Raw genomic sequence first — 61294 nt, forward strand, 5'->3', positions numbered from 1 at the left:
GGTTTTTCCTGAAGTAACTTCCTGGAGACATTTGGTGGAGTCCTTGAAGAGGAGGTTCTTTCCATTGGCGGACTGGAACATTCTGAACGTAGAATCACTGCCACCGGTTCCAAACTTGGTCTGTAAAGACAATGCAAAATTAGGTTTTCATAATTGCTGTGTTTTACTGTACTGTTTCATTACGGTTGCGTTGCTACTGACTTTGAGAGCTGTAACGTAAGTTTTCTGATCTATGCTCTGCTTTAAACAAAGTCAAACAGCGTTCCACTGCATAGAAAAGACTCTACTTCAAAAGTAATATATTGTGAGATATAAACACATCCAAACATCATGTTAAACGTGAAGGAAAATTAGTTAACATATGGCTATACATGACCTCATAGTAATGTTTAATTTTTTGAAAACTGATTGAAAATTTGCAGGAAAATATTTTAAAACCAAATAAAATTTTCATTCTGCTTTGCATTAATTAATTAGTATGGTTCCTGCGCAAGCAAAATGCAGAATGCATTTTATTGTAAAAAAAAAAAAAAAAGAACAAAAGCTACGACAAAAAGTAAATGTTATTTTCATTCTTTTGAAACAAAGTGTAAACTATTATGTGAATATTCAACTCTCTTTTGCTTATTATGTAGGGGGAAAAAATTCAGCCTTATACATTTGAAACCTACAATTGCCTTTAATGTTCGTCACTGACCTGTTGGTCTTGCAGGATGCGGACCACTTTGTCACGAACATCAGGCCGAGTTACCACAGCATGTGCCGGGACAACAGCCAAGTGACAAGAAACAAAGTCCTCGACTGGCACTGGATCCTTTCCAGGGCAGATCAGCTGGTAGTCGGCAGAATTCACACCACGAGCCCACTCAGGACCATTACCTTTGATGAGAAAAAAACAATGAAACATAGAGGGATACAGAGGGATGCTGAAATTTTCCAGCTAGCAATTCAGCAAAGAGGCAGAGCATAATCAGGTCAGTTCATGTCTCTTACCATCACTGTTTTCTGAAACGATTGAGTGTTTAATGAAGGCAACGTCACCAGCACCCTCTACCAGACATCTGCAACAATAAGCCATACATGATTTTATTCTAAATGAATCGTTCCTGAAATAGATCTCAAAACGTTAGCATGATCAAAAAAAAATAATTTAAAAATCCCAAAGGCATTCAAAGCTTTACAGGATCACTGCTAAGTCTTTGGTACCTGAAAGCTCCAGCATAGCCGTAGTACTGCTCTTCAGCACTGGCTTTGCACTTGGCTTCATCTCCCACGGCTTTGCCGCTGCCTTTACACTCACGGCAGAATGGAGAGTTGGCTTCGGCTCCGGGGGCACAACCGCTGGAGAAGAAAGTATCTGCGGAGAATCAGAGGATCATCCATCAGTTGGGCTGAGAACTTCCTTTTCAACGAGGATTCTTATTAAGTCCACAAAGAATCCTTCCACTGAGTTTTCTTGTTATTAGAACAAATTGTGTACCTTGTATTTAAATGTTATATAATCACTTTGTATTGTACTTTTTCCCAGTTGACTGTTTCACTTACCAAACTGACAGTTTTTAGTCTGGGCATAGATGTGACCCATCGGGATGTTCCAGCCAGCTGTCCTGCCAACGCCTGTGTGGCAGGATTTCTTTCCCTGCAGATTTGCCCAGGTCACCCCTGAAGACTTCTTTACCACAGCAACAGCATAATAAGAGGAGGCTGTGTCTGTGAAATCAAAAAATACAAAGGAGATTGGTTCTAGCAACAACAAAAAAAGTCTTAAAATATTGCTTCAAAAGAGAACATAGTGACTTAATTTGTGAGAGACCAGTGTGAGTAGAGGATTTAGATAAGTTTAGTGACCTCCTGAAATAAAATCTGCCAGTAAAGAAACTTTTAATGCTCACGGTTTTTCTGGTCTTACACAAGTTTTTACACGTTTAACATTTGCTAAGTAGCAAAAAAAAAAAAAAAGAATTTTGATTGGACATTATGTGATAAATCAGTACAAATTTGAATGGTAAGAAAATAGAAGAAAGTTATTATTTAGATTTTTTTTTCTTTTTACAAATGAAAATGTACAAACTGTGTTAACCAAATTCAACCCACTTCACATTAATAGCCCTGAGTAATTTTTTATTTTTTATTTTTACAACGGATTGCTTCCTTCTAATTAGTAGCTATAGTCCATGGTTGCATATTTGAATCTCAATATAAATACGTCTAAACACAAATTATTGAAGAAAGACTGTTAAAGGCAAAAAACAGGTCAACCTATCGGGGGGCGGGGGGGTTTCCTACATCAGGACAATTTGAAAGATTTAACAGCTGTGAAAAGTGATTCTACAAAATTCAGACTCCAAGGTTCTGAATACATACTGTATGAATGNGTAACGCGTCAGAGAGTAACGCTCGGGGTTTTAGAGGTTTTACTTTTGTGATCTTGCTAAGGCGGGTGATGTCGATGGGTCGATTCTTGGTGGAGATGGGCACCATGTTCCAGCCCTCGTCTTGGGGCTGGGCCGCCCGGCCCCTCGCTGGCGTGTGCGGACCCCGGTTGTCCTTCTTTGACTGCAGCTGCTGCTGGACTTTGATCTGTTCCCGGTGCTCCTCCATCTCTGCGTCTTTATGAATTTGGTCAATTGTTTTGGGACCCTGTTCTCCCCTACGAGGAACCCAATTATTCTAGGAATCGCAAAAGGAAAAGAAATGAATAAATAATCAGCACCACCACTTATTTTTGAGCCGCTTTACTGCAACTTCGGTTATCATTTACCCTTCTTAGGTCCAAAACATCTTGCAGCATGAAGCGGATTCTGGACGAGGTTTTCCTCTCTTTGATGATCTTGTCCATCTGGTTGAAATACTGATCCATACGAGGCTGAGAAAGACACAACATTTATGGCTTTTATATGCCTTTGTTATGATACAGGAAGTAAAATAGTATGTTCATGTGCAGTGCCTAAGATACTTTTGAAAGTCTTCTCAGTTCCTCAAGCCATCATAAATAATCAGTGGCCCAGACACGTGGCACAAAGAAACAGTCATCACAGAAGACTATTTGACGTCACCCACTTCCTTCTGTACATGTTGAGAACCAACTAACCTTGGCCTTCTCGAAGTCCAGGTCTTTGCCAATGGTGGACAGCAGTCTGCAGAGACACTCCAGAGATTCTTCGTCATGGTTCTTCAGTAGTTTGACCACACAGTCGTGCATGATGGCCTCCGTCAGCATTTTCAGCTTGAAGAGTTCGCCGATGAATTTTATGTTGCCCAGCGAGCGCCTTCGAGCTTTGTCTCGGGCCTCTTCCAGTTCCACCCTTAAACGCTCACGCTCCTCGTCCTGCAGAGAAATAAGCAGAAGGTTTGTTTGTGCTTTCGTGGCCACAAGATTGATTTTGTGCAAACAAATTAAGGAGAAAAATAAAAAGAACATACATTCTTGGAAGCTTCCATCTCTTTCTGCTTTTTCTCAAAAAACTCATCATCGTCCTGGTCCTTTTCAAACTCCTTCTGGCAGCGGTTGAGGAGAAGTTTGCGGAAGTTCACAAAGTTTCCAGGTTTATCCGGGGCGGGCACTTTCAGCTGGAGAGGGGCAACAACCAACCAGAGGTTGACTCAATTTAAAATCAGCAGCAATTTGGGGGATAAGCACAGACCGAAAATAGATCATTTCTGCTCTTTCAGTTCCTCAACACCATCATGAGCAATTCAGTGGCCCAGACACGTGGCACAAAAAGTGAGTCATCATTAGAGCAGTGACGGCGTGCACAGCACAAAACTCACCCCTATAAGGCAGCGGCACATGTTGGCGTAGGCTACGGAGAAGTTGGGCTCCGAGATGGCCTTCTCGAAGATGAGGTCGATGGTTCCCTTCAGCCTTTCTTCTGTGTCTATTTTCAGCTCCATCACCTGCTTCATCAGCTCCTGGAACTTCTGCGGGGTGAGCTTGTTCAGGATGCTGCGCAAACGCTTGAACAGCTCCTGAGTCTTCGCCTGCTCAGCGTCGGCCTCTTCGGAGTTGCCGTCTTCGGGCTTTATGGTCGAGGGCTTCCAGGCGTTCGCAGCTTTGTTGAGCTGCACGCTGTCCGTGAGGGACCTGCTGTTGATGATGATGATCTTCTTGGGCTCTTTTCGCAAGCTCTGCTGGGAGCGATGTGACCCAGAGGGCTGAAAGCACAAAACAGAAAAGTACGTTTGTTTTTTTTTTTTAAATGCAACGTGAAGTTGTAATAATTCTGAACGGAGGAAGCTGTGATTTTAAATAACCTGAGGTCGTCCTGCAGATTTGCCTCCGAGACCCCCCAAATATGTAGGAGTGAAATCCGAACCCACGTTCATCATTCGACTGGGATCAACAGGTCGCAGCGGAGTCTTGTTTACCTGGCAAAGTGAAGTAGGCTGTAAAATACTGGTCATAAACCTGCAAAGATGAGTCACCTCTGACTATTCTGAAATCAAAAGAAGAGACGATAAAGTCCCGAAGCAGAGGGATCAACACATTCCATGCACTGTGGTTCCATGCTCACAGGATGGAACTACAGGATGTAGCATAGCTGCTTCAAAATAAAATTACACTTGTTAAAATTTCTTCTGACTTTATTGTCTGCCGATTGCAGTTGAAATAAATAACCAAATTAATTGTGATTGTTTAACTAATTGTCAATTGTCAACTGGTGTACACAGACTCAAAAAAAAGAAAGAACATATTCAGAGCAGCAATAAAGCCAAAACCTTCACAATAAAAGCCTTTTCCTAGTATAAAGCCACGACATGACTCCAGACAAGCAGCAACATACCTCGTCTAGGACAACGTCACTGATGACAGGCAGACCCTCTGGTTTGTGCATACTGGCGCTGCTAAACTGGAAGCCCAGAAGAAACTCTCTGTCATACCGCTTCTTTGCTTCTGGGTTTATTGGCTCCCCCAGGTCTGAGTAGCACACATTTGGGACGCGTCAGTAAACTTGATTCAAGTGAACGCTTAAAAGGTTTAAACTGGATAACAAGGGTAAGTAATGCGAGTAGGAAAAGTGCTGCTTGGAAGGAAGGGAAAGAAAATCACTACAAGATCTCATCAAAATTTCATAGATCTTTTAACTATTTCTTTTTATAAAACGGTTTGAATCTTTTCGGAAACATGATCCAAGTCTCCATGATCATTTTAACATTATATGAATTAGTGAACCAAATAACTTTGACAAAACGCTTCCTTTAGTGCTCTTAACTAACCTTCTTTGTACTGGTATTTCTGCTCAGTTGGCTCGAGCGTGGATTTGAGCTTGTCCGGTTCAGCACTCTGCTTGTCCTCTTTTTCCTCCCAGGTCTCATCTACCGCTTCAGCGGGAGGCTCGGCTGTCGCTGGAGGGCTGACCTGGACTACTGAGGGTTCAGGAACAGGCTTGGCATCCGGCTCCTGCTAAAACATAATGATGTTTAAGTTAGCAGCTTGCAATAGTGATAAAGAGCCATAAAGACTGACCTGTTCTCAAAGTTGTGTTACCGTCAGTAACACAGCAGCTGAAGGGAGTCTCACCTCTTTGAAGGCATCCAGAAGGCCCCCAATGGCTTTTTTGTTGAGCTCTTTCATGCTCTTCTTCTTCTTTGGCACAGACGTAGCAGCTACAGACAGAGAACAAGATATTGAACAAAACAGAAGAAATAAAAAAAATAATAACCTGTTTGGTTTATTCTGTATGCAATAACCTTTTTCCTCTCAATTTCCTCCACATTTATTGGACGTCAGCATGATCTGTTCTGATGTATAATTAAAACAAAAATTTGTATTTTATTATAATTCATGTCTTCACTGCCAAAAGCTTCCCCTTATAACAAACCAACTTCAGCCGCCTGAGCAGATGCCACACTCTTATCTTTGGTTTGTGTTTAAATCTGTATTTAACGGTAATAAAAACACATAGAGGCAGTAAAGGAAGACAATCATGGCAATTTAAAAATCGATAGATTTCACACCCAAGGAAATACATATCCTTGCTGGCGCCAGTAAAACGATCCCATCATCTGCCTGGAAGATGGCCAAACAATCACACCGCCATTTATTCAATCAATCCTAGTAGTGGTTTGATGTACATGACAGTGGATCCATTTGACTGCTTTTGTTGTTGCGTTCTAGATATGATTTTATTTTTAAGACACATTGCTCAGCTCTAGGGCATCTCATAATTATCATAATTAAGGTGAAAACAACAGTGTGGTGTCAGTGTCTTTTCTTTTACTACCAACAATAAGATGAAACAAGTGAGAATCACATCAATCTCACCTTGCATAGTAGTTTCCTCTGGGCAGCTGGCAGAGGCAAGAGGAGCATCTTCAGTTTTCTTCTGCAGCCGCTCTTCCTCCCTTGTCTCCTCCTCCTCTTCTTCTTCTTCTTTCTGTGCTGGTGTCACTGATTCCTGAGATTGAGAAGGGTCGGGTTTGTCCTGGGGCGTAGCGTCAGACACCGGGACATCTTCAGAGAGTTCTTCAGTCTCCTGAGGAAGGCCGTTGGGAAGAAGAGACTCTGCTGGCCGAACCGCAACCAGTTCTGGTTCTGAGCTCTGGTCCGCATCCTCGGCCTGTGAAGCAGCAGGTTCTGGTACAGCGAGGGGCCGAGAGACGTCGCTTGACGGTTTTGCAGCAGCGTCCTCTTTCACAGTCTCCACAGGGGTGACTGCAACTTCAACAGGGGGTTCTGACTTGGCGCTAGCTGTCGGTTCCTCTTTTTCCAGTTGAGCTCCTTCTGGCTTCACCTCTTTCTCTGCAGACGGAGCAGCCTGCGGCTCCTCTGTTTTCACGGGCGTCTCTTGTGCTACCGGTGATGCAGAAGGTCTGACCGGAGCATCCACTGTGTCGGCGGCTTTCGAGCTGACCGTCGTTTCTGCTTCAGCAACACTGCTGATACCTGCTGCTGCTGATGGGAGGGAAGGCGGAGACTGCCGCTCCTTTAGCGACGGGGAAAGTCTGTCTGCTGTGGCCGCAGCGGCCACAGATTGAGTTGCTAATTCAACAGGCGGCGTAAGTTGTCTGTTTACTTCCTGTTTGGCCTCCACCACAGGATCCGTGTTTGCCGGAGCAGCAGGTGGAGGACTTTCAGGGGAGGGAGAAGACTCCGCCGGCTCATCTGTCGAGTGTGAAAATTAGAAAATTTAAAAAAATAAAGCGTGTCGACAGGCTGACAGATTAGCATTTGTTTGCTAATCAAACTCGAATGTTTCCTCACCTCTTCTTGTCACTACAGTAACAGTCTGTCCGACTTCACCATTGGTCTGGGCAATACTTACTTCTGCTACAGATGCCTACGATCAGAGACAAACAGGTTTTTAAAGCAATGCGTAAGATAATCCAGTTAATTTACAGTGACAATTTTTATTGTTTTTTTTAATCTATGAAATAAAAAAAAATCTTTCAACTTGTGTGAATGCGAACTCTTCAGATCTGCTAATGTAGATTAAATCACTTTCTATTGCACACTTTCAGTATCATAACGCTCAAGAGCTAAATCAAAAAATAATCCCAAAACTCATTATCTGATCGAAAGGAGCATCGTCAAGAGACACTCTATAAACTAAGCAACATAGTTTCTCAATATGTCACAATGCAGAGTGGAGATAAACTAATTAATGTTGAGAATTGACACGATGCCGGCTCCGTCCCCTTGCGGAAATGGAGCTGTCCTCCGTCAAGCCAACTGTTTTTATGGCAGACGTAACGGACCTCAATGTGTTACCCAAGACATTTTTTTTGAGTCATTTTGGCCTTATAAACCAACACTGAGGCAAAGACGGCCAGCAAGAAAATTCTCCAACTAGTCCTACGTCAGCTCTATAAGGTTATTAGCGGGAAATAAAGGAGAAATCAACGATGAAGCCCAAGAGAAAAAATGAGGGACACAAAGTCTGGTTGGACGCGAGTGTGAACGCTGAGGGACACAAGCTGCACGTAGAAAATGGGTGAGTAATGACTTAAATAATACCGGCTCGTGAAAATCTGCCTTCAGGAAAATGCTTAGAAATAAACAGCAGCATGAAATGGTGTTTAAATGCTGATATAGCTACCTTAACTACTTACTACTTAACTACTTAACTACTTAACTTAACTACCTTCACTTACTGATCTGGAAATGATTAGATGTTTAGCATTGTTGTTTTAATTTAACTGAGTTGTGTTTATTTGACGCTTAGCTGTCAGCCGTCGTTAGCTGAGTCGTTAGCACAGAGCCCGAGTCGTTAGCACGGAGCCCGAGTCGTTAGCACGGAGCCCGAGTCGTTAGCACAGAACCCGAGTCGTTAGCACAGAACCCGAGTCGTTAGCACAGAACCCGAGTCGTTTGTAAGGAGTCGTGAGTCGTTAGCACGGAGCTATCAGTAAGTGTCGTTATGACAAAAGCTGGGATGTTTACTACAAGTTATCTTTGTGGCGCTGTCTAACGTAGTAGTTTCCATCCATCAGTTTCATTCAACTGTACTTGGAACGCTGATTGGTCAGTTCCTGACAAGTGCCCTGAAATGATTGGGGGAGGATTGCTCTACGTCAGCAAACCTCCCCCATTGGGGGGGAGGGGTCGGCGTCATGTCAATTGACCACTTACACATTTAACAGGGTCTGATTGGTTCTTTAGCAACTGCCATGATCCACTTATCTTTAACCCTGTAAACCAGTTATAGCCACTGCAAATGAGACTCATGACTGCTGTGCTGGAAACTGGAAAAATTTGAAAACGTGACAATTTTAAAGATGAGCTAAGCTCATATTTTATGTATTTTACCAACAACTTTCATTCTTCTAATTAGGGTGTGGGTCCCAGATAAACGCTAATGGATGTTAAACATGGTGCACCAAAATAAAACTGGAAATTATGAAAGTGAATATGAAATGTAAAAATAACTAAAGAAAATATGTCTGTGATAAAAGACAGACAGCACATGTGACCAAGATCTGCTGGTCTCTTATGAAGGAGACATGCTATAACTGATTTAGGTGAGTGTTATTAGTGATGTCATCACTGCCTAATAACTAAATTCTCTGTGGGGTGTCAAGAGCTTTATAATGCTCCTATAACACAGAGTTGACTTTCTAAATGGATGACTGACCTGTGGGGGGGTTGCTGCTGTGGTAGATCTTCCACCCGACATGATCTCCTTTGTAATGTCACGCCCACCTTGGTTGGGGTCTCGTATTGTTATCTGGCAGGAAGAAAATCGGTAATGTTACTTCCTAACATATGCTGGCAGTGGGTAATGATCCAGTCTCTTTTGCGCAATTGTTGCCACACAACACAACACCACCGTCATTTTCAGGTAAAGAGAGAAAGTTCCACGTAGACGGAACAATACATTTTCTCTCCATTCACTTTGTTATCCTCAGAATTTGTGCTGGCCTTTTGTTGGGAGACGCTACCTGCTTGCGTTCCCTCTTTGGCGGGGCTTGCGGCTGTGTGGGTGCTTGTTGGGGAGGCGGAGCTTGTTGTTGTGGGTTGATCATCACCGGCGCTGGCTGGACTGACGCAGAGTACTGCGGCTGAGCAGGATAGTACGCTCCCGCTGCTCGGAGAAACAGATGCACAGTTTGGTTGGCAAGGAGATTTCAAAGTGGAGCTTCTCTCTAGTTTTACGCTCAACTCTTTTAATACATTTTCTACTACTACTAACAAATAATACACATGCATTACACCTCAATGGCCCTTTTTTTTTAGGACCTGGCATTTGTTTTGAAACAGTAGCGACTCTAAAAAGAAAACATGTAGGAACGTAATTAGAGACAGGAAGTGCCACAGATTACTGCCACTGAAGCTCGCTGACCACAAGCGCGCGCACACTACTCACCGGGGTAACGCTGGGAGGTGAGAGGAGCACCGTGGAGAGAGAGACGGCCGTTCTCTCGCCCGCCCCCTCTCCCCCCACCACCCCGCCTCTCCCTCGCAGCAAGAGAGGGCTCTGAACCAACGCAGCAAGGAAAAGGGAAAGGGGAGTGAGGGGCCAGGAGGAGGAGGAGGAGAGGAGAGGAGGAGAGAGGGCAGGAAGAGACAGATGCAGTATGAGTTAATGAGAGGATCCAGAGGAAGCAGGGTGTTAAGAAGGTCCCAGGAAATGACCAACAGTTTGATCCTTCCCGCTCATAGGAAACTTCCAATTTACTTTTGGAAATGATTGACAACGTGGCTGGAGAATTTTGACACAATGGGAAATAAAAGCTATTTGTTGAATAAGTATAAAGAATACTTTAAGAACAGTTTTAATGTTTTACTGTAGCCTGTCCAGACCACCCAGTTGTCTTCTTTTCTGCTTGCATTCCCTTCATGTATAATGACGAGGCAGAAACAGACAAACAAAAAGATATTATTGACTGATCTGCAACATATTAGTTTGAGTGAATCTAGTCAAAGTGATGGCAGATTTATTTCTTATTTTGGGTGATCATTTTTTATTTTTCAGGCTGACCTTTACTGAACGGTGAATAGCCAGGAAAGAGGGAGGGAGGGGAGAGAACGCACGTCTCAAACGTCCCGAGACCGGGCCGTTTGAATGTTAAACATTTTAGTTTCAAACCTTTGTGTTAAAACCATAATGCAGTTAAAGTACAATCCAAATCTCACACTATCCCAAGCATATTTATGCCATTATGTATCATGTAAAATATTTACATAAAATATTTTTGAAAATGCATGCTGCAATACACAATTACTTAAAGGTCTGCTATATTTAGATGATGGTTTGAAAATTTAGCACCTAAGAAAAGTTGAGTTAATCGTCCAACCAAATTTGAGTATTATTCAGATTTGGTCCCTTGCAGCATTAGATGCCAATTAACCATCTGAGGGTATGCAGACTCATCTGAAACATGAGCTTTAAAGTCATTTCATGGGACCTACAAGGAAGTGTCAGGTGACTGCAGATAGAGAAAACGGACCAAAGCAGAATCAAGCTAGACCACGTGCAACTGGCACTATGACACTTACAGCAGTATTGTAACACAGAGAAGCACCAGAAATAAAAAAAAAAACAACAAAAAACAAACAAACAAAAAACAACCAAGCAAAACCATAACAAAAGCAGTGACAATTTCCAGACAAAGGGTAGAAATTATAATCTATATATTGAGGATAATTTGGGGGGGATTTAGTAACAGTCATCTTCTTCAATGGTAAAACTGAAGGCTGTGCTTGGTTGTTATTGTTGGTGTCAGGGTAAAAATCCATACCGTAAGCAGAGTATTCTGCAGGACTAGTCCCAGGATAGAAACCTGTGCCGCTGGTCACAGGATACTGTTGTGTAGGAGGCATGTATGGAGTACGGTACTGCAGAAACAACATTGAGAACCGGTAAAAAGCCGCATCCTCAGAAACAAACTGTATAACAACAACAGATGAAATGTTATAAATCTTTTTCAGACACTCAAAGACACTTTGTGTGTTAGTAAATGGCAGTGTTGGAACTGTTTCGGAACATTACAACGGGTAGCAGCTGAACCAAAGAGAACCCACCAGAAGGTCCTGTGGTGGAAACTGCATGCAAATACGATTCTCACAGCATAAAGATTTAACAATTCAAAACCACGTCTGCAAAACTTTAATTCAACAAAATCGTGTTCAAAATTGAGATGCCCCATTCAAATTTGAACTCTTATGATATTGTCACATATTGATTTGCTATTCGAATCTATATTAGTAGTTTATTTTACAGCATGTTTAATTGTTTCCTTTAGTTTTAGATGCTAGATTATAAATATCTTACATTTTTAGCACAGTTAAAATTAGTTTTAATATTAACTTTTTTTTTTTTTTTTAAATCTGTAGATAGAATATCTAATTTTCATACAGCAGAGTGGGCGTACGCGATTAAAGATGACTTTAAAAAGACAGTCAAAGCCGGTCCCAAACCAAAACCCAGCTGATAATTAACTCGATTTAACCAACCTGTCCAGATGGGATAAAATAGCCCTGAGGAGAGCCACCGAAAGGAATCTGCTGCTGGGGGATCATCATCATCTGGGAGCTGGTAGGGTACACATGCGCAGGTGCAACAGGTCGAGGGCCGCTGCTTGTCTGCACCCTAGGAGCGCTGGCGGCCATAGTGGGTCGACTCTGATAGTAAGCCTGGAGTAAAGACGGAAATTAGAAAACGTTAGAAATAAAGCAAGAGAATTGAGAAAAATGTCAAAAATCTCCCCAATTATGCTATGGCTATAGCCCATTTATTCACATATGGTGAGAACGTTTTGGTTGGTGCATTGGTCCTATTGCATATATAGGGGAAGCAACGCACTCACAGCACCTGCTAATTTCTGCATCAAGCCGAGAGCTTCAATATGGAATCTACACTGCTTATTCAGTCTTGTTTCCCTGTCGGGTTATCGAAGTTAGGAGAGGAGGGGGGAAGAGAAAAGCGGTTACCTGCAATGCTCTGTATCCACCCTTCAGCCGCACAACACGTGAGCAGAGAGCAAGAGAGGGAGTGAGATTAAGGAGAAAATGAAGACTAGAGACAATGAGGAAGGTTGATACTGCAAAAACATTTAAAAAAAAAAGAAAAGCGAAGGCTGTGACAGGAAGCAGTGTGTCCCAAGACCATGGTGACAGATGAACATACAACTCTGTGAAAAGGTCCAATATCAAGGTGCATAAATAATTTTTAAGGTGTTTGCAGAAACTGGTGTGAAATTACAGCAAGTAATTAATGTTTCAAAATGTGTTTTTTTGTTTTTTTACCAGCCTTTTTATCTTTGTGGTTTCATTTGCAACAGTGTTCTCAATGTCGATTCCAAACTTATCTTTTTGTTAAATATTTCCTTGACAGCAAAACAGCAACACTTGAGCTCCTACTAGTAGGTATTTCTGAAATTTCTTTTAAGACTATCTCAGCCTCATTACAGTGCAACATATTTACCTCTCTAAGGTTGTTGAAAATCTTTGCAGATGCTCAGAGCCAGGTTAATCCAACTGTGGAGCGCATTGTTACAGCTCATTACATCTGGCCTCCTGTTTGTCTATCACTGTGTGTGATCTATCTGCCTGCGACTTCAGATTATGCGTGCGAGGCAAGCCGTTTAGGGGCTTCTACGCCGACTGAGTCACCAGCTCTGTTGCACCCTAAAACCCATTTGTTTGTTCTGCATTTCTCACGCAGAGCAAACCACAGGCAGCGCGCAGCTCCACAATTTACCTCTGAATCATGGAGACTCGTTATTTTCTTTAAATGTTTCCTCCACCCCCTGCAATCTGTCTGCACCCACGACATACTCCCTTTAGGACGATAAAGTTGATCTTATCCTTATGCGAAGTTGCAGGTCGACATTGCGCAGTTACGCCAAGTTAACTTTTAAAATGGACAATAGTTCCTAACGGTCTGGGGTCTTTTTTTCCTGGTTTTTTCTGCTCATCATCTCCCGACTTTCTCGATCACCACTTAACCTAAACAGACGGGCGATGTGCAAAAACAAAAACCCATCACAGACTGTGTGCGGAGAAATATGTGGTTGAACAATGTGAAGCTGTGTGAAATAAACGAAGAATCGAGGTCTAGGATTTTTCCTCAGGCATTTTTTGCCCCTCACCCCCCATTCTAATCATTCCAGGTATATTTGCAGCTCTAATTCTAACGAATGATCCAACAAGTATTAAACTTGGCTACCAGAGCAGCTTTAATATGTTGGAAAGACAAGCACAGAGGAGTCATGACAGAGACAGCATGAACTGGGATAGCAAAGCAGTAACTTTACTTAATAAAAGACGAATGTTTGACATTACCAGACAGTCAGCCAGAAACTTCCTGGATCAAAAGCTTCTGTCGCAGTAGAATGAATAACCAAAAACCTGACACTGTTTAATTGCATGCACTAAAAGTAGGTTATTATATAAATATCAAAAGGTTGACTCCCAGGTTGGTTTGATTTTAAGTGATTTGTACACATTTATCTGTAAAAATGAACAGAAAATTAATAAAATCCTCCTGCAGAGCTAATTCTTCTATTATGAAAGGATGATAAATATTTCCAAAAAAATAAAAAGTCTAAAACAAATCCACTCAGATTGTACATAAGCAGAAATACAGAAATGCCAGCAGTCGCTTTGAGTGATGATCTATGCGCCATGAGCCGTGAATTTAGCTTATTTTATTGGTCCTGGCAGTTACTTGAAATATTAAACGCTCACAGTGAGATGAAATTATGACTAATCATCCAGGCAAAGATGCACTGATCTTGTGGTTTGCTTGCAGTGTTTTAAAGAAAGATATACTAACTAACTCCCCTTGAGAAGACACCAGGATGACAAGTCAATAAATGAAACTGGAAGGTAAAGAAGGAAATCACAATTACCGAGATCAGGTGAACCCGATTTGAGATAATGGAAAAAAATATAAGCCATTATACCGTAAGAGATATTTTTCCCCTCAATCTACAAGCAGTTAAAGTGGAATCCAATAATATTTTTATCCTGCATATTTCGGAAATGTAACAAAAACTCATGTCGATATCAAACTGATGAAGACAATACAAAATCCGTGGATTACAATTTTTTTATTTTATTCTTTGCTAATTCTAGCAAAGACATCGTCATAAAAACTGCCTTAAAAAAAAGATGCTCATTCTGCCATCTAGCAAATTGAAATTTTTTTTTGGTAAATCTAATTGACCTAAAGTTTAGCTAGTTTTAGGAGAATTTAATGGACAGAGGAAGTTGACAAAAAAAAAAGTTTTATGGATACTGAATAAAATAATTAATGGGTCTACTTTTTAAACACTGTGTTACCCTACTGGAAAAAAATATCAACTGTGGTGTGAAGAAATGCATCTCAAGTATGAAGCGTCAGCCTAAGAAAAAAAAGAAAGAAACTAAAGACGATTTTTGGGTGTAATTTCTAAAAATGTGGTCGTGAGAACATGCATTACACTAAAGGCCAAGAAAGGATATATATGGACAAAGTGAGGAGAGTTAGTACCTGTTGGTGTAAAGTACGAGGCCCTGTAGCAAACTGGGAGGACAGCAGAAAAGAGTAAAGAGGTCACAACAGACATTGAAGGCAGACAAACACTAAGCCAAAGCAATGCAGCAAAAGAAGCCATGTCAGAAGTCCAGGTGAAAGAGCGGGAAAGACTTCCGGCGCAGCACATCAAATCCCAAAACCCAACCAACATGAAGAAATACCTGTCTCGGCTGCTGTGCGGAGTTCATTTGTGGAGGTGGAGGGGTGGCAAAAACAAGAGAAGGTGGTTGTCCGGGGCCGTATGCAGCCTGGAGGAAAAACAAACAAACAAAACAAAAACAAAAAACAGAATAACTTTATTACAGAACTCCAATTTACTCAATCAATACATTCCACCCAGAAGGTAGGCCTCACCTGGGTTAATCCAGGAGACGGGGAGGGATTTGGGACAGAGGTGGGTCCCGTTATAGGTTGTGGTGGTTTGTTCATTTCACGTTCTTTTATTCGTCTGCATTAGGGTGGCTGTGTGTTGCCAGCCTTTGAGAGAGAAAAAAAAGATAAAAAAAAGGACAAGTATTTCAACATCTAAATAATGTGTTTAAAAATGTTTCCAATTAAATCACAGTTATTACAAAAATAAACTGCCTATAACTGAATAATTCAAGGCATGGGTGCAACATGTTGCCCAATTATATTTGCAGCAATGATGGGTAAGAACACCACTGTATGGACACATCTCTAGTGTGGCACCACCACTAAGCAAAGAGGGTGTGGTCTGTGGGTTTTGCCCAAGATAAAACCACCACCACCACCTCCCACGCGTGCATATTGTGTATCCAAAGCATTAAGCATAAACACCAGTTAAAGTCAAAGAAACATTAATATAAGGACAATTTAGGTTTTGTGCATCCAAATCTTTACAAAAGACAAGGGGCATACAATGGCAAACGGGGGAAGCTACTAATTGCTGGTTCTACTGGTTTAAAGACATATTTGGCTGACAGAGTAGCTGTCAGGCAAATTTGTCTTTAGCTAGCAGCTAAAGACAAATTCCAGTATGTTTAAGAAAATGGATACCTCAGGTCAAAGGGCATTTGCTGTGTTAACAGTGTTGTGCTAGGTCCATGTGGGCAAATAAGCTGTACAAGTACCGTGAGTTTATGTTAAGGTCGATGAATTTTCAATTAAACACAAAAGAAAAGCTTATTAACATTTTAAAGATCGTACATAACAACAACATGAAGGAACTGCAGTGGAAAAACTGATGTTTCGAACAGGCATGACATTCTGACACAGGAACCGTCGTTAGCTGCTAGCTAGTGCCATGCTTTAGGGGTTTAAGCCACAACTCTACCATATGGTTGTGAAGCGTGCAGTGACGGATAGCCGGCGTGCGAACCCTCATTAAAGATGACGGGTGTTCAACGAAAAGATTATTATGTCTTAGCAAAAATGTGGGTTAACATGAATTTTACCGACCCGCTAGCGTGGCAGGCGCTCGTAAATCGTAGCTACCAGCCTGCGTGCTAACGTTACGTGTCCCGCTACCACAGACATTTTCTGTAGTTACGCTACGTGGCTCAGTCCGCATTTAACCCCGGAGTACATGGTGTTCAATTTGGTACGTACTAATAATGGGCGACACGTTTTGTCGGAAAACGCGAGAACGAGGAAACAAAGTGTTCCCGAGTAAAGTGGCTGACACGTTCTGGTTACTGTGGAGCTATTGTTGGTGAACGTCAGCTAGCCGTTTAGCGCTGAGAGTGAGATGAGCAAATTAAACAGGCCCAAAAAGCCACACGATCAAATGAACCCATCCAATCTATCATTCAACCATGTCCTTAGCAGATAATAATTTCACTGGTAACTTCGTATAAAACAAAGCTTTGCAACAAAGGCGCTGTCTGCACACATGATATAACAGGGTTAACACCAAAACGAGGTAAGAAGTAACTGATGAAAATAACCGGTGAAGATTAGCCACCAACTGTCATTTCAGCGAACCTCAAGATAACTTTAGTCAAACACCGCGAACAGCAACTCAAAGTATAAGCACTCAATTAATAAATGTTAAACTGAACTGACTGCAAAAGTTTTTCTCTGAAATAAAGCAGCATTCATCTGCTTGCTACCCAAGCAAATGTGCTGACAGCCGGCCGGGCCTGCTCAACCTGCATGCCTTTGACAAAACTAATACCTAGCTAGAGTGAACGTAAAGCTAGCATCAACAAGGCTAACCGGCCTAATTCTTACCAGGTACCAACAGTGTCAGGGTTGTAAATTGGGAACTTGGGGTATCAGCCTCTGGTCAGTCTTCTGTTGGTGAAAGTTTGTTTGCTTGTCCTTCCTGCAACAGACGAGTGAAGCCCTTCTTGGCTATTGACTTTAGCGAACTAGTTGGCTAACCGGCAGATGGGGTGAGTGCTACTGATGTCACTTCGGTTTAAATCCCAGGATGTTCAAAAGTGACAGTGGTTTAAAAAATATATAATAATATCGCTCTTCGGGAGTGCTATTGATAATTGCGATAACTCCCAAATAAGCCTCTGGACTGGAGGTCCATGATCAAGGCGTCGATGGTGACGGATTGCCGGTTAGATTTGTACTCTCTCGTACGCAAGGCTTAGAGAGAGGCCATAGTGCGATGTTTCTGCTGCTCGGAGCCGGTGCGCCTCCAAGTCGCATGGGTAAGTTCCGGGGAAATTACAATTTGATGCCGGTTCCTTGGTCATGTGACACTGGAGAGTAAATCATTTGAGGAAGCGTACAAGAAATATTTTTATTGTATAAAATGAAATAAAAAAAAAAAGATAATAGATGTCTGAAAAATAAATAAATAATAGCATACAGTAAAAATGTTTTAGTCTCAGTAATGGAGGGTTCAAAGAATATCGAGTTTGATTCGCTTTTCTGCTATTATTTCTTTTTTTTTTCCCTCTTCTTTTTGTGAACCTAATTTGTTTTCAAGCAGCAAATAACCACTGGAATATACAAAATGCTGCACCATTATAGAAGCAAATTTATATTTAAAAACAGAATCAAAACAAAATTTACATGAGACAAAAAAAAATCCACAAAATATTACAAATATATAATAATAATAATAATAAATGTTCTGAATAATCACCATTAAAATATGTTGATAGTGCATGTTGAAATTATGCTTAAAAAGTAATCAAAGCAAAATTTATTCAATTATCCTAAAAGTTAGATTAAGAATAATCATTTTTATTACATGACATACATAGAGAAACTCAAAAACATCCCACAAAGAGTTATTAAATTACTTGTTTCACTTGTCCAACCAATTAACTGAACTGCAGAGAACTGTAACTCCAAAAGTAAGTGAAAACATAAATAATAAAAAGCCCAATATGCTTCAGAATTGAACTAAACAATTTGTTTTACCTCTAATATTGTTCCTATTTCTGGATTCATCTATTTGCATTTTCCCTCTGTAAATTATCCAATTACTGATTTGTTTCTCAAATTATTCTAAAAAATTTAGTTTTGTATTTCACAATAATTTGCAGTGGAATAAAGCAATAATAGTAATCAAATATTTTTAAAAATATATTTGTTTATGTGTCTTATTTCAGTGTGCATCACTATTTTATTATACATATATAAGGAGGAGAGTCTTTCAGAGCATGCCAGGAGAGGAGTGCACAGACTGGACCAGCATGATTTTCAGAGATAAAAAGCGACCTAAGCATATCAGTGATACAGAAGTCCTCTGCCTGCTGCACATTGCCAATTTACATGTGTTACATTAGGTTCAACATTGTGGTTTCAATCTGATGAATTTTAATAAATATTCTTGAGTCCTCATGTCCGATTTGGTCTTTGGAAAAAGGTTGATCTGTTGGCTTTGTGCAGTGGTGTCCAATCATTTTGGAACAGGAAGGGGTATTTTCCTTAACTGAGTCCAACTGAAAGACAATCTCTCATTATAATCCACTGATGTAATTCTGTAATTTTACAAAACCTTCCACTTTGCTGCGCACAATTATGTTGATGCTGATACACTAATTGTTGACTGCTTATTATTCGGTAGTGAGTAAATTGAATCCCAGAATTTAATTCACATGTTTCATCCTATGAAGGCACCATGTTTAGTGACCCATTCCTTTACAGAAGTTTGTAGAAATATACATCCCTGCCTCCTGGATTTTATAAACCTGAGGACATGGAAGTGATTGGAACAACTGAATTCAATTACTTTGAGAGTGACCCGGGATGTTTGTCAATAAAGTGTGCATGCATTCACCTAAATCTTTTAAGAGGTGGAGCAAAGTTTCTAGAATGATTTTAATTTGTCAAATCCAAAGCCTAATGAGTGTTCAGCAGACAGTTTCTCTTTGCCAGAATTAATTTGACGGCACTCATTGAATATTCAGGAACAAAGCACAAACAAGATTTAAGATAATACAGTGAAGGATATTTTTCCTTGGTCAAAGACTGAAAGTATGGACCTCAAAAACGTAGTTCTTTCGAAATCAGTACCTTCAAACACAATTCAAATTTTCATCTCTTTAGACTCACAATTCAAATTCCTTCAGGATAAAAGCTTTATGATCTGCAATACCAAAATGTTCAAATTTCAAGGAGTTTAAGGGAAGACTTTCAAAAGTAGGAACTCAATGCTAATTGTAAAGCATGTTGGCGGCAGCATCCTGCTGTTTTGCTAACAGTGGCACTGATGCAATGCCACAAATGGGTGGAATGATGAAGTTGGAGGACTGCCTTGTTTTCTTCAACTTCACACAAACTCAACAGCGAGACGGTTGAAACTTGAACAAAATGCCTGTGATCAAAGTGAAACTTGCTATAGAAAATGTAGCCAAATATTAAAAATATAGGCTCATCTGAGTGAATAAGGACATATAACTTAGAAGTGTTAAACAGAAACCACACTATCCACAAAGAAAAGGTTTGACAAGTTTTATTTGGGAAAAGTCAGACACTGAACAAAGCAAAGTTGGTCAGTTAAAGTTGGAAGTTACAACAGCTACAACGACTTGGTCACATGGAAACTGATTTGAAGTTTGTAATATTTCTGTGCTGATTGTGCATTAAAAAAAAACAGGCAGCAAGATCAGTTTGAACAAGGTGATGTGATTTGGGAGGTTGAGTGTAGGAAGTGTAGTTGAATCACTGATGTCCAACTTGGGTGGAAAACTGTCAGTGACACTTTTAAGGCTGCTGACAGGCATGGAAAGTGCAAGATTTCTCCAGATCTGTTGAGAGGAAAGAAATCAGTATATATTCAGATGCTGAACAGAAATGCATTCCACAAGCAATACATTTAAAAAAAAAAAAAATTGTAGTCCACTTAGTGCAACTGAGATTAGCACGAACCTGAAGCAGTGTCAGCGCATTGTCTGAGTGAGGACATGGCGTTCATGTACTCTTGTCCCAAAAACTGGTCATAGGTTTTTCCTGAAGTAACTTCCTGGAGACATTTGGTGGAGTCCTTGAAGAGGAGGTTCTTTCCATTGGTGGACTGGAACATTCTGAACGTAGAATCACTGCCATCGGTTCCAAACTTGGTCTGTAAAGACAATGCAAAATTAGGTTTTCATAATTGCTGTGTTTTACTGTACTGTTTCATTATGGTTGCGTTGCTACTGACTTTGAGAGCTGTAACGTAAGTTTTCTAATCTATGCTCTGCTTTACACAAAGTCAAACAGCGTTCCACTGCATAGAAAAGACTCTACTTCAAAAGTAATATATTGTGAGATATAAACACATCCAAACATCATGTTAAACGTGAAGGAAAATTGGTTAACATATGGCTCTACATGACCTCATAGTAATGTTTAATTTTTTGAAAACTGATTGAAAATTTGCAGGAAAATATTTTAAAACCAAATAAAATTTTCATTCTGCTTTGCATTAATTAATTAGTATGGTTCCTGCGCAAGCAAAATGCAGAATGCATTTTATTGTAAAAAAAAAAAAAAAGAACAAAAGCTACGACAAAAGGTAAATGTTATTTTCATTCTTTTGAAACAAAGTGTAAACTATTATGTGAATATTCAACTCTCTTTTGCTTATTATGTAGGGGGAAAAAATTCAGCCTTATACATTTGAAACCTACAATTGCCTTTAATGTTCGTCACTGACCTGTTGGTCTTGCAGGATGCGGACCACTTTGTCACGAACATCAGGCCGAGTTACCACAGCGTGTGCCGGGACAGCAGCCAAGTGACAAGAAACAAAGTCCTCGACTGGCACTGGATCCTTTCCAGGGCAGATCAGCTGGTAGTCGGCAGAATTCACACCACGAGCCCAGTCAGGACCATTACCTTTGATGAGAAAAAAACAATGAAACATAGAGGGATACAGAGGGATGCTGAAATTTTCCAGCTAGCAATTCAGCAAAGAGGCAGAGCATAATCAGGTCAGTTCATGTCTCTTACCATCACTGTTTTCTGAAACGATTGAGTGTTTAATGAAGGCAACGTCACCAGCACCCTCTACCAGACATCTGCAACAATAAGCCATACATGATTTTATTCTAAATGAATCGTTCCTGAAATAGATCTCAAAACGTTAGCATGATCAAAAAAAAATAATTTAAAAATCCCAAAGGCATTCAAAGCTTTACAGGATCACTGCTGAGTCTTTGGTACCTGAAAGCTCCAGCATAGCCGTAGTACTGCTCTTCAGCACTGGCTTTGCACTTGGCTTCATCTCCCACGGCTTTGCCGCTGCCTTTACACTCACGGCAGAATGGAGAGTTGGCTTCGGCTCCGGGGGCACAACCGCTGGAGAAGAAAGTATCTGCGGAGAATCAGAGGATCATCCATCAGTTGGGCTGAGAACTTCCTTTTCAACGAGGATTCTTATTAAGTCCACAAAGAATCCTTCCACTGAGTTTTCTTGTTATTAGAACAAATTGTGTACCTTGTATTTAAATGTTATATAATCACTTTGTACTGTACTTTTTCCCAGTTGACTGTTTCACTTACCAAACTGACAGTTTTTAGTCTGGGCATAGATGTGACCCATCGGGATGTTCCAGCCAGCTGTCCTGCCAATGCCTGTGTGGCAGGATTTCTTTCCCTGCAGATTTGCCCAGGTCACCCCTGAAGACTTCTTTACCACAGCAACAGCATAATAAGAGGAGGCTGTGTCTGTGAAATCAAAAAATACAAAGGAGATTGGTTCTAGCAACAACAAAAAAAGTCTTAAAATATTGCTTCAAAAGAGAACATAGTGACTTAATTTGTGAGAGACCAGTGTGAGTAGAGGATTTAGATAAGTTTAGTGACCTCCTGAAATAAAATCTGCCAGTAAAGAAACTTTTAATGCTCACGGTTTTTCTGGTCTTACACAAGTTTTTACACGTTTAACATTTGCTAAGTAGCAAAAAAAAAAAAAAAGAATTTTGATTGGACATTATGTGATAAATCAGTACAAATTTGAATGGTAAGAAAATAGAAGAAAGTTATTATTTAGATTTTTTTTTCTTTTTACAAATGAAAATGTACAAACTGTGTTAACCAAATTCAACCCACTTCACATTAATAGCCCTGAGTAATTTTTTATTTTTTATTTTTACAACGGATTGCTTCCTTCTAATTAGTAGCTATAGTCCATGGTTGCATATTTGAATCTCAATATAAATACGTCTAAACACAAATTATTGAAGAAAGACTGTTAAAGGCAAAAAACAGGTCAACCTATCGGGGGGCGGGGGGGTTTCCTACATCAGGACAATTTGAAAGATTTAACAGCTGTGAAAAGTGATTCTACAAAATTCAGACTCCAAGGTTCTGAATACATACTGTATGAATGTGGTGCTTTTCAGATTTTCAAGTAGGAAATACATTAGAATAAACATGAATCCTTTTTGTTCTACTTCGCAATTGTGTTGGCTTAACACATAAAATTAAATTGAAGACATTGAAATTTATGATTATATCTTGACAAAGTACAAAAAAACGTTCATCATTCTTTTAAAACACACTAAACTACTAAAACCAAAGTTTTCTCCAACAAAATTGTTCTTAGTTCGTTGACACCAGCCAGGCTTAACTACATACTGAAACAGCTGTAAAAGTAGACAAACCAAGATAGTTTTAGTACCTGGAGAAGAGCCACACAGTTCTGTGGAGAGACAGAGAAAGGTGAAAACATTACCGTTTTACCGTACACCACACAAAAGTTCTCACGATCCGTCAGTCTTCGTGTGTATCCGTAGGCATCATACCTTGCTGGTACTGCTCCACCATGGCAGGAACCAGACCACACTTTCCAGCGGTGTACACCTGTCCACCGTCCACTGCCATTGCGTCTGCCTCTTTGCGCTGCGGGACGTTTCAAACAAAGCGCACTTAGAAACAAAACAAAAACGTTCTCCTTTAAAGTAGCGTGGAACATGTTTCTTCCTGGTCGTACCATAATCTTCTTGAAGCAGTCCTCAACGGTCGGGGCGTTCTGACACTCAACAGAGGCGGTGTCTTCAGTCACGCTGTTGATGCTCCACATGTCGCACTTTGCAGTCTCAGCATGGCCCACAGCGCACCATCTGATGCTAGTGGATTCAGGTCCTGTGCTCTGCTCTGGAGACGGAAGTTAAGCAAAGACTGTGTGTCAGACATGGCTGACAGAGCTGGGTACAAGTGTGGATCTTATTATTTCTACCACTATGCTTTTTTTCCCCCCTTTTACCTTTCCTGAGGGAGTGGATGATGCTCACGTAGTCAGCACCCAGATACAGGAAGGAGTCTGTGTTTGGAGGAACAGGCACCAATTTCTGTGTTGAATCCTTGAACATCAGATCCTTGGCAGGGCCGTATGCTTCAGAGGAGAAGAGGTTGAAGTTCTGAAAAGCAAGAGAGTCGAATCACAATGAAAATATAGTTTGAGTCAGCTGATTCACATGCAGTAATTCCTTTGTTCCTTCCTCCTATAGGAGGGATTCTCTACTCTTTCCTCAAGCTGGGTTAACTTTACCTGTACTCCACTGAGGCTCTCCCAGATTAATTTCGCCAGCTCTGGGTCCTTGCGAGTGATGACGGCGTGAGCAGGCACTCTGGCCAGGTGGCAGGTTTTATAGCTATCAATGGTGGCTCTTGTGTTATCCAGACAAAGCAGCTCATAATTGGACTTCTCAGAATCTAAACAAGGGAAAAAAAAAAAAAAAGAAAAAAAAAAAATCTTACTTCTGTTTATCTAAATACATTTTGGATTACAATTTGAGGTAACACTTTATTTGAAGGGGTGTGCATAAGACTGGCATGACACTGTCATAAACATGACATAACACCTGTCATGAACATAAAGGAGTCTTTATGAATGTTTATGACAGTTATCATGAAGTGTCATTCGGTAAATAATGACACTTTTAATGCAAAGTTGCTCTAAAAGTTGCATTAAAAGTCCATTAAAAGTGCCAACTTTGCATGATTTTGTAAATAATGACAATTTGTTCATTCATAAGGACTTCTTTATGTTTATGACAGATGTTATGTCATGTTTATGACAGTTTCATGTCAGTCTTATGCACACCCCTTCAAATAAAGTGTTACCCAATTTTCTTTTAAAAATGTCTTTTAGTGATAAAAAGTATACCCATTGGAAGCTTTTTATTATATTATCTTCAAATGTTAACACATTTGTAAGGAAACTTAATTTGCGCGTTGTGTAGAAGAGTTAAGTTTGTATCCATGACAAGCTTGCTAAATCCACTCTGCCAAAGGCAAAATGTTTGTTTTGCTATTGGCTTTTGTTTTCTGCCTTTAATCAGATTGGATGTTTGAACTTTGAATCAACAAGATACGTTAGCAATTTAACAATTTGTTCTTTTAAATAAAACAGGGGCCTCCCAAGCACGTAGGAGAACCTACAGAATAGCCAGGCACCTCCTCATGTTCGGTCACCAGCGTGGTCACACACTGCTGTGGGATGAAATACCAGAACAGCATGACCCAACTAGTGTTCAGTGGGGTCGAGTTATGGACTCCAGGCATTTTTGTGCAAAGCATATTATGCATGTGTTGCAGATGTGCTTGAAAATTTCTGTTTTGTCTTTGATTTTAAAGGGAAAATGTAAAAAACAATATATAAAACTCAAACAAAACAGAATCGTCAGTTAAAACTGAATTCATTAGAGCTGAGCAACATATTAAAATATATGACACTGACCAGGTACAGTGAGGTGCTTCACGAAAGCTACTTCGCCTGCATCTTCAACCAGACACCTAAAACGATAAACAAGTGAAAAACAGAAAAGCAAACAGGAACGACAATGTAACCACCTGATGTGAGACGAGAATTCACAGTGCATGTCAGTGATTGATAAAGGGCCGTTGGGAATGTGTGAAGATACTATCAAATACTAACTGGAAGGCTCCGGAATAATCGTAGTAAGGCTCCCTTTGGGACCTGGAGCAGTCTCCCTTGCACAGTTCGCACAGCTTGGAGCCTCTTGTGGCCCCTGGGGCACAGCTTGCTTGGAAGAAGGTGCTCACCGCTGAAGAAAAAAACAATATAAAACAAAACATAAATTAGTTAACTAACACAAACAAAAACATCACCTTTTCAATTCTTTCTAAACATTTTTGAAAACTGAAAAGTCACATGTAAAGCCGTTACAAGGTCCAACTTTTTCAGTGACCCTCATCCTTACATAACTGTTCATACTTTAAAGTCCAAAGAAACTAAACTTTACATAAATGTAACTTTTCATTACATTTTCACACATTAACTTTCACTTACTCATGCCCTCTCAGACTTATAAGTCAGTGTGTCTGTATCAACTGTCTTGGAGCTGTATTAATTCAGACTAGTTGGTCCCTTTTCAGCTATTCTCATATAACTCTTTTTTTTTCTACTCAGCACCTAAATCTTCTCAAAAATTGGTTTCAAAGTTTGTTGCATTTCCCCAAATTGTAACCTAAAGCACACAAACACACTCGGAAGGTGTTTGCTAACTTTTACTTCAGGGCTAAATTTACAGGGGGAAAAAAAAAAAATAAATAAAAATGAAGCCCTCACCCTCCTCAATGGGTTTGTCCTCAATGCCAGCCCACTGAAGGATATTCTGTGAAATCAGAGTTCCAATGGGAATGTTCCAGCCGGCAGATTTCCCCAAACCGGTGTGGCAGGATTTCTTCCCGCCAAGGTCCCTGATGCCAAAGCCGGTTCCCTTCTTCACCACAGCCACAGCGTAGTAGCAGGTGTCGGAAGCTGAATGTGTTAAAACAAAGTGTGATTAGAGTGGTCACTCATTAAAACTGCCCAATTATGGCCGGCAAAAACAGCCGGTAAATGTACGTACTCTCGCCGTAGTCTTCGGCAATGATAGGGTGGAGATCATAGTTGTTCAGTCCTGCTGTGTAAACATCTCCTCCATCCACTGTGATTGCATCTGCTTCACTTGCCTGTCAGAAAGGAGCAATTCAGAATTAACGTGTCTAATTTCTCTAACTGGATATGCGTGTTTGTGTACTTTATCCGAGTAGCAATGAAATTCTGAATTTGACCACAAAATGGATAAGTGTTATTATTTCAACAGTAAAACGAATGTATTTGCAACAGTTTTGCCCTCGAAAGTCAGTGTTTGCCCACAGTGAAACGTTTTTAGGAAAACAATTTCCCGTCTGTTTCGTGGCCGTCATTAACTTTCTTTTGCTAAACTCGGATTGTATAGGTTGGAGATACCTTCCTTGTAATAAGCTTTGCTTTTAACATGGTGCCACAATAGTTAGTCAGTGTTGGTGTTTCTTTCTTTTGTTTTTGTTTTTTTGTCTTTAAATAATAGAACTTGTTGAAATTGAGAAAATGGGAGAAGGTGATGTGTTATTTAATTATAAAATGAATCTAAATCTGTTTCAGTATTTTTTTTTAACCCTGTCATTAGTCTTTGCAGGTCTCTTCATGAAAGAAATGTACACAGCCTTCTGTTTAATGTCATTCCTGTCATTCATTTCATTCAGCAATAACAGTGTACTGTTCTTATGTCAGCACTCCTTAGGAGCCTGTGGATGACGCACAGCTATCGCCATTTTAATAAGCATTTATTAGTATCAAAGCCACAGCAATAACTGTTCAACAAGTGGCAGATTCTTATCTAGAAGCAAGTGAAAACAATCATGCATTCATGCACGCGGGAGCACAGAAGTGATGTTTGGGTTCTAACGAGAGCATTTCTCACTTTAATGAGCAGTCTGGGTCATTTTGAACTGCTGATGGTATTTATGAGTTAACGTGACATAAAATGAGTGTTATATCCTCACCTTGATTGCTATAATGCACTCAAGGGTGTTTTCCTTTCTCACGCAGGAGAAGGCTTCAGATGCAGCTGCAAGATCCGTGCACTTCCTTAATTCTTGGTCCGACTTTACGCACCATCGCACCTTCGCAGCCGGGGCCGCGAGCACGGCAGCTGTAAATAAAGAAATATTTCTGTAAGGATTAGTCAACCTCAAATTAAAACATTTTTTTTTTTAATTGTAAAGGTCTTTTACCAAGGCATCCAAGCAGCACCACAAGGAGGAGAGGCTTCATGCTGGTGGACTGTGGGGTCTCCTGACCTGTCGGACAGAGCACACTTTCTGTAACGGGGCCGTGGCTTTTATAGCAGAGCCGACCGGAGCTGGCCAAGAGATAAAATACCACAGTTTGCTCAGGTTTCCTAATGTGAAGGCGCCTGTGTACTTTGGTGTGCTGATACACGGGGAAAACAGAGGCCTGACCTAAGTTTCCACATAATGGAATTTCACATCGCTACAAATCAGTTCAGATAACAAAAGTAGCCATGTTTTCCACACATCTGGAGAAGTGGTTGTCTTTTTTTTTTCTTTTTTTTCCCAAGTTCAGTTCACAGGATTTAGATTTTTTTATGTTATGTTGATGCTTTAATTCTAATCCACCCTTCAGATGGCCTTTGTGGTCAAAACAGTGAATAAGCTGACTTGGTCATCACCTTTTCAAATCGGGCAAAATGTATTTGTTAGAGACAAAACAAGCAGCAAATTGTCATTAGGCAAAAATAAATAAATAAATAAATAAATAAATAAATAAATAAATAAATAAATAAATAAATAAATAAATAAAAATCTGGACTCTTTCATCACAGATTTAATATATGTGCATGTGTTTTTTTCTGTTTTGTTATTTTGCTATCTATTGCGATAAGTTCCAGGTTCATTTAGTCACTTTTACATTTTCCTGAAACAGTTTTACAAATACGTCAAGAAAAGCTTTAGAGCACTGTTTATTTATTGCAAAAAACAATGTTTGCATATGCTTTACTTCCCTTTGAACACATTTTATGTTGAAAACTAGTTTCTTTGGTCGAATCAAGAAAGACTTCACAAAGAAAAGCAAAACAAGCAAAAAAAAAAATAATTATATTTTAAAACACTTTACATGTTTATTTAAAGTTGTGATTTGTACCAGCTAGTGTCATGTTTATAAAGTCAATATTACCTAATGTGCCAGATAAAATATTGCAAAATCTCTTTTGTAACGTCTTTGGAAAATCAAGGATCTCATGCTGCACATGTGGATTGATCATTTTCACCATTATTTCAACGACTTCACATGAGATAAGAAGGATCTGTGGTATGAGACAATAATCCAATTTATCTTAATGACCAATATAGCTAGTTGCTTTAGTGCTTTTAGTGTTTGTTACTTTGTGCATCTTATACATGTTTTCATACCATACTTGAGGTTTTTATGCTAATGGGACAATAAGTGTTATTTATGTCTATTTGTCAGCTATAGATTTTGCAAAATTCTATCACAAAATGAATGCAGAAAAAGAAAGATGACCAAATAATAATTTTGCCTTTACTTATTTTAACACTTTCATTGAAGTTACAAAGTCTGGTTGTGATGCGATGCTTCCACAAACAAAATTCTCATTATTACTTGTGATAAAGTCCAGACACAAATAATGCTGGATCAGTAAAACATTTCTAACAGGAACTACAAAGAAACTGGCAAAAGGAAATATAGTTATCTGCAAACACAAACAAGTTTTGCATGTTTTTAGCAACTTGTAGGGAGCGTGAAGGACTAATAAGTACCACAAATGGGGGAGAAACTACAGAACAAAAACATAACAAATTCTTTTCATTATACACTAACAAGATATGTGAAAACAGACATCCGAACATTATGTAACACTTTATTTGGATAGCTTTGTGAAGATAAGTAGTTCTTTTATTTTGCTGTCTAAGCAAAGCCTAATTTTACCCTGAACTTCATCCTGTCATGACTGCATCCTCAAAAGGGACAGCATTTCATTTGCCTTTAGTGGCACAAAGTGCAGCAATTATTTTAGAGTTTCAGAAATTAAGATTTTTCCTCCACTTTGAATTTCCTTGTTGCTGAAAATGTGCTATATAAATAAAATTACCTTACCTTACCTTTCCTCCAAAATTAAATGATCAGTTGATTGTAGCTGCAAATCTCACTAAAAGTCACAATTAGGCTATTGGAAACTAAACAGCTTTCAGCAAAAGAAGAAAAAAAAAAGAGTGCCATAAAAACATATATATGCCCATATATGCTTATATATTTAATTTCAAAGATTAAATTGTTAAAGTAGCTTATCGGTATAAAGTTTTGTTTATTTTTAAAATTATTTGACATTTTTTATGCAGTCTGCCACTTTTCAATTTTAAAAAGAAAACAAACCCCAGAAAACGTTATTTGTGTATTTGTGAAGGGCAAAGTGGAATGTGTGGTGGAAAATTAAAATATATCCAAAAACTTGTGCTTGAATGGCCATCAAATGGGACCTATGTGTTCAGTGAACTTGTAATGTTTAAGTGATGGCTTGATGAGAAGGGAGATGACTGAATTTCAAATCTTTAGCCTTTGGAAAATCTCCTGCTATTTGCATGATCACAAGCAAAACGTTGGAATTTAAAAAGTGGCCAAAAGAACCCAAACGAGCTCCGGGATGGTTTAATTACAAAGAGAAAATGAAACTAGAAAATTTTGTATCACTTTGCTAAAACATGTAATATGGGGTAAGTAAATGTGTCATAGCGTCTTGCAGTTTTTCTGCAAGACGCTAACAAAAAAACCCACTTGTAACTTGTGAAAACAATTATATTTTTGAGCTGATTATATTCCGTCCTTTCTGTCGTAGTGGCACAAACTACGACAAACTACCTCATGTCTCAATATGCAATAGCATGCTGTGTATGTATGACATGGGTTTGAGAGTCATGTCATATCTAAAATTAAGGCACTGAAAGCCTTAATTTTAGCTATAACAAAGGTAGTCTGAGTTTTTTTTTTTTTTTACTTTACAAAACTGGCTGAAGACTAAAGTCGTATTAGGATGTCAAAATTTTGTTTTGATTTCCATCTGAAATTTTGTATGTTATAGGGTTAAAACACAAGCAGAATTTGGACTTTTGAATAATTGACAAGTTTTCTGAAGCTCTTTACCCAGTGAGCAAACTTTTATCTGCAGAAGGTCAGACTTGTTTGGCCAGATACAGTCTAAAGTGCAGCAGCCAATCACTGCCAAGTGACTTTCAACTGATCCAATCTGAAGCCACCAACCAATCAGAGAGGACCGTGATGTTAACCTTTGATACTGACAAACCGGGGGGTGTCCTCAATGCTTTGTCTGGGATACTTTGTATCACCAGTCTTCTCTTTTGTTGTGTCATGGCTGTGTGTCATTAAGCAAAAATGTAGCAAAAGTGAGTCTTTTTTTTTTTTATCTGTGTTGAAAGTCACATATTAAATTGTTGTGTCATTTATTCTTGTGTGGTTGCTTTGGCCCTTTCTAATCATATTTTCTCGTTGTTCCAACATTTAGTCTTCCGTTTAGTCCTTAAAACTGCAAAAGTATGAAAAGATAGTTCCGAAGGAAAATCATAAAATAATCATTTATGACTCACAAATTTCATGTAAAACAATGGCTCACACCTCTTGATAGATTTTCATGCAACTCATGTTGCGGGAAAAAAAAAAAGAAAACATATACATAGTAAGTGAAATTTAAATCCAGTCTTGAGAAAACCACACCGCTACCAGATGATTGACTGTGATAGTCATGGGATAATGGTTGAGTTTTGGTCTAAATCTATGTTTCTCCTACAGAAAACAAACCAGCGTAGTTTTCTGCTTTAGTTTTTGTCCCCACTACACTTTCACTGCAGGTCTCTGGTGGAGAGGAAGGACATTTTTTGACGGGCCTTGAACAAAAGCTGGAGCTTTGTAACGGGATGATGCTAAGCATTTCTTACCAACACTCCCAGCATCCAGTTTCTGTCACGTCCAAGTCGGTTGTGTTTTTTTTTTTTTTCTTCTTTTTAGACACAACCGGAGTTCTGCACCAGTAAATTCTGTGGTAATTTGCTCTTATGTCACAGATCGTTGTCCCATCTAAAAAGGACCCAGCGCCTTTGAAAATGAAACAGGTCCGCGATGTCACAGATCCCCCACCGTATGTAATAGTGGGCCTGGTGTGCTTTACAACGTGCAAATAGGTCGATTTCAGCATCATCTGACCAAAATTTAAAGTTCCTCTATAGGTTTCAGAATATTCATGGTGGGGTAAAACAAAATAAGGCTTTCTCATGTCCTGCCTCCAGTTGGAGTGTAAATGACTTTACGATCAAATATTATGGGCTAGTTTAGATCATGTTTGTATGGCAGATTCCTGTTATTTTTATGTTTCTTTGCCCGTACGAGAACACATCCCTCAGTCGTGATCTGACTTTTGCAGATGATTTTTATTGAGACCTCACAGATGGCTCTTACTTGGTCAGTCTGTGCTGACACTTCACTCAGCAGTGTAATGATGGCTCATGATAACACGGTAACATCAATGTGTTGTGAGAAGTGAGAGATTGACATTTACCACAAATTGCTTAATAACCTCCATCACAACCTACATACCTTCTATTTTAGCTACACTAATGCTCAACAGTGATTTTCTCATGAACTCATGACCACAGGCTGTCACAACACTTTATTTTATTACTTATAAATAATCATGTATTTTTCTTTTTTAGTCTCATCCACAGCAGCCAACAGAACAGAAGCTGGTTTTCTAAATTTGGGGGTGTTCAGTATATTCTTATTTTTGCATTCATGCTTTTGCTTTTTAAAGTACTTTATTAAAAGTTTTGAAATCAAATGTGTAATTTTTTTTTTTTAACGATAAAAATTCCTGACTAAATACTAGATATTCTCTTCTGTTCTCAATGTACCAAATGTGAGTAGATATGATTATAAGTCTGTCCATCTGGATTTTCATCTGGACTTTGACTAGGACATTGCAACACGTGATTGAATCTAAACCATTCCTTTGTTGCTTTGGGTGCATGTAAGGCAAACCTCCACGCTGGATTCAAGTGTTTTATAGCCTCTAACAGGTTTTCTTCATAAATATTCCCCCTTCAACAAGGATGAACTTCTCACTGCTTCTCATTAGAAAACAAAAATATTGCACATTGAAGAGGTAAAAAATGTGTTTTCAGTCCGTTGAGCCAGGTATTTGTTTAAAGTGTCAGATGTTTTGTTGCTGTTTAATGAGTCAGATCGAACCGTCAGAGACTGATCATCCTAAGGTCCACCCATGATAACGGCTCAGGAAAACACTCCCGTCTTTTCGCTCAGAAATCACAGATCGAAGCTGCACATAAAGTTGAGAACAAGCACATACTCTCTCTCGCCTCTTATTGAAAGAGCTGAAGCTGAGTGTAAATCTGTGGATTAACATTTTTTACAACCATTAAGATAATTTTATTGAAATACCATCCCCCCCCACCCCCCTTTGAGGACCGTTATGTTTATCTAATTCTCTCCAGAAAGAGTTTTTGTCATGATCGATGTTATCTCATGATCCCTGAACTGATTTTCAGGTATAAAATGAGTAACAGATTACGCTGAACTCAGATCCGAGATCACCTGCTGATTGGACATTAACTTCTATTGATTCCTTCTCAGAACCAGCTGAAAGACTGAAATATGACCAAGGGCAATGGCTTGTTACACAACCAGACAACCCCCGTCACACACAAAGGCTCTAATTGCTGCTGTCTCAGTTACCTCATAAAACTTCAACCTGTCAAAAGGTATCTTTGCTGTAATGCTATAGCACTAATTAAGGCCTCCGAATCATTTGTATTTCAAATATAAAGAATGCATACCATACATACAGTGTTAGTAAAGCACCACAGTTTAAAAAAAAATCTTCATGGAATTAAAAAGTGTAATAATTTTCAATTATCTAAATTATTCCTTTTGAAGGTGCCATTTTCTCCTCCCCCCCTACTTTCCACAAAGAGCAGGAGGGGAAGAAAGGCACATCTCAAACTGTAAGATCCACACAGAGAGGGCAGTGAAACAGAGTCAATGCACTCATCTGTTTGTGCAGCTGAAGGACTTTCCTGTTAGCTCTGACCTTTGCCCCAATCTGACTGATAGTTGATAATATAGGCTCTGGCTTTTATTAAATGGGCAAGTGTTAACAAAACAAGTGAATAATGATGACTGAGGATGACCTGACCAACGACAAAGACAGGCTATAAACAAACCTGAGCTTGTTATTAAGCTATTACTCGTGTTCTGCAGACTCCAGACTTAAAACGAGCAGCTAAAGAAAGAAGATGGATTAATTAGACACCTAAAGGAATAGTTTCTACCAGTGGCTCGTGTAAGCAATCACCTTTATCATCGCCTTAGGATAGTTTCTTTTTATCCTTTTTCTGCAGAGGGACGTCTGGGACTCTTTTTTTTGTCAAGCTACGACCTTTGACTTTAATGTGAAATAAAAAAAAAAGAGTGAAACATGCTTAATTTAAATAAACATTCTCCACAAATAAAAATATCAAAAGCGTGGCTACCAGCCGACAGCAGCTTCCACTTAAATTACAGGTCCAAGTCTTCTGGGGTACGTACAGTATTTAGCAGCTTTGGCCACTCAAATAGTTCAGTCTCATTAATACCGGATGTAGCGTCTCTGTGAGCATTAGTTTAAAAAGTCTTGCTACCGATTCCCAATCAAACGCAGATCTGGGCCAGTTTAACACGTGACTACCCTTTGATTGAACCCACTCCACTGCGTGAAGGTGAACAAGCCTCTCCCAATTTTGTCCACGCATAAAATCCAAATGAAATAAAGTTTGAGGTGGTAGTGTGGCAAAATGTGAAAAGGTTCAACGGATGTGGATACTACGAAACATCCAAAGAGTACAGAAAAACAGAAGGATACAATTTAAGGGATACACATCAACACCTTAGATGATTAGGTATGCAATTTTAGGAGGATCAGTCCGAGAGATGAAGGGGAACATTTCTTTACAGAAATCTCAGGCATGCAGAGCAATTAAGAAGAGCGTGCTTTACTTAGATAATGCCACAAAAGAGGCGAGCTTAAGATGAATGATATTATGTATGTAGTTAAAATTTTGGAAAGCGCAAGCTGAAAAACAGCTGGTATTCGTTTGACTAACCACCCTCCTCTTCCACTCACCCTTATCTGTCTTTGTGGAGAGAAGGGAGGGTTTAAGTGAGAGTTTCTGTATTGCAAGCTCAAAGGACGCATACCGAAATGACTCACGTTGAATCGGACTGCTTCTCTCATCATTCATAAAGACTCATAAGAAAAGTCACAACAGAGAGTCAATGTTTCCCATTAAGCCAGCCTTGCATAACACAGTAATGACGGTTTATTCATACTCCAAAACGGAGCAATTTGTTTTCTCCAAGGGCAGCAAGAATAAAAGAGATCGTTCTGTTCTTGCTGCTTGTTCCGAGCACATTACCTGGGCAGAACCTCCGTATCTGATGTCTGAGACCTAACCCGTGCAACTTCTGCAGTAGGAAGAACCAGTGAGGACCTCCCAGGAGTTCTTCTGTGTCCTGACCTGCATGACATGTCCTGACTTGTTTTTGACACTGAAAAATGACATTTTCACTTATTGTAGAGTATGTATTCAGCTTTAATCATATAGCCTTATGTCTCTGGAAGCCCCAAGCAGATTGGCATTAATAGTTTCCACGGATTTAGCTCCCTCCCATCAATCGCTTCTTTAATTTGGAATTTCCCAGTTCCTGCAAATAGAAAAGAAGGAAAGAAAGCAAAGATTTATTCAGGACAATGTGTTCATCACAACGGTTTGGTGGAAATGAAAGTGTTTTGGTTTACACCATGGTCAAACAAATCATTTGATTTACTCTACTGCTCTAAGAAACACGTTACTTTTAACTATCGTGTTTAAGTTCTTCAAGTGTTTTATGAAGAGACTTTATTTTTTCTTTGAAAGCACATCTCCATTTTTATCTCTGGTGAGACCAGCTTTGTAATGCAGCTCACGCATTATATCAACAGTCCAGATTTCAACTTGCAAATTTCTACATAAATTTGCAAGTTGGAACAATTATTCCTATGTCTTAAACTTACCTCCTTACATCAGAGCAGGCACAACCCTGTATGGGGCTCCTAAGAAAATAAGATTTGAGGGGGTCAGTTCTTCCTATTATTTCCCACTACGACGCTAATGTCTTATTTATATAACCCATACTTCAATATTTGTGCCACATATATTCACTTTTACAAAACTTTTCAGATTCCAAGCTTCTATGAATTCAGCTTGAAACAGACTTTACAAGCAAGAACGTCCTCAAACATCTCACAGCTGCAAGTGGGGAGCGGGGAAAAACTTCCTTTAGGCTAATGTCAAGAGACCTGCTTCACTGCAACACTAGCTACTAGAGTAAAGCGTAGGATGTCCTGACTTTTTCCTCAGCTACACATCACATTTTTGGTTTAATAGTAAACTAAGGTTTATCTATTTTTGTTGAAATCCAGTCAATTTCCTTTCTTGAGATACATAAGAAATACAATTAGACATCAATTCATGATTAATCCTTAATATAGATCTGAATACATAACGGAGAGCTCCCTCTTCATCATGTGAAATATATGTATAAATAAAAGTACACAGTGGTGGGGTGAATATTTTTTCAAGAAAGGTCCTGCAATGAAACGTTTATGCTTGAGAGCTGAGCTTAAGCAATCTTCACTGTGAAATAACTGATTGTTATTGGAAACTGTGGGTCACACCAAGCAGTACCAGTTGGAAGCAGTCGGTCAGAAACTAAGGGAAAGTTTTTTTCTTAACGTAGGCTGATCTGAAACTAAGTGTGTGTGTGTGTGTGTGTGTGAGAGAGAGCTTATTTAATACAAAAAAACTGTCTGATGAAACGTTTCTGGCATATTTCCAAACAGATACTAAAAGTATTGGTGAACACTTGTGACGGATAAACGTTCAAGATTGAACCCGCTACCTGCAGTGTTGCTTCAGATATTCCTGCAGCAATGTGGACTATCAGCCACATTCCAGCCTTCGGTGATCGCCAAGGAGGAAAGCTTTTGGTCAGAAAAAATAAAAAATAAAAAAACTGCTACAGTTTTGAACTTAAATGTGAAGGTTGTCGGTAAATCCACTCCTACCTCTGTTCCTGGATTAAATTATGCCGATCTTCAGACTACAGACTCCCTGCACTCTCCACAAGAAAAAAAAAAAACATAACAGGATATTTACGTACAGATTTTAAAACCTGAAGTTTTATCCTAATTAGCGGTTTTCCACATTTGTTGTTTGTATTTAAATTTACACATTTTTCATAGCAAATCTTAAAAATTGAATTGTTTTGTTTAAAGTGCCCAAAATATTTGATTCCTTATACAACCACCTTGACATTGGTAAAATGATCAATACTTAAAATCGAGCAGTCCAAATGAAGAATAGAGTTTTGTTAGCTGGATATTGAGTCTCCCTAAAACTTTTCTTGAAACATTAGGCATCTCTTTGGAGTTGAATTTCAACCTTTTGTTTAAAATATTTAAGAATAGATCAAGCAGGATGTCTTGGATTTTGGTGGTTATATTTTCAATATGAGCATGTTTTGTTGGCAGCATATAAAAAGGAAACATTGACTACGGCTAAATGTCAAATCTCACTAAAGCTGTCTCTGCTCGTCGTAGGTCCGACCACCATTTTTTATTCCCTTCTGCGATAAAAAAAAAGGAGACATCTTTATTTTACTTGCAACTTTTGGATCTATTCTTCAAACACTTCTGCTTTCCAAAGTTCCAAAATTCGAAACAATGATGGAGAAAAAAAGAAGAATGAACCTCCCTTTACTCGTCCATGTAGAGAAAAAAAAGAAAACAAGGAAGAGCTAGAAAATAAACTCTGACATTTAATCTACATTTTGGGAAGTAAAAGTATTTTTGTACAAGTCTCTGGTGGCCCACAGTCAATTAGTGATCTGTTATCCGAGGTTTTATGAACAGGTGAAAACAATGTGTATTCTGCTCTAATGTGCTGCATTAGTCCAGAATAGACATTGTCTAGAAAAGAAACCGAAGTGCTGATATCTGAAGCACCTTACTGGCCAAATTGTTGAGCATTACAAAGGCATTAGACTGTCAGCGGAGATGAACAGTATTTAGACAGTCAAGGCGGTCCATCCTTAAACATTAGCCCTGTCAAAACAAGCAGAGTCTCCTTCAGAACTGAAGGTTGGCCCACGTTGTTGATGTGTGAATCGGTCAAGTCTGTTAGAGATACAGAAGCAGAAAAGTGGATGTTTCTGGGATGGTTAGTTCCTCTCCTGAACAAAAACAGTCTCCTGTGGACAAAGCCCCGCCTCCTGTAACGTGATGTCATAGTCCAAGTGGGCGAGCTTTCTCCTGGGGAAGTTGGTGACGAGCTCAAAGCGTTCGTTAGGGTAGCCCTTGGACTGGACGTGTCTTACCAGGGCCTTGAAAGAAAGAGAGGAACAATGTTAGCTAGTTACAAATGAGAGTTTCGTCTTTATTAAAATTTCTTGAATTTTCTTCAACAACCACAGACGTTAATGTCAGTCTGAAAGATGAGAATCTTAGAACATTCAATTTTTAAGACAGAATCTCAACTGAACTCAGGTCTGGATATCTAAACCTATGAATGAGCTTTTATCCAAGCCAAGAAAGTGCTGTGCTGCTGGAATGTTGTCTCAAGTCTTTGCAGCCTCTGACAAGTTTTCTTTTCAAAAGGATGTGCACCATTAGGTTTCCACCACACAAGGTGTTCTTCATCATGACCAAAAAGTACATCTTTACTAGCGACATGTTTAATGTGTCCCCTACATTTCAAACATCATTACACCAAAATGCTAAATACATTGAAATCCGTGGCTGTAATATGACCAAACACTGAATAATCTTTGGGACATAATTTTATACGGCATTAATAAAATTTATTGTGAACTGAACTCACCAAAAGTTTAGCTTTTGAAGACAAGGAGATCTGCTCTCTCTGTCCGTCTGGGTAGCGAAGCATCAGCCTGGCTTTGGGGCCTTTGCAAAAACAGAAATAAAAAATAAAATATTACATTGCAGCTGCAAGTATAAACAACGGTTTAATCCAGGGTTAAACTAATATAATGTAAAGCTTAATTACAATATTATTAACTTGGGGGAGAGATAAACAAGTAAATAAAAGCAGGACAGAAGGGGGGGGAAGACAAAAAAACAAAAAACAAAAAACAAGGACTGGACAGAGAGAATGAAAAAGAAACAAAGGTGATAAGCGGGTATACAAAAGTTATAAGAAAAAGACATAAAAAAGGAAATAAGAAGTGACAAAATTTAAAAGATTGCATAGATAATAAAGTCTGGACGTACCATTTTCTACATGCTGTACACTTTACTTTTTAAATAATCTTCCACACCAGAAAAATGTTTAAATTAATCCTGCTCGTTTGGTCTTGGAAGTCAAAATTGGATCTGACAAGTCAGAATGGGTACAGGATCTTGATACAAACCAGAAAACCAGTGTGGCTTCCTAAGTGTGGGGCTATGTAGCCAAACTACTTAGTAATTCAAGTTGATAAGGACATAAAGAATCTCTTATTATGTTTGCTGCTAAGTAGGTACAAACTACCAGAACTACAAATAAGTTGGATTCCTCCTCCACACAAATTTCAGTATGTTTTATATGACCAGCATCCATGCTGAATCTGACCCCAATGTTGGAAGCAGACCCCCAACTTTTCAAAACAAGATTCTGACTTAATGCATTCTATTCATTTTCAATTTTTTTTTACTTGGAGCTAAATTCAGACTTCTGACGGCGATATCGTACACAATCATTCTGGAACGAGCCTTAAAGTTAGTGTTTCTTCGTACCATTGTCATCAGGACAGTCCACGTCACAAGTTGTGGTGCTGATGCTGGAGGTTGTAGCAGCTTTGGCTTGAGAGGCGCAGTGATTCCCTCCGGAGTCTGCTTCCGGCGGAGAATGAAGCGGACTTGGAGCAGAGGGCTCCAGGTGGTTCTTTTTGCTCTCCTCTTTTTTGTGGCTGTGATTGTTCTCTTTGTACGGAGATTTTCTGTGCGAGGAAGTGGAACTATCGGGCTGCAGACGCTGCTGGGCGGTGGCGACCGTAGCGCTTGGTGTGTATTTGCTTGTCGAACTTTTCTCTTCGTGCGGCGCTGGCGTTTCACTGTCTGAGCCGTCAACGGAAATGGGTCCCTCGCTGTCCGAGAAAGGCTCTGCGTCGGATTCGTCCTCTGATCGGGGGGAGTCGGGCGCTTCGGGGACGTTTGACGAGTCGTAGTGGGTCTCCTGTAGCGACGCTCGGATCGCCGCCTCCAGCTGGCTGTCTTCGCTGGCATCAATCAGACTCTCCTGGGGGAGAAAACGCAGTGAGCAGCTGGAGAAGACGGATCAAAAGGCAGCAGAAATGGTTTTTGTTGCGGTTTTTCAATTTTTTTTAATTGTTTTTATTTTGAGAAATGACTGACATTAGATCAAGTTAATTCTGTTCAAAGCAACGAGGAAGCTCCCAAAACGGTTGCAAGCCCAAAAATACGAAATATACAGAAAAGAGAAAACGATTGAGCTGGATGGGTAGCATGGCGCTGATGGGTGAGATCGCACACTCACTGAGCGCGCCCGTTTGGCAGGAGGGGCGTTGCAGGTGGGCCCGTCGAGCTGCCCGTGCTCTGCCAGGAAGCCGGTTGCCTGCTCCATGAACGACGCCACATCCAGCTGGTTCCACTCCACCATTTTTTGCCCTGAATTCGAGGAGGTTGAAATTGCACCTCAATAAAAATATTTTACATTTGAAATAAAGAGAGTCCTAATTACATAAGTTACGCCTTCTAAGCGACTGGATATCAGGCTATGTTAAAACTGTACGTACTGATGGCCAATTAAGACGTTTTGCTATTCAGTATATATATATTTTTTTATGTGGGGGTTCACAGGATGTCCGACTTCCGTGAGAACACTTTACAGCCCTGAAGAAGATGTGGCCTTATTTACTCCTGTATTTACAAATGGAAGTAAATCTGGATGCTGCACATGTCGCCATCAACTCTGAAGCTGTTTTGCATTCAGAGTGAACAAACTTATAGCTGGCTTCATTTTTGCAGTAATCTTCATAAACACTGTTGTGTTCCTTTAGAAGGATCCGAACTCTGGCCAAAGCTGCTAGCAAGTTAATGTGAAAAGCTTTAAAAGTGGGAATAAAGACAAAGAGCTGAAACCTGCAACTCGGAACAACGGTAAAAACGTACAGGTGTTCAATACAGCAGCGGTCACAACATCTGCCACGCTTGTTTTGTTCAATGTTACAATTAAGGAAAATCAGAGTATTAAATAATTTAAACGTGCAAAAAATATTCATCAAAGCTTCTCACCTGTGCGTGGATCAAGAATTGAAATGTAGGGAAACTTGTTGAGCTTATAGAACTGGATGTACCGTTGTCCCTCTTCACTGTCGTGATAAACCTGCCAACATAAAAACTGTACTGTAAATGTGCAAACACACGAAAGAAAAAAAAAAAAGCAAATGAACTCTGTGAGATGTGCATGAAAACCAAGAACAAGATTTCTTCTCCTGCTGCTGACAAGTTACAAAAAACATGTTTATATCTTTTATAACAAGAATATAGGCATGTTTGGCTTTCTCACAATTTCTGTTCAAACATGTAAATCATCCACTAATGATAAATGCAATGAAACTGACCCTTCGATGTTGAAACTGTATCAAGCTCTTACTGCGCACTGGCCAGTAATGAAGTTCCCATAACCTGCGTACCTGCCAAAATATGAAGTGTTCTCGGATAATGTTCTTCACGGCGTCGTTGCTCCACACATCTCTGTTGAGGCACTGGCAAGCAAAGTCCTGAACATTTTGTATGTTGATCATTAGCCACTTATTTTCAAGCTGTCCACAGTCTTTAGCCTAAGAGACACAGAAAACAGTCAAATGCCATCAAATATGTTTCAACGATTTATCAAATCAATTTTTAAATATGAATTTGGGGAAAAAAAAAAAAAAAAAGATGCACTTGAAAACTACTTGAGCCCCCATACTAACTGACCCACAAAACAACTGTTGCAGAGTAAAACCACTGGATGTTTTTTACATAAACATATCTTTTCTACGCCACATCTCTTCAGACCGCCGGAGGGATCATATATAACATAAATGTCCAGTTTCCACTTCACTCCTAATCTTATGAATAAGCAACGACAGAATGAAATGACAGTCTGCCGGGTTTCACTTGGCTTCCCACCTGTGATCTAAACAGCCATTGTTAGAAATTACACAAAAAGTCCAGTTAAACTGAAGAAAGGTGAGGTGTAGAGTGACTCCTCACCGTCTCAAAGCTGCCTTTGTGCATGAGCTCAATGGGGGGACGGAAAAGGTCTGCCAGAGTGCTCAGTTTCTTGTCCACGGTTCCACCGTTGCGCAGCTCCTGTTCCTGACGAACTTTTAGAGAAAAACATTCCAAATCCTTATAGCAAGTTAACGCAATGCAATTGAAAAATTAAGAAACTTTATAGTCAATTCCTGCCAAGAAAAATTAAACTGTGAAAATGTTTCAAATATCAAATATTTTAGGATGTAAAGTACACACTCGTTTCTGTTTGAAAGTCTCGGAAACCGTCAAATATAGACCGAGCTGGCCGTCTTCGCTTTGGTACTGAAAACATGAAAAAAAAAAGAAAAAAAAAAAAGAAAAAGATATCAATAGTTGTAAGGGACAACATTCTGGTCATTTGGTGGAAAAAATAAGAACTTCTCCAGTACCTCCAAACAGAGGTTCGGGCTCCACTAAAATGTCCTGCTTCTGAGGAATGGGCGCTCGTACTTCACTGAAATATTAAATAACATATAGACAAAAGCAAAACGTTATTGTTAATCGACACATTTTCATTCAGAGCTTTGTTATACCAGCTCAATGCAATAAAAACCAGGTCCATTCTGACGCTAAAGATGACACAATCAGTTTAGCTCACTCTGTAGGGGGCGCTCTGCTGCTCGATGCCGCTGAACTGGAGCTGGTGCTGGGCTCCTCTGCCATCCCACCTCCATCCAGGAACATGGTCACGGCCATCTCCAGGTTATTGTTGCATGCTTCCAGCATGTGTTTTCCAACGCTCTCTGTGGCCCCTGACACAACGACAACAGCCGATCAAATTTAACGCCGTCATAATGCTGCAGAGAGCATGAAACATTTCACTGTTCAGAAAATCTATTGAGAATTAATCAACGGCTAATTTAACCCTCTTACATCATTTTAATACATTTCCAGAAGGGCAAACGTTCATTTTAAAAATATTGATAAAAGCAAGCAAGCGAAAAGAAAATGTATGATAGAAAAGCCACTAAAATTGTAAACGTTTACAATTTTAGGGAAACAATTTTAATGAAACACTTTGCAACTGCCCAAGTAATTAATTTGATAATGGATGTTATGGCACTCTGAGATTTATTACAATAGAATGACACTCCAATTACACATGCTTTTTTTTTTTTTTTATTTAAATATTGTACATATTTAGTCCAAGGATCTGCTATTATTACCTGTAGAATAAACTATTGGACTTTCTTTCCCCCTAATTATGTAAATACTAAAAACAAACAAACAAAGACAAAGAATTAGAATATAAAAGCAGCAATACTTAAGCAAGATATTTATTTTATTCTGATCAATTTTGTTGAAAACACTTATTAAGTATGGGCTTTGTCTATTCTTAATCTGTACTGCTGTCAGTCTTTACCAAAACACTCTTGGAAATATAAACAACTTTTTGTTGTGACATATTTTTTTTACATATGGAAACATTGTTGGTATGTGGAGGATTAACTGGAGAAATATCATGTACATATTGCCATGTCTCTAACGTACACCTTACGAGTTGTCTTAGGCAAGTGGTTCTGTGACAATGGAAGGGTGCCAAAGTCGTAGTTGGGGTTATTTGTTTCGGGAAGGGCAGGAGGAGCAACAACGATTTTTTTTTTTTAAGTCTGACGTTCAGATTTTATTACGAACTTATAAGCCAGCTACTGCCTTAAAGTTCATGTAAAAATATGCACCCGGTTTCAAAAAAATCTGAAGGAAATCATAAACACGAAAAACTCTGGCTATTTCAAGTTTTGCAAGTTTTTGCAAGTCACTCGTAAAAACCTGGAATGGATTTAAATCATCCATGCCGAAAAATAAATGTAAGTGGACATATACAACATATGGACTGTTTCAATACTTATTAAACTAAAGCGTCAAAAACCCAACAGCCAGTCGAAGTCTTCCGCCTGTACTGCGCATGACCGTTTCACTTTTCAAGTCTGATGGCCCCTGTTCTCACTCTACTCTCCTCTTCAATAAATAACTTAAAACTGAAACACTGTACATCATCTCAAAGCACTTAAAAACTATTCCGTACGAATGTCCTGACTGTCTAAGGCAGAAGCGGTATCTGTCCAGGTATTTTAAGTGACGGCGACGGTTAATATGACAGTAACCCAACATGAGGCCGGAGATGAAGAAGGGGAATGTTCTACAGCCGACGTCCATTCCACACTCACGGAAAAGAAGCCATCCAAAGAGCAAAAAAAAATAAAAAAAAATACTGTCGAGACTAACAATGTGTTGAGTGATATCACTTTAACAGGGAAACAAATTGTCTGTTGAATGAGTAAGAAATGCAATTTTCAAAGCAAGTAGCTGTGTAAACCCTTTACATGTAATTTTTATCATAGTTTAGCTGAAACTGCCTCTGCTTCTCCACTCTGCAAAGCATTGACAGCGAAGGAGCCACAGCGACACTAAAGCGTCCATTTTCCTTGTCTGCGCGCTGCTCCATATATTTTGTGGAAAGAGAACTAGTGCCTTATGACCCCCCCCAAAGCAACCTATTATTTATAAAGCTTAATGTAAGCTTATTTTTACCTGTTATTGCTGTGAATTGTTGAATTAACCCGTTCACCCCCGGAGCTGAGGTGTCTCCGAGCGCCGCCATCTTACCGCCACAAACAACAACATACAATGCAGCGCATGCGCATTGTGGTCTTTTTCGCCTCAACGTCTGGTGCGGCGCGAACCCACTACACGCTGGTGCTGCATTCTGGATCATGTAGTCATAATGATATGTGTTTAAGGCATACAACGGACTTTAAATGAATAACCATCATTAAGAGTAGCTTTATATAGTTTCTTGTGGTTCTTATGGATTCATATATTTACACAAATTGTACTGACTGAAATGTTAATGTAAACTAATTAACCAGAATAACCTTAAACAAACTGGTTTACAACTGCAGTTATTTCCTGATTTTATGGGCTGAAGTGTAGCTTAGAGTTGGATAGTAATAGTGGAATACAATCGCATAATTTCAAATCAAGCTTCGAAAAGGTACTGGTCATGACAAGTAATGAATGAAACTACACTTTTTCTTCTTAAGTAGTGTAACTTTATTCTTATTTGCATATTACATTCATTTTGCAAAGAGCATTAACTCATCAGATCTGACAACAAGGAGCTGAAAGCAGTTTGTTTTAACGCTCCTACTTGACCAGTGAGGTTTTGTTCTGTTCCTTTTCAGAATCTCACACACATCTGTTGTGCTGCCTGGCACAAACACAATAAAACATCACTTTACAACGGGAGGGTGACGATGGCACAAGCCACCTACATTATGAGATGTCCAGTATTTACAAACAAACATTGTGGCACTTCCAATTCAGTTTGCTATTTCTTTTTATTTAGGTAAACTGAATTTAAATTGACAATCACATTAGTAATGCGTAACATCCTCGTAGATAGTTTTATATGGTTCCATAGCTGCTGTATGGGCTAAAGGTTTTAATAGGATCGCTAATTCTTAACATTAGGTTTTAAAAAGGCAGTTGCTTCCTTTGACAATTTGTTGCCATTTAAATGACTCACTCTATGGTATAAACTAGTTTTATCCCGACATTTTTATGTCTACAAAAAACTGTAGGTTTTGTCAATTAAAGCCCAGTGACATAGACATTAGATGACAAGAGAAAAAGTGAACTTAGTTTAGCACTTTATTTAGTATTTGTTTTCTGATAAGTTATTCTGTGATCTTTTATCCCTGAGGTGTGACATCTTTTTATTTTAAAGATGCATCACTAGTCAGTTGGACCAGGGAGTTATTCATGAGCACCTAAGACTTATGAACAAACTTGCCAGATAATGTTAGATAGATTTGAGTGGTCTTGTCATTATTTGATCTAAACAACCCTAAAGCAACTATGATTTGTTGATATTCATAAATTCTAAGAGCAGACTATTCATATCTAAATGTATTTGGATGTTTTTGTGCCAACGCTGAGTTTATTTTGCATTTGTAAACACTTTTTGATCGGTCCAGCCATTAGAATATACATTTAACTCTGATACAATCTACATTTTATTGTCAGGTGTTTAAATAAAATGGATGAACCACCTGGTGAAAGTAAATGTGAGCAAGGGCTGTAATCAGAGGCTGTTTCAAGCTTAAGGAAAAAAAAAATGTGACAGTACCATGGATACCATCTGTATGGATATCTTTTGACATTATCGTGAGTTTTACTTTGCTGCAGGGGTCTCTAATCAGCTGTTAAACCTATTTCATAAAATATTTGAAGGAATAGACAAGGCTGCCGGGCAACAAAAGATGTCCCTTTGTTACGATGTCAGTTTATTTAAAATGATACAGAGATAAAAAATGTCGTTCTTTAAAGGACTGCATTAGCCTGCTTTTTTAGCCTGCTTTTAATTATCAGATGTTTTAAGGCTTCACTTTCTATGTTTTTTCTTTTTTATTATTCTCTAGATCAAGATATTAAGTAAGCTGAAGCAGAAATCAGAAAACCATATTTGTTGATTATATATTTTTCTTCATCTTGTTACAATTTCCCTTTAAATGTTTGATCTGGAACTGGTCTTTTCTTCAGGTTCAGTTACGCCAACAGCATCGAAGTGGTAAAACATACGAAACACACACACAAAAAAAAGAAAAGAAATCCCCAAAACAGTAATATCTGTCTCCCTTTCCGGTAATATAAGAACAGTGCAACTTCATTGATGTGTTTGGTAAGAACGATTCCTTATTTTCCTGATGGCCACAGCAGGTCTGGGGCGCCTAACTGTATCCCACATGCAAACAAATTTGAAACAAAAAGGGAAAAAGAAAAAACAAACAAACTACAAAGTGCAGAAGAAACACGAGGAAATGAGCGTAGGGTAGTTTTTTCCCCCCCCCATTTTCACCAGTTCCGCCTTAATAAATAAAAGCTTGAAAACAACAGCACTGATTGAGGTTTGCATGAGTGCATACATGCATACATGTACATGTACAGTGAGTTCTGTGCTGGAATGTATATCCTTTTTGGAGTGACATTATGACATTGTGAGGCCAATATGCTTGAGGAGGTGTTTTAGTGGGCAGGGCAGGCAGGGAGGTGAAACACTGAGAGGTTTGGCAGGTGGGTCGTACACTACAGCTTAGAAGCGAATAAAGGTAGCGTCGATCTGGCGCACAGTGGGCAGTGCCAGCATGATCTTTCTTCTGTACTGAGGATCTTTCTGTAGAGGGTTCCGCTCCAGGTACACCGTCTCCAGGGACTTGGCATTCTTCAGCTCGTCAAGATCCGACCAGTTGTCTATCTGGTTATCGTTCATCTGAGGAGAGATTCAAAATACGACGCAAGCACAAGTTAAGAAGTTTGACTTTTAGTGCCTTTCTCAATTTGTATCAGAAGTATAGCAGTTTGGAGCTTTTATTTTTAGATAATCGAGTCGGTGTGTTCACACCGAAGACGGCTTCTGTAAAAAAAAAAAAAAAAAAATGTTCAGGTGGAGTTTTGGATTGACACAGAATCAGGGTGGATGGGTTGAGCAGACAAGACATGAGATGTAAGGGTAAGATGAGTTTGGAGAGGAAGTGTAATCTACAAAGCAAGAACAGCAGCAGCAGCAGCATCAGAGTCTAAGTGAAAGAAGAGATTTTCCAGTGACTGTCTAATCTGAAAAGTGCAGTGATCAGCAGAATCTGATAAGATATTGAGGACAAAGCACAAATTGCCTCGTATTTAAAGCACTGAGTGAATTTTGACTGCTAGCCTCCAATTCAAGACAGAGTTCAACCAGGTACTCCTTTGGTGTATAGAGGGTCGAGCCACGAGACATTCAAGCATGCGCTCCTGCCAGAGCTTTCGAGATTCACGCCACATGCCTTCTTTACCGTCACCGACTCAGCTGTATGCTCTGATATGGATGCTGATAATGAGGCCTTGCTTTCCCTAGGGCCACGCACACAAGGTTTTCCCTTCCGTTTTCTGCGAATACTTCTGTATTTATATATAGCCTTCCTCTTGTTTTGAAAACAGCAGTTGGTTTATTTGTTGGTAATATCCTATGATTGTTAGGTAGTCCGAGATTAAAACAATCCTAGAAGCTTTGTAGAGCAAATTTACCATCACACACGGTGTTTTTGTTCAGAGGTAAAAAACTCTGGACCAAAAATGTTCTACAGTAATAACCTTCAGTTTACAGTATTAGTTACCTTATGGGCAAATGCAAAAGAAAATACTGGTTGCAGCTGCCCAAATATGTTAATTTTATGTTTCAAGAAGCAGCAGTAAGTCACAGTCTGTTTACAGAGGACACACAACTCGGTTAAGGCATATCAAGTTGATTTTCCAACACTTGTTTCTTGAAGTCTCGGTTAGCTATATATTCAGTCACATTCAATAAATTAGCATATGAGGTAGGACAAAGCGGTTTTTAAAAAACAGAAACAGACGAAATAACGCACCAGACCGCGCTTTACCGCTCAGTGGAAACAAGAGGCTAAAGTCATATAAACGTTATCTGAAAGCTAAATTGTAAATGCTATTCTTTAACCTCAAAACATTCCATACCCAGAACTCCTGCAGCTCTGTCAGGTGGCTGACGTTCTCAATTTTCTTTACTCGATTGGCAGCAACGTCCAGCGTGGTGAGTTTTTTCTGTAGAAAAAAAAATAAGAATACAGTAATGAGCATTAACAAAAATGCTCATCAAGCTGCTGGGACATTTGTGTGCCGTTAAACAGTCTGTCATGTGGCCCTTATTGGTAAACAGGAGCTTGCATAACTCACGTTGTTCTCCAGGCCCTCTATGACCTCAATGCCATTGTGGCTCAGGTAGAGTTCTTTCAGGTTGACCAGGTTCTGTAGTCCCTCGATTTTAGTAATCCGGTTACTCTGCAGAGGAATACGCAGGAAAGTATTGATCACCCTTCTTTTAACATTCCTGAGGTGGTGAAAATACTGTGTTTGCAGGTACCTGAATGCTTAAAACAGTCAGGTTGTGTAAACTGTCCAGATTCTGAAGCTTTGTTATTTTATTGGTTCCAAGAAACAAACTCTGCAATGACGATAGAGCGTCTAGGTTCTCGATGACCTGCGAATACAAGACATGGTCAAATTAAAATTGCATGGTGTTATTTTATGGATGGTTTAAGAATGCAACTTAAAGAGACTCTCTTGGACTTACCCTAATACGATTGGAGCCCAGCTCCAACATTTCCAGACTTGTGAGGTGGTCCAGGTTGGAGATGGCAGTGACCTTGTTGTGAACCAGGAAGAGTTTTTTAATTTTGGTCAACCCCTCCAAATTCTCCACTTTCCTCAGAATGTTAAAGGAAACGTCAAGCAACCTGTGGGTAGATTGTCACCAAAAAATATATATATATATATTTTAGTCAACATCAGGTAGGTATTTTCAGGCTTAAATACACATATTTCCTCTAACCACACTTACTCTAATTCTTTGAGGTTGCTCAGGTTCTCTAGTTTGCGGATCTGATTGTCGTAGAGATCTAGTTCTTGTAGCAAGCTCAAGCTCTCAAGGTTTTCTATCTTTTTGATGAGGTTCTGTCTTAAGGATAGTGTCTGGACAAGCAGAGAGAAAAAGAAAAAAAAAAAACAACTGTCATTTTGAAGAAAAAAAAAAAAGCCTCCCAGAATATGATCTATTTTTATAGATCAAAAGAGTACAAAAATAAACTCAGTTTTGCATACTGCACTCACATCTCTACTTACAAAATCAATAAAACCTAAATATTCAGCTTGCTTACTTTGGCCTTCTGTAGAACTTCCAATCCTTCGATTTTTCCAATACGACAATGAACAAGATCAACATCCTAGAGAGAATAGGAGAACATCAGCTGACAATGCACAAGACATTAAAGGTATGAATTTATATGACAATAATTAAAAAAAAATGACAGAGAAAAAAATGCTTTCATGAAAACATCTTCTAACCTCTTCTTCTGGGTCCAAGGTTATGGTGTCCATGTCAACAGGGGACTCTTCTTTACCTTCATAGAGAACAAAATTACACTTAGGAAAAACATGGAAAGGCAATGTAAATTAGCATAGAAAAATTTAACCCACAGGAGCTGCTAGGCCCCGCTTTTAATCAACTATGTGATTCAGAAACATAAATAAATCAGTTCCTGGCTGTTTATGTGGGAGCAAAGCGAGACTCACTTGTGCCTGCGGGCTGATTTGGGTCCACATCGCCGTTGATACTCCTTCTTCTGGTGTCATCATCACCAGACTCTTCAGACTCACCTCGTCGGTCCACTGACATAAAGAGCAAGATTTATTGTGTTACAAAGCAGCAGAGCTTTTGGATAGATACACATAATGTGTAAACACACATAACTGTGTGATGATTTTACGTGTCATTCAACGCCAATCTCAATTTCGGTTACTGAGCTTATTAGGTGAATCTGTGACTGCTGTCGTTGCTCCAGTAACAGCTTTTTATTTACTTCGGATTACAGTTTTGAGAATAGTCAAAGATGATGTAACTATGCCCAAAAATATCATTCGCTGTCTACTTTTAGCGACAGAGCTGAAGCAGTCAGAAAATGTAAATACTTTAAATTTAACAAGTTTCAGTGCAACCTGAGTCAGCGCAGAATTTCTACTTTCAAAAAGCTGCAGCTCTCCTGATATGTAGCTCTCACAGATGAACCTAGTATCAGTTCAGGGCTACACTGATGATATTTAAGAAGAAATATAATGTTTCTTACAGCTCTGGTGAAAATGTTGCCAACACACCTACTGAGAAATCAGAGGATGGCTCGAGAGGCACCCAGGGCTGGCTGAAAGCTACTCGTGACCATTACATTTATTATGAGAATACACGGTGTGCCCTTTGTAGCAAACACTGGTTAAGTGTACGAAAAAGTTAACACTTCACCCCCACAGACTTAAAATAATGGCTTAAGGATCACTTGATGTAATGTCTCGGCAACATTTCGATTCTTACCAATTCGTTAGCGAAGACAAGCGATTTCAAATTTGCAGACTCAACAGACTGCTAAACATGCTAGGTAGCTCGGCAACTGACTGGACTACAGCTAATGAGCGAAAGTCGAAGCATATTAAAAGCAAATACGGTACGAATAATACAGGTATTCGTGTTTCCTACAACACTGCACTAGCATATACACCAACAACCGTGCATAAACACAAACTGACCAGATGTTAGATAAATAACGTCAGCTAACGCCTTGTGTTAGCTAACAAAACCAGGATGAAGGTCTGGGTCTTTCAAGAATAACGGCCCAACCAGACCGCCAAAATTAAACAACACACAACCTGCTTTAAATAGTTTATACTCTCCCCAAACCGTACAGCCAGATCACGATGACTTCTTTGAACATTTTTATACTCACCTTCCATTTCTTGATGCTCTCCAACAGACAGAGAAGCCATGTTTCATGTAAACACTCCTGACAACCGCTTGGCCAATCCTGTGGAAGTAGTTACTACCCTCGAACAGAAGAGGACGCTGTTGCTAAAAAAAACAAAAAAACACGATGAGTAAACACAACAGTTCTCCAGTGCTTTTTTTCAGTATACTTTTATATTTTAACTATTACATTTAGGTGTGGCAGATAATAATTACATTGCTGTTTAAAGGTATTTCTACACGTTGTCACATTAAAACCTCAGAATTTAATGCATAATGTTTTGACAGAGAACAAAGCACTTCAAAATTGTAAAGTGGACTGAAAATTCTAAAATATTTTGTTTCTTTTTTTTTGTCATTTTGACAAATGAAAAGGTTATTGTGTGCAGCTGTTTTAGCTCGTTTGAGTCAATACTGTATTTCTTTTTGTGTATCAACCTTACACATATTTACAGATTCAGCCCACTCATCTGTGCAAAATAGCTCAAGTTCAGTCTGAGTCTTTTTTAGACTCTCTTGTGTAGAAGGCAGGTTGAAAAAGCTTCCCAATCTCTTCCTGTTATTTGTTACTATCTCCCCAACATGCATGCTGTTTTGTTGCAAAACAAAAACAAGGAAATATTTTGTTCCTGAGATAGTTTCAGCTAGAAAACACCCTCTGTTGACATCATGCGTGTGTATGTGGTGTAATAACTTGTTGTTTTTGTTTTAATCAAGAGCAATTTTCTTTCAAAGTTCGACCAACAAGTTCATAACTTCTCAGTATTCAGTAGTGACCCCTACTTTATCATATTGCCTTAACAAAATGCCAGTCCAACCGATTTCTCCTTGACACAAAATCTTTATCTTTATTACAGAACATGACGTTTGCTCCACAAACCTGTTAGAAAATTTTTTTTAGAAACTATAAAAGCAAGGTCTAATTAGTAACAGGTCATTCTGTAAAACGTAAAGCATGTCAGAGTAGAGTAACAGCTCAATCATAAGTTAAGGAATATTGGTTATGTTAACATATCAGTATGAATTTCACAGCAACAATCTCAACAGGATAAGTTCCTGCGGTCAGTAACAATATAATAGAACAAAAGCCTTACTGAATTTCATAAAGCTTAACTGGCTGCCTTCTAAAAAGCACTATTCTCCCACAGCACTTTGTTTATACAGGCACTTCCCATCTGCATAGCTTCCCCTTTTAGAACACGCCTGCACAAGATCGAGGCCCTTACAGTTGTCCAAGGCCTATTTAAGACATTAGGATCCAAACAATTCTTCCTTATCACTTCAGAACCTTTCCTGAATACCACTGGAATGGTAATAATAATCTTTTCAAAGCAAAAAAAAAGAGCTTTGCATATGAAGTTTAATTTTTTTCCTCTGTTTTTACATGTTTTTTTTTTTGTGGGTTCTCATATTTCCTTCAGAAATCCAGTGACAGGTTTGCTGGGCATTTCAAAACAAACTTTACATCAATAAATGAGATTGTGTGTAAGTAGTTTTTGATTCTTTGATGGGTTTTGATAGCTCTCACCTCTAGGCAACACTTAATGTGGAAAACATGTTTTACATGTTCTATGTATACACATAAACAGAAAAGCAATTATTGCTGCAATGTTCTCTTACAAAAATATACGTGTCAGAGTGAAAAGATCTTTTTGGCTCACTCGTTTGTAAGTAGCTGGTGTTATTTGTCGCAGACTAAAAACCTTGAAGTAAGAAAAAAGAACAAAACGAACAGCCATTTATTTTTATTGATAATTAATCTGTGTCGCAATGGCTACAAATACATTTGGAGAGCAACTGCACGGAACCCGGGGATGAATAAACATTAAGGTTTCTTCGCATGGTTCTGGTGAAGCAAAAACTTTCCGCTCCTCTTCTGTGTTTCTTTCAAGTATTTCAGAAAAGAACGCCTCCAAGCAATTAACCTTTAGTTCTCTCTTAGCTCCTCCTTTTTGCTCAGGGCTTTACTGATATTTCTTTTAAAACCTTAAAGAGCAAAGAAAAAGTTTGTGTTGCTATGTGAACTTACATGTTACTACATGTAACATTAAGAGAAGAGTTACAATCGTCACTTAAGCTTAGAAAGCAGAATAAATAAAGATAAAACCATGTATTCGCATGAGAAGTAATATATTTGTTTATAAAGAAGAAAGCACCTCTCTTCTTTTCATCAACAAAATATTATGTCTGCAATATTATAAAGAAATTAAAGGTATCTTGGATTCATCTTAACGCAGAATACATGGATGTTGTATTAACATTAACTTTAACTCTTTCATTTCTCACAAAAATATGCATGATTAATACTTAAAGGCAAAGTAATTTATCCTACTTAGTTTTCACTTTCACCCACCACTATCTAAAAATATCCATGGGAGGTTAATAGCGGATTCCAGATTGAAGGTAGGACAAATCAGAACAGCTAAGGAATGCTTTACCCGCTTCTGAAAAACCGGAAAGTTCAAAAGACAGAAAAAAATATAGATATTTAAAAAGGAAGAACAGGATTTCATAGTTTTTTCCTGCTTATTGGACTATCAAACACAAATCTTTTGCATAGTTGTGTATGTGTGAACAATGTAAGAGAAACAAATTGCCAGAAGTGCAAATTTGAACAAATATGTGCAACCTCTGATATATGGTGGCATGTAAATAGCTCCAGAGCCAATAAAATGTTTTTGCAGGGTGCCATAAACAAAGCACAGGAGATAACTCACGACGACCAGCTCTGGCAAATTCACCTCTCACTGCGCTTCAGCAAAGAAATATTTGTAAAGGTCAGCTCACTCTGCAGGACAACACAGACGTCGTATTTTCAAAGACAGAGAAAGAAAATGAAAGTGGAGCACTCTAAATAGATTTTATTTTGTGCAAAGAACCATTGCTCACTTTTAGCTAAACTTTCGCATTTGATCTGTGTGACTCATCTTTAGTTTTATCACCTCTTTGGTATTCAGAGCCGGCTGTTTTAACATAATGTCCGCGTTGCTGAGAAAAGGGGCGGGGAGTGTTCTGTGTTGTCAGTCCCTGCCTGTCAAGCAGCGTCTTTTAAATGTTGTAGTTGATGTGCTGGACTAATTCTTTGCTCTCTTCTTGAATGGCTTAACATAACCCTGGCTATCTTGAACCTGTTGGATCCTTCTAAACGCTGAAACTGTTCAAATTGAGACGGACAAAGAGCAGTCGCCACAGAAATGCGTTTCTTTACCTTTGTTTTCATTTTTTTCAAACATTTATCGAGCGCCCTTCCTCTTCACGTCGGTAAGAAACTCAACATCGCTTTTCATTCGGTTAAGAGAATAAACAAGAAACGTGTGAAAAATCTTTAAAAAAAATCTTTAAACTGTTTACCTTAGACCTGACTGGGTGGTTAGGATATTCCAACGACACCTTTTTAAAAGTGACGGCGGCAACATTTGTTGAGGTTTTGTGCACGATGCGCGGTGGCGTTTAATGTGTATACATCAGACTGAGAGTTCAGCTCCAGTGTCATCCTTCATGAAGCAAACAAAAAGTACCAGATTAATGTCAACAAGGTGAAGTAACCTGCATAGATGGTCAAAATCTCATCTGTTCTGTTGGACTCACTGGACTAATATGATAGAGATGCAGTTCATTTTAAATGTTGCTTTTCTTAGAAAAAAAAAAAGATGCAACAAAAACAGTTGCACATTGGAGCATATTGCTAGGGAGGTATTTGTTCAATCAGGGCTTTTGCTTTTACTGTTTGCTTTTACTCGGGCAGATCAGCATACATACAGGAGACATTGAGTTCAGTAGGTCTTTATGTTATCTGTTGGTAAAAGGACCTAGACCTAAAAAAAAAAAAAAAATGAAAAAATAGACAACTGCCAAAACTGCAAAGGCACAAAATCGCAAACTCACTACCTCGCTGAGGTGATACAAGTTGCATAGATGGCCAATAGTTTATCTGTTCTCTTAGACTGGAATAACATGAAACAAATGCAGCTATTTTTAAATCTTACATTCCTTAGGATAAAAAAAAAATACAACTGTTAAAACTACAGGAGGAGCTTAGAGCCTATATTATTCAGAATATCATTAGGATTTTGCTTTTACTTTTTGTTTTGACTCAATGTTGAAGCTAAAAATGAAATCCATTTGTTTTGATCAGAATAAAACACCTGAAAAACTGTACGTTTCCAATTTGCCAATATTGATCAGTAAGGAGTTATTTTTAATCAAGAATATCTGATTTTCAATGCTTATATTTGATTTTTCCCCTTTTTTTTATCCCTTTGTTTGTGTCCTTTCAGATGCCATCATAGTTCAGATCCAGCAGTCGGGGGTGGTAGGAGCTCAGCATGTCGCAGAGCAAGTTTTGCTCAATGGAATTTCTCTCTCAAGCCCAAGCTGGGAGGTCCAGAGCATAATTAAAATCATGTCCGCCAGTGACCTCCTACCTGATGGGATCTGCAATAACCACACTTCAGTTCTAAGTAAGATAACCCTGATTTTGTGCAAACCAGATAATTATGACGCAGTTTTATAATAATATGTGTATGTTGATGCTCTCCCTTTAGGAAATCATACTGTCCTTCGCTCTCGGGAATGCATCATAGAGGGCTCTCGGCTCCACTGGTCTGATCGGGTGTTTTGTGACGGCAAGGTCTTCCTGACCCTGGAGTACAACAACACATGGACAGCCCATGTGCCAAAGGCAAAGGCCATCAAAAACTTGTGGAACCAGGAAGTGGAACATTTAAAGATCGAGAGACGTCGTCTGCAGGAGGGCTGCATTCAGCTGATGAAGGAACTGAAACTTTCGGAGGAAGAGTCAGGTATTGTTTTTTTTTTTTTTTTTTCCAGACATTTTTTTTTACTGAACTTTAGCAGATCTTTTTTATTTGTCTCCTGCTTTATTATTAAGAAGCTAAGTTGTCCTGGTGATTTATAAAAGTGCATCTTTCCATAAGATGCAGGTCGTGTAGTCAGTTTGCCTTTTTGTGCCCCTGTAGCTCTACCACCTGTCTTTTTCAGGAATAAAAAGGTCCTGTTGACAACCAATATCATAAAACCTACTCAATGTCTACTTAATGAGCATTAGCATTTGGTTTTGGTTTTACCCGAGTAAAACCAAAACCAAAACCAAAAGCCCTGATGATCGGAATGTGAATAATAGTTCCTAAACTACAGGCTCCTCTTACTGTATCTTTAGCTGTAGTAACGCTTTTGAAGTTGCATTTTTTTTTATTCTAAGACATTCAGCATCTAAAATGAGCTGCATTTCTATCGTATTATTCCAGTCCAACAGAATAAATGAGTTATTCGCTACCTATGAACTTGCATCATCTTGGTTGCTGACATTAATCTGCTACCTTTTTGTTGGTTTCATAGAAACCAACAATACCTTGACTTCCTGATTTTATGTCAGAAAGTCAAGGTATTCAGGTGTGCATGGATACAAAAGGGTTTGTTGAAAATGTACAAAATGAAAGTAGAAAAGTAGTTGCATAAGAGTACAAACTGGCATAGTCTGCTGTTGTTGACAGTCATAGTCATTTGAAATGCTGTTTTTTTCTTCTTCTCTGTTTAGTTCATGGAATTGCTCTTCCCAGATTTCTGATCCCTATCTTGGCTGTGACGGCATTTTTAATGCTACTTATAGTGACCATTCTTATCTCAAGAGGCCCTGGTGAGTGAGCAACCTTTTTTTCTCTTTTTAAAACTTAGCATTGCTCGTCATGATACAGAGAAGTACAATTGATGTTCCCATATTGTCAGCCAATGTCTGCGTGCTTTCGTCTTGACTTTGTTTACGAGTCTGATGACTGCTAGTCTCATAAAATTCATCGCAATTTGACGTGTCTCATCAGTATGGTCTTCCATAGTTCTAGGAAATGTAATGTCATGTGGTTTGTCTTTGTTCACAATCTGTTTAGGTCTAAATCACCCTGGAGGTAAGAAAAACAAAACTCCTACTGTTTTCTCTCAAGTTTCTGGATGCTTCAGCTGACATTCTTAAAAGATTGATAAAAAAAAAAAAGTTAAACATTAAATGAACTAAAAAAAAAAAAAAAAAAGAAAGAACACATAGCCTTTGGACGAGTATGTTCTACTTGATGTTTGTGGGTCGGTCATGTGGTTTTTCTTCTCCATCCTAATTATGTATGTGCAACGTGACCTCAGTTGCCCCTGTGTTTTGCTTGATCAGCAAGTTACGTAAATTTAAGTAGGTACTGCGATGAAAACTCTTTGAACAGGTCCTCTGTTAGGTATTTACATTTCTTGCTTGCTAATGAAGAAATAAAATGGGATTGATGTTCTATGTATTTTATTTTATTTTCTTCAATTGCAGGGGTGATCGGCTCCATTATCCATTACCCCAAAGATATTACTCACACTGCTGATGAGAAGGAATGTGGTTACAGTGCACTGTGACTCAAAAGGCTCATGAATACAAAGTTGCTTGTGAATGGATGTTTTTGTCATATGTGTTATGTTTTTTCTTATTCTCTTTATTGCTTATGCTTATTTTTTTTTTAAATATAAATTACTTAAAGAAAAATTAACACAAGTGTTTGATGCAGTAAATTGTTCACATTCTTGTCAACACCAATAAACTCCCCACACAAAACTTGACATGTTCCTGAACACCCAATAAAAACAGTGCAAACTAATCCCAGCTCTCTCACTGTTCATCAAGGATGTTTCAATAACTGATAATATATTTTTGGTTTAAAAAAAAAAGTGCATCTTAAATAACATGCGCTATTTTTGAAATTGTTTTTCTATAACACTGTATTAAACTTTATCAAATTATCTTGGATTTAGTTAAAGCAGAAAATTTATGCACAGTCAAAACAACTCTCCAATCACTCTATCAGTGATAATATGTAAAAGGTTTATGAGCAAGGAAAACATTTTCAGAGTCCAAATGTAAAAGTTAATCATTTATGCTGTATTCCTTACTTATGAGTGCATTTTAGTCAAATGTTGGTTTTCTTGGTCAATGGCTGACAGCACTAACACACACAATGGTGCTCTGTGAAAATGCATGGCTTGTTCTAATTGAGAGGATGAAGGCAGTATAAAGAATTCAAAAAGTGCTTTTGTGGGATTCCAAGATAATTCATGTTTATTAGGAAAAGTTGGACATTAGCAAAACCCAAGTTGTCCAATGTTAAAGTTTCTTCATGGCAGATTGTTTTCTTTTGTTTCTGCACTGTCACTCAAAAATATAGGGTACAAGCTTATGTCAAATTTTAATTAATCGAGTTTGATGGATTAAAATGCCACGCCCAAATCAAAATCGATGTTATCGCTCACAAACATCTGTTTAATTGCGTCATAACATGCTTATCGCACACAAACACCTGTTAAATCTGCGTCATAAAATGCTTATCGTATAAAACACCTGTTAAATCTGCGTCATAAAATGCTTATCGTATAAAAACATATGTTTTGATTTAAATTAAGTTCTTATCAATATAACAGGCAGCATTCTGGAACCTTCTCTCTTGCATCATATAAAATTAATTTCTAATCAATATAACACAGGCAGCATTCTGGAACCTTCTCTCTTGCATCATATAAAATTAATTTCTAATCAATATAACACAGGCAGCATTCTGGAACCTTCTCTCTTGCATCATATAAAATTAATTTCTTATCAATATAACACAGGCAGCATTCTGGAACTTTCTCTCTTGCATCATATAAAATTAATTTCTTATCAATATAAAACAGGCAGCATTCTGGAACTTTCTCTTAAATCAATTGGTTAATAAGGGGTGAGGCCCTCTTTCAACATATAAATTTAAGATCTTATAAAAACAGACAGAGGGTGCGTTCACACTGCAGCCTGAAGTGACTCAATTCCGATTTTTTGGCAATTCCGATTTTTTTTGCCGGGGCCGTTCACACTGCCAGTAAATGCGACCTGTATGCGTTCTGCAGTGTAAACGGGCAAACGACCTGAAAGTGTCCCGCATGCGCAGTAGAGGGCGCAATAGCGTCAGCATTCTAAGTGTTCTGCCAACCGCCATAAAAAGAAGAAGTGCTCAGTGTTTGCGGAAGTAAACATGGAGGCTAACGGTGGAGCTTAGCTTACATATTTGAAGTTGTTATCCGGCCGGAGCAACATATTAACAACTTAATCCTCATATATTCCGTCATGGTTGTTGTTTTTCTTCCCACTTGCGCGTATCAGTACGCAGAATAGTGAGATTTGTTGAGAAACAGTGACGTTCAGTTCGGATGAATGCGACCTGGTTAGGTCGCATTTGAATCGGATGCGTATCGGATATGGGTCACATTCAAAAAAGAATCCGACCTGTGCTGTTCACACTGCCATGAAAAGATCGGATACAGGTCGCATTACGTCAAAAAAATCGGAATTGAGTCACTTCAGGCTGCAGTGTGAACGCACCCAGAGAGAATTCTGGCAAACATGACTTTTGAACCAATTTCTTATCAATATAAAACAGGCAGCATTCTGGAACTTTCTCTCTTGCATCATATAAAATTAATTTCTTATCAATATAAAACAGGCAGCATTCTGGAACTTTCTCTTTTGCATCATATACAGACATGATTCTGGAACCTTCTCTCTCTTGCATCATATAAGTTCTTATCAAAAATAAAACAGACAGGATTCTGGAACCTTCTCTTTTAAATCAATTGGTTAATAAGGGGTGAAGCCCTCCTTGTGACTTTTGACCCAGTTATACCAATGCAAATTTTCTGATGCAACTCCTCCTCACACAGATAGACTCCACCCCCAACTGCTTTTATCTTCCTGCTCCTGGCAGATGCCCCAGCCCACTTTTATGAGCTTCTGTTTGAATCAGCCAATAGAGATAAAGGGGCGGGATTTCTATTTTTTCTGCTTTAAATAATTTTCGGAGGCCCTGTCATTCTTCTCGTTGCATTTGGTAGAGGAAGAACCACTTTGCTCTGACAGAAAAAAAAAAAAAGGTTCGCATTAAAAGAGAAAAGCCTCAAAAGAGAAGACATCAGGAAACCAATCGACTAGCATGTGGCTCATCTGCAGATGGACAAACCATCACGAGACCCTGCTCCATCGCTGATGCTTCATCTTCGACACTCCTGGATACAAATCTGGTCTTACCTCCATCAGCAGCGTTCGAATCCTCGGTTCAGCACGAGATTCCCATGTTCCAGGACTCCGAGCATCGTCCGCCTGACTCCTCTGGATCCCACTCTGCTGAAGCTCCTTCATCCATCTTGGGAAAAACCAACACCACCCGGTGTTGTCCAGTGGGACCTCCCTTCTCTGTGAGACTCCAAGCTCGGTCTATTAAATTCCAGTCCATAAATTGGATGCTTCCCAGAAGTCCACCTTTTTTTGTGCAAGAGAAAACCTGAAGACAAAAGGCAGCAGGTTGTGAAGTGAGGTGGAGAAGCTAGTCTGCTAACATCCGACTCAACTGCTTGAAGATCCAAAAACATCAGATGGGAATCCCACCACCAGACCCTGCTCCATGCATCACTCCAAGAAGTAAATCATTACAGTTGGACAAAGTTTCCTGTCTATTTATTTATTTATTTATTTTTATTTTATTTTATTTTATTTTTTGCTTCATTCATATAAATTTAATCCAATAAAGAACTTTTATCTCCACCTCCAAGCCTGNGTGCTTTTGTGGGATTCCAAGATAATTCATGTTTATTAGGAAAAGTTGGACATTAGCAAAACCCAAGTTGTCCAATGTTAAAGTTTCTTCATGGCTCAAAAAGCGGTCAAAAATATAGGGTACAAGCTTATGTCAAATTTTAATTAATCGAGTTTGATGGATTAAAATGCCACGCCCAAATCAAAATCAATGTTATCGCACACAAACATCTGTTTAATTGCGTCATAAAATGCTTATCGTATAAAACACCTGTTAAATCTGCGTCATAAAATGCTTATCGTATAAAAACATATGTTTTGATTTAAATTAAGTTCTTATCAATATAACAGGCAGCATTCTGGAACCCTCTCTCTTGAATCATATAAAATTAATTTCTTATCAATATAACGCAGGCAGCATTCTGGAACTTTCTCTCTTGCATCATATAAAATTAATTTCTAATCAATATAACACAGGCAGCATTCTGGAACCTTCTCTCTTGCATCATATAAAATTAATTTCTTATCAATATAACACAGGCAGCATTCTGGAACTTTCTCTCTTGCATCATATAAAATTAATTTCTTATCAATATAAAACAGGCAGCATTCTGGAACTTTCTCTTAAATCAATTGGTTAATAAGGGGTGAGGCCCTCTTTCAACATATAAATTTAAGATCTTATAAAAACAGACAGAGGGTGCGTTCACACTGCAGCCTGAAGTGACTCAATTCCGAT

The 61294-nt window shown here is 38.9% G+C and overlaps 5 protein-coding genes across 6 annotated transcripts in view; 1 reads left to right on the forward strand and 4 right to left on the reverse strand.

Annotated features, from left to right (window-relative positions):
- Nucleotides 1-17601, reverse strand: part of LOC103143067 (eukaryotic translation initiation factor 4 gamma 1-like) — an 18106-nt gene extending 505 nt beyond the window's left edge. The window contains exons 1-26 of the mRNA XM_016674933.1: nucleotides 17157-17601; nucleotides 15318-15440; nucleotides 15125-15211; nucleotides 14919-14951; nucleotides 12374-12394; nucleotides 11897-12076; nucleotides 11182-11278; nucleotides 9807-9917; nucleotides 9382-9524; nucleotides 9075-9167; nucleotides 7205-7280; nucleotides 6266-7105; nucleotides 5522-5607; nucleotides 5218-5404; nucleotides 4785-4918; nucleotides 4255-4368; nucleotides 3772-4155; nucleotides 3424-3570; nucleotides 3092-3328; nucleotides 2762-2866; nucleotides 2381-2670; nucleotides 1546-1775; nucleotides 1207-1357; nucleotides 994-1061; nucleotides 698-879; nucleotides 1-120 (exon numbers count right to left, since the gene is read on the reverse strand). The exon at nucleotides 1-120 is cut by the window's left edge and continues 73 nt beyond it. Coding sequence (XP_016530419.1) covers nucleotides 1-120; nucleotides 698-879; nucleotides 994-1061; nucleotides 1207-1357; nucleotides 1546-1775; nucleotides 2381-2670; nucleotides 2762-2866; nucleotides 3092-3328; nucleotides 3424-3570; nucleotides 3772-4155; nucleotides 4255-4368; nucleotides 4785-4918; nucleotides 5218-5404; nucleotides 5522-5607; nucleotides 6266-7105; nucleotides 7205-7280; nucleotides 9075-9167; nucleotides 9382-9524; nucleotides 9807-9917; nucleotides 11182-11278; nucleotides 11897-12076; nucleotides 12374-12394; nucleotides 14919-14951; nucleotides 15125-15211; nucleotides 15318-15392 — 4191 coding nt within the window. The 5' untranslated portion in view covers nucleotides 15393-15440; nucleotides 17157-17601. The remainder of the gene's footprint in view (nucleotides 121-697; nucleotides 880-993; nucleotides 1062-1206; nucleotides 1358-1545; nucleotides 1776-2380; nucleotides 2671-2761; nucleotides 2867-3091; nucleotides 3329-3423; nucleotides 3571-3771; nucleotides 4156-4254; nucleotides 4369-4784; nucleotides 4919-5217; nucleotides 5405-5521; nucleotides 5608-6265; nucleotides 7106-7204; nucleotides 7281-9074; nucleotides 9168-9381; nucleotides 9525-9806; nucleotides 9918-11181; nucleotides 11279-11896; nucleotides 12077-12373; nucleotides 12395-14918; nucleotides 14952-15124; nucleotides 15212-15317; nucleotides 15441-17156) is intronic.
- A 2231-nt stretch (nucleotides 17602-19832) lies between these two features.
- tfa (transferrin-a) lies at nucleotides 19833-27469 on the reverse strand. Its single transcript, XM_007559450.2, has 17 exons — nucleotides 27387-27469; nucleotides 27156-27304; nucleotides 26198-26300; nucleotides 25915-26106; nucleotides 25261-25390; nucleotides 25063-25118; nucleotides 23872-24035; nucleotides 23587-23740; nucleotides 23314-23477; nucleotides 23126-23222; nucleotides 23002-23022; nucleotides 21882-22046; nucleotides 21543-21693; nucleotides 21330-21397; nucleotides 21034-21215; nucleotides 20265-20457; nucleotides 19833-20143 (listed from the first exon to the last, which is right to left on the reverse strand). The coding sequence occupies exons 1-17, from the start codon at nucleotides 27424-27426 to the stop codon at nucleotides 20100-20102; spliced, it is 2073 nt and encodes a 690-aa protein (XP_007559512.1). The 5' UTR covers nucleotides 27427-27469; the 3' UTR covers nucleotides 19833-20099.
- A 9486-nt stretch (nucleotides 27470-36955) lies between these two features.
- On the reverse strand, nucleotides 36956-44253 carry ubxn7 (UBX domain protein 7). The gene is made up of 11 exons (XM_007559451.2): nucleotides 44147-44253; nucleotides 42213-42366; nucleotides 42004-42068; nucleotides 41831-41896; nucleotides 41570-41682; nucleotides 41005-41151; nucleotides 40604-40694; nucleotides 39846-39976; nucleotides 39086-39587; nucleotides 38175-38254; nucleotides 36956-37677 (listed from the first exon to the last, which is right to left on the reverse strand). Exons 1-11 carry the CDS (start codon nucleotides 44214-44216, stop codon nucleotides 37516-37518), a joined length of 1581 nt encoding a protein of 526 aa, XP_007559513.1. The 5' UTR covers nucleotides 44217-44253; the 3' UTR covers nucleotides 36956-37515.
- A 1653-nt stretch (nucleotides 44254-45906) lies between these two features.
- Nucleotides 45907-51048, reverse strand: ppp1r7 (protein phosphatase 1, regulatory (inhibitor) subunit 7). Of its 2 annotated transcripts, none has more exons than XM_007559452.2 (10): nucleotides 50941-51048; nucleotides 49742-49837; nucleotides 49514-49569; nucleotides 49327-49392; nucleotides 49011-49141; nucleotides 48744-48906; nucleotides 48534-48650; nucleotides 48347-48451; nucleotides 48128-48214; nucleotides 45907-46886 (listed from the first exon to the last, which is right to left on the reverse strand). In XM_007559452.2, the coding sequence occupies exons 1-10, from the start codon at nucleotides 50978-50980 to the stop codon at nucleotides 46710-46712; spliced, it is 1038 nt and encodes a 345-aa protein (XP_007559514.1). In that variant the 5' UTR covers nucleotides 50981-51048; the 3' UTR covers nucleotides 45907-46709. The 2 variants fall into 2 exon arrangements, with proteins under 2 accessions (XP_007559514.1, XP_016530479.1); XM_016674993.1 differs by having other exon boundaries at nucleotides 46873-46886; nucleotides 48343-48451.
- A 2907-nt stretch (nucleotides 51049-53955) lies between these two features.
- On the forward strand, nucleotides 53956-57598 carry LOC103143056 (uncharacterized). Its single transcript, XM_007559453.1, has 6 exons — nucleotides 53956-54218; nucleotides 55235-55417; nucleotides 55502-55759; nucleotides 56515-56613; nucleotides 56861-56878; nucleotides 57277-57598. Exons 1-6 carry the CDS (start codon nucleotides 54152-54154, stop codon nucleotides 57357-57359), a joined length of 708 nt encoding a protein of 235 aa, XP_007559515.1. The 5' UTR covers nucleotides 53956-54151; the 3' UTR covers nucleotides 57360-57598.
- The last annotated feature ends 3696 nt before the right edge of the window (nucleotides 57599-61294 follow it).

The sequence above is a fragment of the Poecilia formosa genome, unplaced genomic scaffold (genome assembly GCF_000485575.1).
Source record: "Poecilia formosa unplaced genomic scaffold, Poecilia_formosa-5.1.2 Scaffold104, whole genome shotgun sequence".
NCBI lineage: Eukaryota > Metazoa > Chordata > Actinopteri > Cyprinodontiformes > Poeciliidae > Poecilia > Poecilia formosa.

Bases quoted from the DNA above. Each gene is read 5' to 3' on its own strand.
- tfa (XM_007559450.2), bottom strand. From the start codon at position 27,426: ATGAAGCCTCTCCTCCTTGTGGTGCTGCTTGGATGCCTTG. The intron at 22,047-23,001 runs GTACTAAAACTA...TTGATTTCACAG, and splicing joins ACTGTGTGGCTCTTCTCCAG to ACACAGCCTCCTCTTATTAT. The intron at 21,398-21,542 runs GTACCAAAGACT...TTATTGTTGCAG, and splicing joins GGCTATGCTGGAGCTTTCAG to ATGTCTGGTAGAGGGTGCTG.
- ubxn7 (XM_007559451.2), bottom strand. From the start codon at position 44,216: ATGGCGGCGCTCGGAGACACCTCAGCTCCGGGGGTGAACGGGTTAATT. The intron at 40,695-41,004 runs GTACGCAGGTTA...TTATGTTGGCAG, and splicing joins AACACTTCATATTTTGGCAG to GTTTATCACGACAGTGAAGA. The intron at 37,678-38,174 runs GTGAGTTCAGTT...CTTTCTTTCAAG, and splicing joins CTTCAAAAGCTAAACTTTTG to GCCCTGGTAAGACACGTCCA.
- ppp1r7 (XM_007559452.2), bottom strand. From the start codon at position 50,980: ATGGCTTCTCTGTCTGTTGGAGAGCATCAAGAAATGGAAG. The intron at 49,570-49,741 runs GTGAGTCTCGCT...TTCTCTATGAAG, and splicing joins AAATCAGCCCGCAGGCACAA to GTAAAGAAGAGTCCCCTGTT. The intron at 46,887-48,127 runs GTATGGAATGTT...ATCTCTCCTCAG, and splicing joins CAGAGCTGCAGGAGTTCTGG to ATGAACGATAACCAGATAGA.
- LOC103143056 (XM_007559453.1), top strand. From the start codon at position 54,152: ATGCGTTTCTTTACCTTTGTTTTCATTTTTTTCAAACATTTATCGAGC. The intron at 54,219-55,234 runs GTAAGAAACTCA...GTGTCCTTTCAG, and splicing joins CGCCCTTCCTCTTCACGTCG to ATGCCATCATAGTTCAGATC. The intron at 55,418-55,501 runs GTAAGATAACCC...CTCTCCCTTTAG, and splicing joins TAACCACACTTCAGTTCTAA to GAAATCATACTGTCCTTCGC.